The sequence below is a fragment of the Vicia villosa genome, unplaced genomic scaffold (genome assembly GCF_029867415.1).
Source record: "Vicia villosa cultivar HV-30 ecotype Madison, WI unplaced genomic scaffold, Vvil1.0 ctg.001812F_1_1, whole genome shotgun sequence".
Classification (NCBI taxonomy): Eukaryota; Viridiplantae; Streptophyta; class Magnoliopsida; order Fabales; family Fabaceae; genus Vicia; species Vicia villosa.
In genome coordinates, this window is record NW_026705738.1 from 72,090 (window position 1) to 139,968 (window position 67,879).

Consider the following 67,879-nt stretch of genomic DNA (forward strand, 5'->3'; position numbering starts at 1 on the left):
CCACTGTTTAGGAATTGAAATAATGCCTGTACATCGTCAGCATAGTCCGCTCAAAAGCATACTGTATGAAGTTCCGGTATCATTTTCGTCATCCTCCCTCAAAAGGCTTACAGCTTTTAGCAGGAATTGAGTATCATAAAACATATGCAAAGTAAATACATAATTTAAAATGAGTGATAGCGAAATAAATTACTCAAGACAAACATATGCAATGCACTGATGATGATTATTAAAACAGATAATGTCTATCGTAAGTCGAATGTTTAAACAAACAAAAAAAGAAATTGCAACTGAAAGTAAAACTAATGATCTTAAAGTCCATCCTTCTAGCCATCCACAGTATTAGCACTCTTGTTGTGATTAGGCGTGAGAGCAGTGATCACGTTAGGAGTAGCAGGAGGATCGAACTTGATTTCCCCGGCATCGATCATGTCTTGGATCTTATTCTTCAATGTCCAGCAGTTGTCAGTGTCATGTCCAGGACTATTGGAGTGATATGCACACCTCGCGTTGGGATTATAGCGAGGGGAGGAAGTGTTGGGATTTGGATGAGGAGCTATCTGTATAAGTAACTCTGCTTTCAACAAGTGTTGCAGCGCTTGAGTCAAAGACATGTTGATCTTTGTGAATTGTCTTTTGGATGCGCTTTGTTTACGTTGGTTGTTTTGTTGTTGTATCGATGCTTGATTAGAGACCAAAATTGCCCCAACAGTGTCAGATTCATTCCTCCCATTGTATGACTTTTTTATAGTACCAGAAGAAGTAGCCACCTGAATTTTTCCGCTTCGGATACCACTTTCAACACGTTCTCCAGTCAGTATAAGCTCAGTGAATCCAGATGATGAACTTCCCAGCAAATGACTATAGAAAGGGCCCGTCAGTGTATTCATGAACATATCTACCATCTCTCTGTCAGCCAAGGAAGGTTTGACTCTTCCAGCTAGATCTCTCCATTTTTGAGCATATTCCTTGAAACTTTCCTTGGGTCCCATAGACATGCTTTGTAGTTGCATGCGAGTTGGTGCAAGATCAGAATTATATTGGTATTGCTTATAGAAGGCAACAACTAAATCTTCCCAAGTATGGATGTTGGTACTTTCCAGTTGATAGTACCATTCGAGTTGAGTTCCAGATAAGCTTTCCTGAAAGAAATGGATCCAGAGCCTCTTATCAGCAGTGTGAGGCTGAATCTTCCTTACATAAGACCTCAAGTGTAGTTTAGGACAAGAGACTCCATCATACTTAGCAAAGGCGGGAGTTTTGAATTTTGGAGGAATAACGACCCCAGGCACAAGTCCAAGCTCTTCAAAATCCAGCCCAGGTACCTTCTGAGTTTCCACACTTCTCAGACGCTCTTCTAACATCTTGTATTTGTCATCGGGATGTTCGTCCTCATGGTAATAGTCCTCTTCTTCTTCAGAGATTTTGGCAGAATCGTGGATACTTTTTGCATCGGTTTTGATACTAGCATCATCATCTTGCTCATCCTCATCACTGTCTTCAGAGGTTTCAGCATCCCTGAGTTGCAAGATTGGTCTAAGCTTTTTCCCTCGAGTCTTCTTACCCTCTTTGGGAGCTTCAGCTTCTTCAACCTTTTTGAGAGGGCCTTTGAACCTTCTTCCCATATTGAGGACACCTTTAGGTTTCTTGGTCTTCTTTTTCTTCTTAGTCAGAAGGGATTTCAGCTCATCTTGCCCCTTGGACAAATTCAGAATCAAGGCTTGGAACTCGGTGTTTTGAGCTTGGAGATCCTTAACTGATTGTTCGAGATTCATGATGCTGAAATAAACAGCGAGGAAGGATGAGAGACCTATTGTAAGAAACCTGTTATGCGATGTTATTAATGTAAATGCAATGCTTTCAAGGATCTATAGGAAATTTAGTTTGCAATGTTTAGACATTGAATCAAACACAGTTGTGTCTAGAGAATTCTGGCTTTCGTCTTTGGACGTCCTGCTTTGAGAATCAAGCTCACCATATCGAGTGGGTCATCGCCTCTGATTCGTGATACTTCTGAATTCAAAGGTACATGGCTAGAGGAAAATAAATCCTCTTTCCCCTTGATAGGTACAGAGTCTCTGAATTGGGAGGTACGTGGCCAGAGGAAAATAAATCCTCTTGCCCCTAGATAGGAATTCAGTCCTTGATAAGAGCACCTGAAATTGTGCGCCCTAAATACCTAAGATCCTTGAAAGGGTTAGTTAAATCATGTTATGCCTATGATGTCATGATGTCATGAATGTTATGCGAATGCAGTTCATTAGGCACAGTGTGAGATAGTAAGGACAAACAAGTCCTTTCAACAAAACCTGCAAGGAAACGGAGGTTAGTAGTAAACACAAATAAGTCACACAAGTCACGCAAGTCACACAATTTTTGGCTTAAGGCTTGCATGGAGTTTGATCAGGTGTCCTTCCCAAGGGTATTTCTATGGATAAGGATGATATCAGCAACGGGTTCTACCGAGTTACCCAGAATTGTCAGCCCTCCTAAAGCACCCTCGAACATGATACATACATACCATGCAATGATACTTTGAGAAAGAACCTATCTGAGTTGTAGTATCGGGTAGCGACTATGCTCTCAACATACATCAAGAGTAGTCCCCCCACTACGTTCCTAAAAGTCAAGATGGGTTAAAGGTAACTAAAGGTCCTTAAGCTCCGACTCACCCACGGACATCCGCACGAACCTCCCTCATACAAGAGAAGCATGCAAACACCCATAGAGGCCTAACTTAAGCGTGAACTCTCATATTGACCAATCCTCCACATACATGAAGGAGGTCGCCATGACTATGCCACTTCCTATCTTAGATGTACTTGAATCCGGGTGTAGGATTCGTCCTTCAGTTAATTCCCAAAACAGCCCTGAAAAATAAAGCAAGCAAAGCAAACAATAGAAAACATTTAAGCGAATCCTAAACTTTTAAGGTAACCCCTCTTTTATCGAAAAATCCCCAGCAGAGTCGCCAGTTCTGTAATACGGTGAACTGACTTTTTATCGATCGAAATGTCGCGGTTAAGCAAGAGTCGCCACCGACTTTTATTTTATCCAAATTAAATCGGAAAGGCTAAAAGAACAGGAAAAACCTTTTAAATAAAATAGGGTTCGGGGGGTAATTATGCAAAGGGAAGGTGTAAGGCACCCTTTGCATCCATGGTTTTCCATGGGCTCTTAATTGCTTTGCTCGTTTTGAAACCAAAAGTTTAGAAATGTATAGAAGATGAAGAAACAAGGACTTTAGCTCGTAAATGAGCGTAGCCTTGATAGTGTTTGGAAAATAGTAGAAAGATGTTTTTTAAACCAGAGCATGCAATTAAGGGCAAATTACCTGGTTAGATGAAAAATGTTCTTTTAGCCTTTCAGAGTAAAAGGATCTATCCTTGCCATAAGAGGGCAGGAAGCCTTTCATTTGGAGGTTGAAGGGTCATCGAAGCATCCTTTGCCATAAGACTGTCCCATGCCATAGAAGGGCAGGTAGTCTAAGGCAAGGATCAGAATAAGCCTTATTCGTAGGCAGCCAGAAGATACCTCAGCCTTTTTCCGTAGGCAACTTCCGAGGGTCAAGGTCATATTTGTGTATCGAAGACAGCATCATTTAGGGTCGTGACCTTTTTATCGAGGCAACATAGCTGAGGTATCCTCGTATTCGAGGGACTTGGCTTATTCTGCAAAAAACACAACAGGCCACAGGCAACAGGCAACAGGCAACAAGGCAACAAGGCAACAGAGAGGTTACCCCAAAAGCGTGCGTGTGTGCAAGAATCACGTGATTATATTCAGAAAATTATCTTATAATTAATTATCTACATTGATTTAAGGCTTGCACTCCCTAAGATTACTAACCACACAATAATATAACAATAATAATGGGGAAGGAAAATTGTAACCAGCGGAGGAGAGGGGAATTGAAACCAGCGGGATATAATTAAAAATTAAAACAGAGAATATTAGAGTTAGGGTTACCAATACACGTAGCTTTGGCATCTGACAAATCCTGAAAAGGAAAAGATGGTAAACAAAAGAGGGTGAGTGTATGGCTAATTCAAGAGCGAATAAGATTAACCCTAAAATAAAGAATAGATAAATTTAAAAATAATAACATAGGCAAAGGTACTTAGCTCTGATTTGATCTGATATGGTTGATAGGGTGAACCATGTCGATAACCCTGAAAAGAATGCGCAAAACAATTTTTCAATGTATGAGTGATCTAAGGACAAACCTTGCAAACCCTGATTCGGGCACAAGTTAATCATGGTTAATAAAATAAATAAAACCCAAATTAATCAATTATTGGTTTTTAACCTAATTAATTAATTTGACAAAAATATGTTTTCGATTAAATTATCTAATCCTAATGTGTATTTTAATATGTTACTAAAAATATTAATAATTAGATAATTGAACAGTTAAATTAGTTTAAACATACAATTATTTAATTAAAATAAATAATCTTTTAATATTTTTTATGAAAAAGGAAAATTTAGAACAAAATTTATTAAGAAAAATACTTAAAATAATTTTCAAAGGAAAACAAGTTGTTAAACAATATATAAATGAATAAAAGAATAAGCTATAATTAAATAAATAAATAAAATAAAAGAAGATAGAAAAAGAGGGACTTAGCGAGAGTGATTCTGTGTGATGAGGCTTGAGGGTTCATGGTGAGGAGCATATCCTTGAGTTTTGGATCTCACGCTGGGAGATCTGGTGGTTGAAATTCGCGGGTGTACCGTTAGCTTGGTGGAGACGCGGACACCAGATCAATCTGCAAGCCATAACAAACTGCAAAAATAATAGCGTGGAGGGTAGGTTTCGAACCCAGGGCCTCACTCATAGCATGGAAACGCCTTAGCCAACCAAGCCAATTGCACTTGCTGATAATGAGTTCGCGCGCGGTCAATATAAACCATAAATCGACGCTAATTAATTTAAAAAATCAGCGCGCCCAATCTCTTTCTTCTTCCTCGTGATGGTCTCTTCATGACCAGAGTTTTACCTACGGTTTTGATCGCGACTTTACGTGTCTATAAATCTGATAACTGCAAGTGCACAGTCGTGTCGTGTAGTTTTAAAAGATATCGAATCCACAGGGACTATGAATCGATCTACCGTTATCTAAGGTTACTATGTAAAGCTAGGAGTACTAAAATTTCGGTTGTTCCTAAGGGAAAGTGATTGTGAGAGAATAAAGAATAATAATAAAAGACAGGTATCAGTATGTATTTCGTTTAACTAAAGGTAATCCGAAGGTCCATTGGCTTTTGCATAATTAAATTAAAAATCTTTACTAATTGCAATTGGTTAAAAATCCTCGTCTCAAACTTTCGCTCTGTTGAGTCAGACTACTATCCTAATCCTAATGTACGCTTTCGCCATCCCATTAGATTTTAGAAGAGCTTTTTGGAAACAATGTAATTAATAAAATGCCTATTTTACGAGGTCGTTATCTATTTAAATCTCCTAATCTCAAACTTTCGCTCTGTTGACTCGGAACATGCTAATATCCCTAACGTACGCTTTCGCCATCCCGCTCGAGTGTAAAAACAATTTTTGAAAATAAATAAGTTCCAATTAGTTTTAATACGCTTTCGCCATCCTTAAAACTAATGTCCTATGTCTACTATCCAGTTAAAGATCTCAAACTTTCGCTCTATTGATTTTAACCTTTGACCGTCCTAATCCCTCAAACTTTCGCTCTATTGGTTTTAAGACTTACTAATCAAACTAGACATATAAACCAAAAATAAGTGATAATTAATAAAACATAATTTAAGCCAATTTATTTCGGATCCCTACGGTTAACTTACTCTACATACCGACACCTTTAATATTTTAGCCAGACATATCAATACGATTAAACATGCATAAATCGGTTCGGTTCATAATAATAAGCATATTAAATGGCATATAATATATCATGCAAATAAATAATATAAATAAGGCGGTAAATAAAAAACCTGAATTAAAATAAATCTGGATTGAATTGAATCTTGAAGTACTCGAACTTCCACCACAGGTTGGCTGGATCGTTCTTCGGAATTTAAATGGCAGAAAATAAAAACAAGGAAAATAAAGCGATAAACCTAACGTAAGGCTAGATCTATGAAAAGTTCACAACAATTTCCAGTGTAGAAATCGTTGTGAGAAAATAGACGGTTAAATGAAAGCAGAATAAGGAAAAGCAGTTCGCGGTACAATTTCGGCAGCACTTCGTTGGCAGGAAATCGGACTGATTGAAGTGAAGTGACAGGTCCTATTTATAGGAGGAGGTATGCAGTTGCTTTGCGTGAAAAGAGGAGCTTTTTGCAGACCAGGACGTGGAGACGTGCGTCTCCGATTCTTCAGGGAGGCAGCTGATTGACTTGAGACGTGCGTCTCAAGTGGAGATCTTTTAGGGAGGTGGAGACGTGCGTCTCCCCTTTGCTGAGGTGGCAGAGACGTGCGTCTCTGCTTACTAGTGTGACCTGGGCTGCTTTCCTTCGTGGGCTTGATTGCTCTTTTGGGCCTTTTGGGTCCTAATTGCACCCCTCTTTCGTTTCAGCACCCCTTTTCGTCTTTTAAGCATAGATATTGGTCATTTAAGCTCGATTTTCTTTCCTTTTCGCAAATAGTCGTAATTGAAGTGTAAAACCTGAAACAAAGCAAATACACGCGTAATATCATAATAAATTAACATAATAAACGGAAAATGCTATAAATATCTATGGATTTTAGGCTAAATATACGATATAAAATCGTGTTATCAAATTCCCCCAGACTTGAACCTTTGCTTGTCCTCAAGCAAAATAAGAAGATAAAGATAAATGAAACACACTTCCACCACGTCGTTCAGTCATACTTAGCTACATAGTGTTCTTATTCGGAAATAACGAATCTTAGCGATAAACCTATAGTAACAACACTAAACAACTCCCAGTATGCATACCAATCCGAATCATGCCATTATAGCTCGACCTATTTGACTTGTCATCATGTTTCACCCTTTTCATTCGCGCGCAATCACATTAAGCCCATTATCTTGACACGCACATAGCAGAGTAGTCGGTTAGTGACTATGATCCTTCTCATGGAGTTCTGGCACAATATGTGGTATACTCCTTAGCATTCACTTGTAGATTGTGGGGAATCGGACAATAGTCCTTCCTACCAAGTTCATTACCAGATGACTTCTGAACCAATCGACAGTGAGTTTTTAGATTCTTTGTATATGAGATTTGCGACCGTTAGGTTAAATGATCTTGTGAGGATCACCTTACTTAGTAGGCACATTTCTTCTTATAGCTGAACACATAATTATTATGAGGATCATACACTTATATTCATCGACTCTCTGCGTAGTTTGTATCTAAGACGGTGCCGACTGCTAGAATAAACTACTAAGGGTTATTTCAAAACTTAAAGTCGATGGTTTTGGTATGACGGGTATTCAAATCGGTTATGTATCCTCGGGGGTTTTAGAGTGTTGCGATAATAAGGATATTGACTAATTCAGTTTCGGTTCGTTGAGTGATTGAGTAGCTTCGTATTTCTTGAACGTGTGGGGTTTGCGTTTATCGTTTAGGAGCAAAATTTTTTGTTATGGCTCAAGAAAATGGAAGAAATTGAAATAACTACGGAATTATACATATAAGACTTAAATTCCATAAATATTCTTTTATTGAATTAGAAAAACATTACAAGGAAGGGAAATAAACTGAAGGGAAATAAAACTAAAGGAAATATAAAGAATACGACTCCCCCAGACTTAGATGATGCAATGTCCTCAGTGCATAAGAACTACTCCTCATTGTTGCGGTTTCGAGAACTGCTCGCGCCTCTTGTACGAACACGGCGATGTCTAACAGGAGAGGCATTAACACGAATGTCAAGATCATGCAAATATGTGGCAATTTCAGCGTATTGACTTTCGTTCCTAATAGCATAGTCACGGTGCTCCTGTTGCATCTCTCGGATGAGCCTAATTGTTTCAGTTTGGTTTGTCTGCATAGCTTGAACGAGTTGATCTTGGCGTTGAATAGCAGCATACATGGCTTCAAGAGTGATAGGCGGAGGGTTGTTTGGAGGAGGTTGGTTGACATCAGCTTGTCCTTGGTTGAGCTCTTCTTCATTTGCATCCATAGGTTCATTAGGATGATCAGGTTGGTTATCTTGAGGATTGTCTTCAATAAGCCTCCAACGCTGAACATAACGGATGTTGATTCTTTCAGGACATGGAAGGATGACATAAGGAATCAGAACTTTGTTGACGACCAAGGTGTATCGGCCATCTTGGCGTGGCGAAACCAAGTGGGAGTCACGGCAATAGGTGAGGTCAAGTGATTGAGCAGGCATCATGAGATGAGAGAGTGAAAGGAGCTCGTCACCAAGACCTAAAGCACAGGCCAAGGAAGTAATAATTCCGCCAAACAAAAAGGGATTTGTAGCGGGGGCGTTGACACAGCCTTGGATGTGTTGGAGCATAAACGGTGCGGCATTAAAACGGATGTTGTTTAGCGCACAGTAAAGGAAGAATAGTTCATGTTGATTTACCTTGTGGTTGTTGGATCGCGCAAAAATAGTATGCCCCAAAACACGTTGAAAATAACGTATAGCGGGGTTTTGAATGTGAGAAGCATGTAGGGCCCTCCAACCAGTTTGAACTTCGCCAGTGAGGTGAAACCATAGGTCGAAGGCATGTTGTTCCCATGAACGACCATTGAGTTCTTGAAAGATATTGCGGAGAGCATTCGGTGATGTATTGAAATTCAAGTACGTAGCCACAACTTCTTGATCCAGTGTATATTCACGGTTGAACATCCTAAATTGGATGCTACCGGTTGAGAGTGGTTGATCAGAAGGAGTGTCGTAACTGAAAGAACTCAAGAATTCTAAGACGAGCGGCTCATAAGTGGGTACGAGTTCGGTACAGAGATGGTGTAGGCTAGATTTAGTGAGTAAACGGGTAACACCATCAATGAGGCCTAGAGTTTCTAGACATTCGGTGTTCACAAATTTTGTGGGAACAACCGAACGTTCGTAGAAAGCGAGGTATTTGGTTCTTTGAGCATCATTGTCGTCTTCGCGGAATATAATATTGTTAAGGTTAGGGGGTGGTCTCTCAGGACGCACACTACGGATGATTGAACGTGGAGGCATGATGAGTTTGAAGATGAAAAATAAAGATGGTATTAGAATGGTAGAAAAGAAATGGTATGAAGGTTGTGAAGAATAAGAGTGGTGGTGGTGTGGTTTTATAGTGAGGTTTGAAAATGGTGTGGTAAATGGAGAATTAAATATGGATTAATGGTGGTGTTTGAATTTTGAATAGAATAGAGAAATGGGAAATGAATGGAGTTTAAGAGGTGAATGATGGAGGATGAATGAGGTTAATGGAGTTTAAATGGAATAAATAGGGGAAGAATGAGGAAGATTGAAAGATGAATTTTGAAATTCAAATTCAAAATTCAAGAGGGAAAGAGAGTGGTCTGCGTGGTCAAACAGACTGCTGGCCTTGGGAGACGTGCGTCTCAGGCAGCCAGTCTGCTGGGGCAGAGCATGGAGACGTGCGTCTCCTGTTCCTTTGGTTCGTGTCAGCTGGCCCCACACAGATGGAGACGTGCGTCTCCTGTTGTAGGCAGGTGGGTCACGCATGCAAGTGACCAGACAGTGCTGACAGATACCATTAATAGCAAAAAGGTGTCCATCAGTTCAGAACAGTGTCGAATTTCAATACCATTAACAGCAAAAAGTGATAGCCAGGAAAATATATATAGCAGTTAATAGCAGTGTAATATAACACAACAGCAGTAGTGAATAAAATATTGCATTTTAAAATTAAATCAGTACTGAGTGTTAACAATAGCAGAATGGAAAAGTGCAGAAAAAATGAAAATCTAAACTAGAAATAGAAATTACTAAAACTAGAAATAAAAATCTAATAATCTAATACGGTAACATCTAGCCACGTCTATTGTTGTTCTGATTAGACTGAATGTGTTTGAAAACTTCGTCGAACTGAGCATTGACGGTGTCGATGAAATCGAAGAAATGCATTTGCAAAGTGTGAAGCTCGTTGCGCACATGTTGTACATCTTGTTGTAGCGCATTGATTGCTTGTTCGTGCGTATTCAGATTAGGCATTCTTTGATTCACCGATGCGGTGGATGTAGCGGGTTGTTGTTGCTCGACCTCGACATCAGTCATATCAACAGTGTAGTCATCAACAGAATCTTCAGAACGAGTTTCAGGCTCATACTCAGATACAGGCTCGTCAATAGGAAGAGGTTCATAGTCAGGAATGGGTTCATCAACAGGAAAAGGTTCATAATAACCAGGAGGTGTTTCAGGTTCAGATTCAGATGCAGGCATTTCCTCATCAAAATGTTCATAAGCTTGAGGAGTCTCAGGTGATGGCTCTCTCTCAGGAATCTGACCATAGTAAAGCCAGTTGGTAGGGTTGTGCACACTTGTCCTAGGATTCGGTAAGGTGAACTGATACCAAACTTTGTTATCAATGAGCAATTCAAAACGATCAGGTCCAAGATTACCGATGATACCTCGATTAAAGCAGAAATTGATGTCCATAGAGGTATGGGTACCAAAAGGTGTCAATCTAAGCAAAGGCACTCTCATTCCTATGGCATTAGCGATCATAGTGACAAATCCGCCAATCCTAATGGGTGAAACTTCGTCTTGCGTGATGCGCTCGAAGTTTGTTAGCATGAATGCGATGGCATTGACCGGACGATTCTGAGATGTACAAAACATGATGAACAACTCTTCTCTAGTTACTTCAGTGACATTATCTGGTTTGCCAAAAATATAGTGAGCAAGGATTTTGTGAAAGTAGCGGAAAGCAGGATTGTGGATATTCTCAGATTGAAATTCATTCTCTTCAGGGTTGTCGTTTCCAGTGATCTTGCCCCAGTATTTTTCCAACTCCCAGTATGGAAGATTTTCTTCAGCTACTTGGGCGTATGCATCAGGTCCATGAGGTAGTTCTAACATTTCAGCAAAATCTCGGATGCAGAAATTAAACTCCATACCAAAGAGTCTAAAGAGAATAACTCCTTTTTTCAGCCCTTGTCCACAGTTTGGAAGATAGGTCAGGGAGCTCAGGAATTCCAGAGTGAGCTTCCGATAAGTGCTAAACTTGCGGAACAAGTGAGAACCAGTCCAACCGATTTGGTTAAGCAGGTGTAGGATGCTTTCTTCGATACCAAGCTTCACCATAGTTGGTTGGTGAGGATAGCAAGTCAATTCCATGTGTCTTTCAGCCAGCTTGTTAAATCTTGCTTCTTGTCCTCTACCACGGAACACAACTTCCATATTGTCAACTTCTTGCATCGTAGTTAGTAATTAAATGAAAAAAACCTAGAAGTTGAAAATATTAGGATAAGTTAGAATTAGGCTAGTGTTAATTTAAAATAAAAAAAAATTAAAATTAAGCTTAGGTAACAAGTTATAATAATAGATATAATTATAACGGAAATATTTTCTCAAATCAAGATAGTAGTTATAATTATAATAATTATTATAAGATGTATGAAAAATCAAAATTGATTAAAATTAAAATTAAAAATAGAATAAAGTTTTAAAAATGAAAAATAAAAATAAAATAAAAAAATATAGAAAAATTAAAGTTCTAATAAAATAAAATAGAAGAATAAATAAATGTGGGTTGTCTCCCACCAAGCGCTTTGTTTAATGTCGTAAGCTCGACGATTTAAAAATAGAAAACTATTTTTTCGAAAAAACGGGCAGTTCGTCAAGTTTAAAAACTTCGATGTTTTCATCGTATTCGAGATGATGGTAATACTTAAGACGTTGCCCATTTACGACAAAAGGTTTGACGGTTTCGCCTTTGATTTCTATCGCTCCACTCGGAAATATGTTAGTTACTTCGAAAGGGCCAGACCATCTAGATCGTAACTTACCAGGAAATAATTTTAGCCTAGAATTAAATAAGAGCACTTTATCGCCTATGCTAAAATTTTTCCTAGATATACGCTTGTCGTGCCATTTTTTCGTTCGCTCTTTATAGATTTTGGCGTTTTCGTAAGCGTCTTGTCTAAGTTCTTCTAATTCGTTTATGTCTAGAAGTCGTTTCTCACCAGCGGCAGTGTAGTTTAGGTTTAAGTTCTTAATGGCCCAATAGGCTTTATGTTCTAGCTCTACTGGTAGGTGGCATGATTTTCCATAAACGAGTTTGAATGGGGTAGTTCCTATTGGAGTTTTGAAAGCTGTTCTATAAGCCCATAAAGCTTCATTTAGCTTGGTTGACCAATCTTTCCTCGATATAGCAACAGTTTTCTCTAATATTTGTTTTATTTCACGGTTAGATACTTCTACTTGACCGCTTGTTTGTGGATGATATGGTGTGGCTATTCGATGATTTACTCCATATTTTCGAAGGAGTTTCTCAAGTATTCTTGAAATGAAATGGGAACCACCATCGCTAATTACCAATCTTGGCACACCGAACCTAGGAAAGATGACGTTTTTGAAAAGTTTAATAACTACTCGTGTATCGTTTGTAGGAGAGGCGATAGCTTCTATCCATTTTGAAACATAGTCGACGGCTACGAGTATATATTGATTTCCAAACGATGACGGAAACGGTCCCATGAAGTCTATTCCCCAGACGTCAAATATTTCTACTTCTAGAATGCCTTTTTGAGGCATTTCATCGCGTCTTGAAATGTTTCCAGTTCGTTGGCATCTATCACAGCTTAGTACAGCAAAATAGACGTCTTTCCACAGGTTGGGCCAGAAAAGTCCAGATTGAAGGATTTTGGCGCAGGTTCTAGATGTGCTATGGTGTCCTCCACACGGTGCAGAATGACAGTGTGTTATTATGCTTCTTATCGCTTCCTCGGGTACACAACGTCTAAAGATTCCATCGGGGCCTCTTTTGAAAAGGAGTGGGTCGTCCCAATAGTAATGTTTTAGGTCATGGAAGAATTTCTTTTTCTGTTGGTAACTTAGATCAGGAGGAAGCACACCAGCAGCTAGGTAATTTACGAAATCTGCATACCAAGGTGCGTCAGATCGGGCTAAAGCTATTTCAGCTAATTTCTCGGTTTCAGAGTTTGGATGGTATGGTTCGAATTCATTTGCTTCTAATTGGGCGATGAGTCTTTCATAAGGGAAATCATCGTCAATTGGTACTTGTTCGGGTTTCAGATTTTCCAATCGAGAGAGGTGATCTGCTACGACATTTTCAGTGCCTTTCTTATCTTTAATTTCCAGGTCGAATTCTTGTAGTAACAAGATCCATCTCAAGAGTCTTGGTTTAGCGTCCTTTTTGGTTAGGAGGTACCTAATGGCGGCGTGGTCAGTGTATATGATTATTTTGGCTCCTACCAGGTAAGAACGGAATTTGTCTAATGCGAATACGACAGCTAATAGTTCTTTTTCTGTCGTGGCATAATTCATCTGAGCTTCGTCTAGGGTTCTACTCGCATAATATATGACATGTAGTTTCTTATCCTTTCTTTGTCCTAGAACGGCTCCTACAGCATAATCACTTGCGTCACACATTATTTCGAAAGGCTCATTCCAGTCGGGAGGTTGCATAATTGGCGCAGAGATCAATGCTTGTTTAAGCGTTTGAAATGCTTCAGTGCATTTATCGGTGAAAACAAATTCGGCGTCTTTCATGAGTAGTTCAGTTAAGGGTTTGGTTATTTTAGAGAAATCCTTAATGAAGCGTCGGTAAAAACCAGCATGTCCCAGAAAACTTCTTATTTCTCTAACGGTTTTGGGAGGTTGAAGGTTTTCGATAATTTCAATTTTTGCTTTATCAACTTCGATTCCTCTATCGGATACGATGTGTCCAAGTACAATTCCTTGTCGAACCATGAAATGGCATTTTTCCCAATTAAGGACTAGGTTTACGCTTACGCATCGTTTAAGCACCATTTCAAGGTTTTCTAAACATGTTTCAAAACTTCCTCCACAGACAGAGAAGTCGTCCATAAAGACCTCCATTATTCCATCTAGGAAGTCGGCAAATATTGCCATCATGCATCTTTGGAAGGTCGCGGGTGCATTGCAGAGTCCAAAAGGCATTCGTCTATAGGCGAATGTACCATAAGGACAGGTGAATGTGGTCTTCTCTTGGTCGTCAGGGTGGATAGGAATTTGGAAAAATCCGGAGTATCCATCCAGATAACAAAAATGTGAGTGTTTAGCTAGGCGTTCGAGCATTTGATCTATGAAAGGTAAAGGGAAATGGTCTTTTCGGGTAGCTTTATTTAGCTTTCTATAGTCAATGCACATCCTCCATCCAGTTTGGGTACGTTGTGCTACAGATTCTCCTTTTGCGTTAGTGATTACAGTGACTCCTCCTTTCTTTGGTACGACGTGAACAGGGCTAACCCATTTACTATCAGATATAGGATATATTATTCCAGCTTCTAGCAGTTTTTGGATTTCCTTTTTAACCACATCGCTCATAATAGGATTTATTCGCCTTTGATGTTCCCTAGAGGTTTTACTATCGTCTTCGAGCATAATGCGGTGCATACACAGAGAAGGGCTTATACCTTTCAGATCTGATATGTTGTATCCTAAAGCGGTAGGGTATTTTCTTAGGACATTAAGTAATTTTTCAGTCTCGGTTCGTCCCGAGTTGGCGTTCACTATAACTGGTCGGTTTAGTTCTTCGTCTAGAAATTCGTATCTAAGATCGGTAGGAAGTGTCTTCAGCTCTATAGCAGGTTTCTTTGGTCCAGGTATAGGATCAGGGGTTAAAGCTAAGCATTCACTCAGGTGGTTATCTTGATATTCCTCGCGCCAGTTGTCATCTTCAAAAATTGGCGGCATAGGAATTCTTAGGGTTTCGGTTTCCTTATTTGGTTCGGATTTTATTTCCTTGACACACTCGTCGATTATGTCAGCAGAACAGCATGTGTCAATTATAGAAGGTGCTTTTAGGAATTGGGAAAGGATAAATTCTATTTTCTCTTCTCCTACTTCGAAAGTAAGCTTTCCTCGCTTTACATCTATAATTGCACCAGCGGTCGCTAAAAATGGTCTTCCTAAAATGATCGGGATGTTAGAATCTTCTTGGATATCCATAATGATGAAGTCAGTCGGGATGTAGAATTGACCTACACGAACAGGGATATTCTCTAACATTCCTACGGGATATTTGACTGAACGGTCTGCTAGTTGAAGAGACATTCTTGTTGCTTTAAGCTCACCTAGATTGAGTTTCTTACAGGTCGAAAGAGGCATCAAACTAACACTAGCTCCTAAATCGCACAAGGCTTTCTCTATGATGGTTTTTCCAATTACGCAGGGTATAGAGAAACTACCAGGGTCTTTCAGTTTTGGAGGCATGTTGTTTTGGATGATAGCGCTACATTCAGCGGTAAGCGTTATAGTTTCGTTATCCTCGAGTTTCTTTTTGTTTGATAAGATTTCTTTTAAGAACTTAGCGTACGAAGGCATTTTAGTTATGGCTTCTGTGAATGGTATGGTTATGTTTAATTGCTTCAGAAGTTCTACAAATCTTTTAAATTGCGCTTCGGTTTTTGATTTGGCTAATCTTTGAGGGTAAGGAATTGGTGGCTTGTAAGGTGGTGGTGGAACATAAGGTTTCTCTTTTTCGGGTTCCACTTCGTTATTGTTCTCATCAGTCTTAGCAGTTTGTTCGTCGGTTGTTTTCTTTTGGGTTTCCTTTGGCTCTTGTTGTGACATGGGTACGTTTTGGGTTCTAGGATCTATTGGTCCATCGTAATTAGTTCCACTTCGTAGTGTTATCGCGTTCGCATGTCCTTTAGGATTAGGTTGTGGTTGAGCAGGAAACGTGCCAGCAGGGGCAGCAGTAGGTGCTTGTTGTTGAGCTACTTGTGAGATTTGAGTTTCTAACATTTTGTTATGCGTAGCTAAAGCATCTACTTTGTTCGATAGTTGTTTTAGTTGCTCGCTATTGTGGATGTTTTGATTCAGGAAGTCTTTATTGGTTTGTTGTTGGGAAGCTATGAAGTTCTCCATCATGATTTCTAGGTTTGACTTCCTAGGGGTGTTTTGAGCAGCTACAGGCGCTTTTTGGTAGCCAGGTGGTACAGCAGGTGCTTGTCCAGGCGCGTACAACGCATTGTTGTTCTTATAAGAAAAGTTCGGGTGGTTTTTCCATCCAGGGTTGTACGTGTTAGAATAAGGGTTTCCTTGAGCGTAATTTACTTGATCAGATGGGACTCCAGTCAAGAGTTGGCATTCAGCAACTACATGCCCAGTCAATCCACAAATCTCGCAGTTAGGTGCTACAGCGGCAGCGGTGGCTGAAGGAGTGATGGTCAAATTCTCGATCTTTTGAGTTAAAGCGTCTACTTTAGCGTTAACGCGGTCTATACCACTAATTTCGTACATTCCTCCTTTGGTTTGGGCTTTCTCTAGAGCGGCGCGTTCTCCTCCCCATTGGTAATGGTTTTGTGCCATGTTCTCTATGAGTTTGTATGCTTCATCATGGGGTTTGTCCATTAATGCTCCGCCAGCAGCGGCATCTATAGTCATTTTAGTGTTATATAAGAGACCACCATAAAAGGTATGGATGATCAGCCATGGTTCGAGTCCATGATGAGGGCATATTCTAAGCATGTCCTTGTAACGTTCCCAAGCTTCGAAAAGCGATTCGTTATCTTTTTGGGTAAATCCGTTGATTTGACCTCTAAGCATAGCAGTTTTGCTAGGCGGAAAGTATCTTGCTAAGAATACTCTCTTCAATTCGTCCCACGTAGTTATGGAATTGGAAGGCAGGGATTGAAGCCACGCTCTCGCTCTATCTCTCAAGGAGAAAGGAAAAAGGCGTAATCGAATAGCTTCGGAACTAACGTTGTTGGCTTTGATAGTGTCGGCGTATTGCACGAACACAGATAAATGGAGATTGGGGTCGTCTACAGGGCTTCCAGAGAATTGATTCTGTTGAACAGCTTGGACCAGTGAAGGTTTCAGCTCGAAATTGTTCGCTTCAATCGCAGGTGGTGCGATACTTGAATGCGGTTCAGCGCGCGAAGGAGCGACATAGTCTCTAAGAGGACGAATAGCAGCCATCTCTAACTTCGGGGTGATTTGATTGATTTGATCAGTAAAAATCAATTCCTGATTAATCGGAATTTCTGCTACTTCGGGAAGGTTGCGAGCTCGACGTTTAACGTTAATGAAACGTTCGATCTCGTTAATTCGTTGTATTAAGTCTCCTCCTTGTGAACGAGTATTTGGCATACAATCGTTCAAAAAGAAAGGGAAGAATTTTCCTAGTCTCTACGGTGTAACAGTGAGTTACGATATCGACTTAAATAGTCCCCGGCAACGGCGCCAAAAACTTGATCGCGACTTTACGTGTCTATAAATCTGATAACTGCAAGTGCACAGTCGTGTCGTGTAGTTTTAAAAGATATCGAATCCACAGGGACTATGAATCGATCTACCGTTATCTAAGGTTACTATGTAAAGCTAGGAGTACTAAAATTTCGGTTGTTCCTAAGGGAAAGTGATTGTGAGAGAATAAAGAATAATAATAAAAGACAGGTATCAGTATGTATTTCGTTTAACTAAAGGTAATCCGAAGGTCCATTGGCTTTTGCATAATTAAATTAAAAATCTTTACTAATTGCAATTGGTTAAAAATCCTCGTCTCAAACTTTCGCTCTGTTGAGTCAGACTACTATCCTAATCCTAATGTACGCTTTCGCCATCCCATTAGATTTTAGAAGAGCTTTTTGGAAACAATGTAATTAATAAAATGCCTATTTTACGAGGTCGTTATCTATTTAAATCTCCTAATCTCAAACTTTCGCTCTGTTGACTCGGAACATGCTAATATCCCTAACGTACGCTTTCGCCATCCCGCTCGAGTGTAAAAACAATTTTTGAAAATAAATAAGTTCCAATTAGTTTTAATACGCTTTCGCCATCCTTAAAACTAATGTCCTATGTCTACTATCCAGTTAAAGATCTCAAACTTTCGCTCTATTGATTTTAACCTTTGACCGTCCTAATCCCTCAAACTTTCGCTCTATTGGTTTTAAGACTTACTAATCAAACTAGACATATAAACCAAAAATAAGTGATAATTAATAAAACATAATTTAAGCCAATTTATTTCGGATCCCTACGGTTAACTTACTCTACATACCGACACCTTTAATATTTTAGCCAGACATATCAATACGATTAAACATGCATAAACCGGTTCGGTTCATAATAATAAGCATATTAAATGGCATATAATATATCATGCAAATAAATAATATAAATAAGGCGGTAAATAAAAAACCTGAATTAAAATAAATCTGGATTGAATTGAATCTTGAAGTACTCGAACTTCCACCACAGGTTGGCTGGATCGTTCTTCGGAATTTAAATGGCAGAAAATAAAAACAAGGAAAATAAAGCGATAAACCTAACGTAAGGCTAGATCTATGAAAAGTTCACAACAATTTCCAGTGTAGAAATCGTTGTGAGAAAATAGACGGTTAAATGAAAGCAGAATAAGGAAAAGCAGTTCGCGGTACAATTTCGGCAGCACTTCGTTGGCAGGAAATCGGACTGATTGAAGTGAAGTGACAGGTCCTATTTATAGGAGGAGGTATGCAGTTGCTTTGCGTGAAAAGAGGAGCTTTTTGCAGACCAGGACGTGGAGACGTGCGTCTCCGATTCTTCAGGGAGGCAGCTGATTGACTTGAGACGTGCGTCTCAAGTGGAGATCTTTTAGGGAGGTGGAGACGTGCGTCTCCCCTTTGCTGAGGTGGCAGAGACGTGCGTCTCTGCTTACTAGTGTGACCTGGGCTGCTTTCCTTCGTGGGCTTGATTGCTCTTTTGGGCCTTTTGGGTCCTAATTGCACCCCTCTTTCGTTTCAGCACCCCTTTTCGTCTTTTAAGCATAGATATTGGTCATTTAAGCTCGATTTTCTTTCCTTTTCGCAAATAGTCGTAATTGAAGTGTAAAACCTGAAACAAAGCAAATACACGCGTAATATCATAATAAATTAACATAATAAACGGAAAATGCTATAAATATCTATGGATTTTAGGCTAAATATACGATATAAAATCGTGTTATCAGGTTTATTTCCGTAGCAACAGGCTTTACCTACGACTTAACCGTGGCTATAGGACCTGCAACAATTAAACTCACAAAACATAGCAAATAAATTCCAGCCAAGGCCAAGGTTCGATCAAAAAACCCCTGCTGAGTCTATTGGTACGGTTAATTCAGTCTAATTTTGCTTCTAACTATAATTCCCCAATTTAGAGCTTGGGAACCCTAACAATGGCAACACCCTTAACCCGCGGTAAAACTTGAATTAAACAGACCAGAAATCATCGTGGCGTAATTATAAACATGAATATACCATTAAAACACATTCATGATGCATAAATAATCGCAATCAGAATCTGAACAAAACCAACAAACCGTGAATGATATGGATCGTGGTTCTTGACGCTTTGAAGGTTTGAGCCGATCTAGTTCGCTTCAGAGCAGGCCTGGGAAGCTATTTGAGTCTTTAGAACGGTTTGAATCGTTCTTCAAATCCGAGAACGAATTGCTTTTTTTCTTTGAATTTTTGGATCTCGTAAGAACTCCTTTTGGCCGCAATCCCCCCCTAGGGTTTGATATTTGTTATGTTTATATAGCTGAATCCATTAGGTCAACAAACTTGAGGAAAATCCACTTAAATCTTTGATTGAATGTGGAGAAAATTTGATTTGAGATATGCCATGAAATCTTTCTAATTTTGCTTTAATTGAATCAATCTCTTCCCAATTTTAATATGCACGAAATTATATTGGTTTTGGGATATTATTGACAATTGAATTGATCCAAATTGATTCTAGAAACCAAATCTTTGATTTTCTATTGAATTATTTATTTTTAACCATTTTTTAAATGAATAAAAATTAATAATAAATCAAATAGATCACACAATTTCGTGGCTATTGGTTTATGGACTCCCAATGTCATGAGGAACAAGCTTGGATCTTAAAAATATAGGCCCATTAGCAAGAAATTCAAAATTCCTTCACACTTTTCCCTCCAAAATAGTCCAACTTTGACAAGGCCTATCTCTCTCAATTTTTTGAGGTATGGAAGCGTTCTAGGACTTTTTTAGAAACCTCAGAGAGTCCTCTAACCAATGTCTTTGGTCTCGTATCAAAATTCTTTTCCATGCTCCTTGTGCGTCCTTTTGAAAAAAATGACTTTTTGTTGACTTTTGAAAGGGACCTATAATGTTTTAGTCCATATCTCTCAGATGAAGCATTTATAGACTTGGCATGTGAGAGACAAATTTGTAGAGAATCAAATTTCCTTCAAAATGAGCTTTGGATGGGAAATTTCTGATGTTCCATTTGAGAGTTATGGCTGGTCAAAGTTCAGTTGACTTTTCCTGTGCAAAACCCTAATTTAGAAACTTTTTGAATTGTTGATTTTTGATCTTTCCTTGATGAACCATGATCAACTCTTGATCAAATGGTGAATGATACTTCAATATGAGTATCTTGACAAAAATCAGGAGTTTTGACTTTACTTTGACCACAGTTGACTTTTAGGTCAAGATAGTCGACTGTTGATTTTCTGAACAATTGAGTGTCCAATTCTTTGAGATGAGCCTTGATACTTGTCATAGAGATAGTGTGAAATGTATTGAGCCATATGAGATGCTTTGGACCCATTGATTCACTGATTTTTCCTTTGAATAAGTCAAACCATAGTTTAGAGCCTTTGTATAGGAGAATGTATCTATGAGCTTTGTGTATCGATTTGAATTTGTATAAGGAAGAATAGTATGGGCAAATTTTGGGGTATGACACATAGCATGTATTTGTATGCTTGGCCGATGTCTCTCATACGAGATCTTGAAAGGGCGATCAAAAGTTTCATTTGGAGCGGGAAAACAATTGACAGTGAAGTCATTACAGTGACTTGGAATCAGCTCTGCTTGCCTTTTGAAGAAGGAGGTTTGTGTCTTAAATCTATAAGAAAACTTAATGAAGCTTTTAATTTAAAGCTTGCTTGGGATATTATCAATTCTTCCAATTGTTGGGGTGTTCTTCTCAGGGCCAGAGTCACTAGGAACAACAAGTTTATCAATCATCATGTTTTCTCTTCCATTTGGTCTAGCGCTAAGCACAAGATAAAACCGTCATTGAGAACTCCTCTTGGTGTATTGGTAATGGTAATTCCATTAGCTTATGGTATGATAATTGGTGTGGTCCTCCTTTTTGCTACGATAATGAGGCTCCGGTGCTGATTGTAAATAATCCGGTAAGTAGTATCATTGAAAATGGTCTGTGGAACTTTTCTAAGTCTTCGAAGACAATTCCCCTTTCAATGCAAGTGCGTATTAATAATTGTCACATTCCCTTTGACATCCGTCTAGACAAGAGATGTTGGAAGCATTCGACCAACGGTGAGTTATCTTAGTTGGCGTATGACTTTAAGCGTAGCAAGGGTATTTGTAAGGATTGGTAGAAGATGATTTGGAGTAGCTCGATTCCCCCGCAAAATCTTTTGTGGTGTGGAAACTCCTTCACCATAAGTTACCCACCGACGATCAATGGAAGAGAAGGAGTTTCTCTTTCCCTTTTATCTGTGCACTTTGCCATTCGGAAGAGGAAACATAGACTCACTTGTTTTTTGAGTGTCGGTATGCGATGAAGTTATGGAGATGGTTGGAAAATATGCTGGACCTGTCACTTACTATTGTGGGTTGGTTAGACATTTGGAGATTAATGGATATAGATGGTGCAGTTCAGTGCAGGATAGTTAACAAAGTGGCTGTTATTAGTCTTATCAACTCGATTTGGAAAGCTCAGAATATGGTTAGATTTCATAATACTTTTATTTCCTTTTCATCTTCGATTGCTCCCATTTTGGCTACTGTTTCTTCTGCTGGGAATGCGGTGAGTATTGGCTCGCATATTGGTATGGAGGAATTTGTGATTCTCAAAAAATTTAAGATTTGTATCAGGCCTCCGAGAGCTCCAAAGATTCGAGAGGTGTTATGGCAGCCCCCTCCGATGGGATGATTTAAGATAAATTGTGACGGTGCTGCTACTCCTATATCGTCAGCTTGTGGGGGTTTAGCAAGAGATTGTGATGGTTGTTTTGTTGGCGCTTTTGCGTCTTTTTTAGGTACTTCTAATTCTCTCACCGCCGAACTCTCGAGTGCTATGCAAGCAATTGAGTTCGCTCATGAGAATAATTGGCGTAAGATTTGGTTGGAAACAAATTCAATGGTCGTGGTTAAAGCTTTTAACCCTCCGTTTAGTGTTCCTTGGATCATTAGAAATAGATGGATTAACTGTATTCATTTAGTTTCTCATTGAAATTTTGTAGTGTCTCATATATTTAGAGAAGGGAATAACTGTGCAGATGCTCTTGCTAATTTTGGTTTATCAGTGACCGATTCTACTCATTTTACTTTTATTCCTTTATTTTTAAGAACATATTTTGTAAATAATAGACTCGGTATGCCTTTTTTTTCCCGATTTACATCGGGTTGAGAGGGTTTTGGTATAGTCCCCCCTCTTTTTTGTGTACCGTTTTCTTTTTATCTATATATTTTAACCTTATTTAAAAAAAAAGCTATATTTAAATATTACATTTTATTTTTAAATACAATCAACTCATTTTATTGATTATGGTTTAAATGAGAATTACATGAATTTAAATTGTTAGTTAAAAGTTTTTAAAAGTAATAGATGAATTTTAAATAAATTTAACTCATGGATTTGAATAAATTGTATATTAAAAGAAATTAATCTAGGAAAATAATTAGTTTATTTAAAAAACCATATATTTTGATTAATAGTTTTAAAAAAATTGTTGATTTTTTATAATGAATTAAGAGTAAAAAGTATGACTCTTTTAAGCATTTTAATAGTATTTGAAACTATTATAGCATTGAAGAGTTAAAACATTCTATACACAAATTAAATTATAGAATGACATGTTTGCAAAGAAAAATAGAATGTTTAGATACACTGAAATATTGAGATCAACTGCTTCAATTTTTTTTATTATTGTTTAAATTTAAAATAAAATATTTTACTTACAACCTTTATTTAAGAGGAAAAATATCGAAATTGCATATTATTTATAAAAATTAGTTTATAATGATGTAAGTAAATGTGAAAATAATTAAATTTTATTATTCTGCTTTGTTAGTATAATAATAGGAATATTGATTAGTATTCAAATTTTAGATATAAAATTTTAATAAATTAAATTGTTTTTAAATTTTTATATTGAAATGCGTGAAATCATTTTAACTTTTAAGATAAATTATATTTTGTAAAATAGAAAAAAATGAAGATACACCTTAATAAAAAAATTGTACCTTATTTTGAAATTTCAAAACAAAATTGTGAAAAATATTTATCATAGTTTATTTGACCAAACACAAAACATAGTCGGATCTATTAATTAGTAGTAATATCATATAATATATTTATATTCACTTGTGAGTAAATAATCATAAGAGTCAACGTTTTATGTATATACCGTTGATGAATATAAATTAAATCTTTTTAATATACAAGTAATAGGTAAAAGTTCTAGATAGAAATTTTTGGAAGAAAAATAAGGTGTAGATAGATGCGTTGTTGGGCCCATGAAATATAACCCGATCCAATTGGCATTGCATTGTTTATACCCGACCCAAATTTATTAAACCCTAATTAGTAGCTATAATTGTCTATTGTTTCGTTCTTTTATATTCGCTTTGTGTCTGCGTCCAGTTTTGGGATGAAGAATTCAGCAAGTTGTTCAGGCAATTTCTTTTTCAACACAGTAAAATCTATTTTGCTATCTGAATTTTAATTTATGAAAACCATTTACATGCATACTTGATCTTGGTTTGTTTCGGTTTATAAATTGTTGAAATTGATTTTATAGGGGTTTGTTGGATTATAGTATAGAGGGAAAAGAAAAGCGAAGTGATGATAGAAATTCATTTGTCTGTCAATCCGCTGATATTCTTTGATGTAATTCATGGATCCTAACAGGTTCTGATCGCTTTCATATTTCCCTCTCTTGCTTGATTTCTTGATTTCTTGAGTTTCTCGATTTGTTGAATCAATTATTTATGGTTTTTAAATTGTTATTCGAATTGGGCAAATGATGAATCCGAAATTGTGTAAATGGGTAATTTGCATCTGAATATCAGTTGATGTTAATATCACCTTGGAGAACTGATGCCCTAAATTCTCTGTTTTATAGTTGAATTTAAAAAGGAGGTAATAGAAATGTTGGTTGTGATTGCAAGAGATCTAAGAATCCTGACCCAAATAACATACATTTCAAGTTTAGTAGTGGTTTTGGGAAAGCGTATTTTCACATGTTCCTTGCTGAATTTCATTTTAATGGCAAAATAGTGTGTTGAGCTAATAATGCTTTTTAAGCATTGATTCCAAAGATTGAGAATTCGGTGACGCATAACTATTCTAATGGCAAAATCGTTTGTAGAGCTAATAATGCTTTTTTAGAATTGATTCCAAAGATTGAGAATTCGGTGACGCTAAACTATTCTAATGGCAAAATCTTTTGTAGAGCTAATAATGCTTTTTTAGCATTGATTCCAAAGATTGAGAATTCGGTGACGCTAAACTATTCTAATGGCAAAATCGTTTGTAGAGCTAATAATTCTTTTTTACCATTGATTCCAAAGATTGAGAATTCGGTGAGGCTAAACTATTCTAATGGCAAAATCGTTTGTAGAGCTAATAATGCTTTTTTAGCATTGATTCCAAAGATTGAGAATTCGGTGACGCTAAACTATTCTAATGGCAAAATAGTATGTAGAGCTAATAATATTTTTTTAGCATTGATTCCAAAGATTGAGAATTCGGTGACGCTAAACTATTCTAATGGAAAAAACAGTGTGTAGAGAATGGGGTCAGCTTGGTGGCAGGACTTAAAAATGGTAGAAAATGGGTCGTGGGACTTTAAATTACATCGGTTCTTTGAAAGGTGGTGCATGAAAGTAGGAAATGGAGTTGAATCACATTTTTGGACTTCTTATATAAAAGGAATAATCTTAAAAAATAGGTTAGTGGTACTGTTTGATTTATAATTGAGAACAAAACGACTTCATTTAAGGCATTGGTAATTCATTTGCCTGAGAATGTAGAATTATTCATTTCATTTGACTGGTTTTCTTGTAAACTCATGTAGCAATTGTATAAGGTGAAATGAGATTATAAATATCTTTAATTGGCAGCATGTGGCTAAAAAAGTTATCTTTGATTTACAATTTGCGGTCTTAAGGGGCCGACATATGGTAGATGGAATACTCTGCAAATGAGTTAGTAAATGATGTTCAAAGTGGATTTATAAAAAGTATATGTTTTTATGGATTGGAAATATTTGGACTTTGACAGGATTTAACGTTAAATGAAAGTCTCACAAAAAAAATCCGATGATGGGAAACGTCTATCGCCTTTTTATATTTTTGAGTGTTTAGTTCCATAGAGGTGATGTTCACTTCTGGCATATGCAGTATGCAAATGATACCTTAATTGTGGGAAAAAGTTGGCAACACATGAGGGCCATGATGGCAAATTTATAGTTATTTGAGTTAATATCCGGTCTTTAACTAAACTTTCATCAAATTCTTTTAGTTTGAGTCGGATGAATCAGCAAATCAAACATTAAGGTTGGAAATACTTGGATGTTTCTGATGGTTGTAATCATAGAAGAAAGAAGTTATTGAAATTGGTGATTAATATAGTGTCACGAAGATTGTCCAAGTGGAATAATTCGTGCTTATCTACATGTGGCTGAATCATCCTTCTAAACTTTGTTATACGCGTTACCGGTCTATTTCATTTCTTTCTTTAAAGCTTTGTTAGATATTATTTCTAATTTGATTCTCTCTTTAAAAATTTCTTGTGGGTTGGAAGTTTGGAAAGCATAAAAATAAGTTGGGTTCAATTGGGTTCAATGGAAATAGGTATGCTAGGAAAGAGAGGAAGGGGGATCTAGGTATACAAATTTCAAGGGTGTTCAACCTAATCTCTTGGTGGCAGGACTTAAAAATGGTAGAAAGTGGGTCGTGGGACTTTAAATTACATTGGTTCTTTGAAAGGTTGTGCATGAAATTAGGAAGGGGAGTTTAATCATATTTTTGGACTCCTTGGTTAAAAGGAATAATCTTGAAAAACTGGTTAGTGGGTCTGTTTGATTTAATTGAGAACAAAAAGGCTTCATTTAAGGAATTGCTGATTCATTTGACTGAGAATAAAGAATTATTCATTTCATTTGACTGGTTTTCTTGTAAATTTATGTGGCAATTGTATTTTAAAGTGACATAAGATTATAGTTGTCTAATGTTGCAGAGTTGACAAGTGATAATACATAGAGCGAAAAGAAAAGCGATATGATGATAGGAATTCATTTGTTTGTCAATCCATTGATATTCTTTGATGTAATTCATGAATCTCGACAGGTTCTGATAGCTTTCATATTTCTCTCTTGTGCTTGATTTGTTTATTTCTTGAGTTTCTCAATTTTGCGATGTAACTTTACCAATTATTTTTAGTTTTTGAATTGTTATCAAAATTCTGCAGAACTGATAGATTTCATGTTAATTTGCAAAAGATTCACATGGTCCGAATTAGATGTGGTTCAACAATGAGTTGTATTGGCAGATTAATATTTTCAAAGGGATATTGGTTAGTCAAATGCCTAGAATGTTTTCAATGGTGTTTGGATAAAATTAGTCAATGTCCAATTCTAATTCTCTAGAAAAGGAGGAATTGTGCACCAAAACCTTTTTGTGTACTCAATTGTTGGAGTGAGTTGAAGTTCAGGGATGGCAGTATTCATATTGAAAGAAAAACTCAAGTGACTTGGAAAAAAGGTGAAAGTACATCATTTTCTGAAGAGGAGATGAAAGCCAAAAGAGTAGCATCAACACAACTACTTGAAATGCTGAATCTGAATTGTGGCATATTGTGACAAAAATCACGCTCAAAATAGCATAGAAAAGGGGATGCAAATTCAAAGTTCTTTCTCGGGTGCCTGGTAAATAGAAGAAAAGTTAATAAGATTAATTCGATTAAATAGATTGGGGTTCAAGAGATAAAGGGTGAAGTTTTCAATTATTTCCCAAGTTTATTTAGAAAGCAAAAGAGGGAAAGACTGGTTATGCATAATTTTGAATTTAAACACATTAGAGATGATAAGCTTAGAGAGGATGAAATAAGAAATGTTGTTTGGAATTGGGAGAGTTCGAACAGCCCCGACTCAGATAGCATAAATTTTGGGTTTATTAAGGAGTTTTAAGATGTAACTAAAGCGGACTTTCATAGTCTCATTGTTGAATCTCATTCGATTGGTAAAATAGTGCATGGAGCTAAATAATGGTTTTTAGCATTAATTACCAAGATTAAGAATTTGGTTAAGCTAGACGGTTTTACGTCGATATCTTTAATTGGCAGAATGTAGAAAGTCTTAGCAAAGCTATTGACAAATAAATTGAAGGTGGCGGCTAAATTTGTTTATCTCTAATTTGCAATTCGTGTTCTTAGAAGGCTGGCAAATCGTAGATGGAATATTCATAGCAAATCAGTTAGTAGATGATTCAAATAGGAGGAAGAAGCGTTGATGTTTAAAGTCGATTTGGACTGCAAATATTTGGACCGTGTGATGGAAAAAAAAGGGATTCAACGTTAAGTGGAGAGGTTCGATTTCAGAGTGTCTTGGAACTTCAACTATTTTAGCGTTGGTAGATGGAAGCCTCATAAATGGCAAGGCAATCAAATGAATCTCTTGGAGGGTCAGCAGTTCAGTAGAAGAGATGTTCACGTCTCGCATATGCAGTACGCAAATAATACTTTGATTTTGTGGGGAAAAGTTGGCAAAACATGAGGGCCAAGGCAGATCTACAATTATTTAAGTTAATATCTGATCTGAAAATAAACTTTCATAAAAGTATTTTGTTGGAGTCAATTCCACAATATTGGTAAGACGGAGCAGCAAAAGTATTAAATAAAACTACTTTCAAATACTTGGGCATTTCTACATCAGTTATTTTCAGATAGAAGCAATACCGAGAAGGTTGTCCAATTGGAATAACCGATGCTTATTTATTGATGGTCGATTCATCCTTCTGAAATCTGTCTTGTATGCATTAATTGTTTATTTCCTTTCTTTCTTTGAAGCCCTGTGAGGTATTATTTCTAATCTTGAGTCTCTCTTTAAAATTTTCTTATGAGGTGAAGGATTGGAAAGCAAAAAAATACTGTTAAAGTTATAACAATGAATATGAATACTGTTAAAGTTATAATAATGAATATTTTGATCGTTTGTTGATTGCTTGAAACTTGAAAGTGTTTGATTTGTTGGTTGGTTAGAGGTGTGTTTTGGTGTATGAATATTTAATGTGCCTATTAAATTTTACTTTTTAGGTAAGCCATTAACTATTTCTTGGTGTTTATGTAAGATGAAGTATAGCATAATAAGGGAAGGAAGCATGTGGGTACACTTCTAAGAGTCTATGGAGTCTTTCTCAATTCCAACTTTTCTTTTCTTTTTTTAACTTATAGCTTTTAAGGACTTATGAGATTTTTGCTTTTTGAAAATATTTAATCTCCATTTTCAAAGGATGTTTCTATCCAAATATTAACATTGGCGAATAGGATTTCAAGTCTAGTTCGTAGACTTGTCTATGCAAGCATAATATATTGATGTCGATTAGTAGTGTTTGTCTGTCAAAACAACCTGGATATTATTGAATGGTAGAGGGAAATTAATAAGGGATTAAGAATGGTGTTTGTGAGTTTTACATTATGCGTGGATGGTTTTCTGTGTTGTAAGCCTCACTTTGATTCAGGTGTGGATGGTTATATATTGTTGAGCATTTTATCACATGGTCAGTTATCTTGAAATATTTTGTGCAGTAATATGCCAAAAGGGTTTGAATTGGGTATCCAAATTTGCATTTGATAGAACAATGAGATATATACATGTTTATTATTAATAGAGATTGTATGTGATAAATATTCTTATCTTACAAATTTGGCATAGTATATGATTCTTTAAGCCACTGATTGTAAGTAACCTTGCTTCCATAAGAAAAAAGTATGATTTCTTATCTATAGTCTTGTAATGGGGATATTGAACTTATATATAGCAGCCTGTTCCACATATTTTTTAATGTTTGCATTTTTCTCAAAGGGGGGAGGAGAATGACGGTGCATAAGTGCAAGGTGGACAGCTAGCTATGAAAGAAGCGTGTCTGGTGGCAACAATGGGTTGGAGAATCATGATTTGGAATCAGAATAAGAAGTGCATAAAAGAGGGAAGGAGGAATTTGTGATGCAGGAAATTCGTGAGGTTCGTGAGGTTGTTCTCACATCAGTAGCATTGTTTCTGGTTACATTTCCTCCAAGGAGAATTACCTCCACCCATTGATCTGTTCCTCTTTCAATATACTGTTATGGTTAATTAGCACAACAGAATTCAATACAATCGCCCCTTTTCTAGCAAGAGCAGTCACATGTGAACAGAACCTCTCCTTTGGTTACAAGTCTGCTACTGGCCTTAACTGATTGAAGACCTTAAACTTCAGGAATGCAATCAATGAGATGCACTAATTCCTCCAAATTCCTGATGTAGATGTCCAAATACTGGTGGAAGCTGTGAGTATATTTTCATTTTCTGGGATTGCAATGCCGAGAAGGTTGTCCAATTGGAATAACCGATGTAGAAATGAGTTTTGGAAAATTGTGATTGAAGCAATGTCAAGAAGTTTGTCCAAGTGGAATAACCGATGCTTAGTAATTGATGGTCGATTCATCCTTCTGAAATCTGTCTTGTACGCATTAGTTGTTTATTCCTCTTTCTTTCTTTGAAGCCCTGTGAGGTATTATTTCTAATCTTGAGTCTCTCTTTAAAATTTTCTTATGAGGTGAAGGATTGGAAGGCAAAAAAATAAGATAGTTCATTGGGAAAAGGTGTGCTAGGAAAGAGAGGATGGCGGTCTAGGTATAAAAATTTAAGGGCGTTCAACCTAGCACTGTTAAGAAAATAGGAATGGAAATTACCTAAGGTGACATGGTTCATTGGTTTTATGTAAAATTAAAAGTTGCAAAGTTGTATTTTTATGTGGCAATTGTGTTTTAAGGTGACATGAGATTATAGTTGTCTAATATTATAAAGTTGACAAGTGATAGGTACATATGTGATAATAATTAAAAGTTGGGATATAAGATGATGTATTGGTGAATTGCGAATAGACGTGTGTTTGTGTGACAGTGATCTCTTGTGAGTTGCTGTGTAATGTCACTGCCAAGAAGAAGACTATAATCCTTAGAGTGTAATTTCAATGTATTAAGAGATAATCAATAGTGCTAATATGAAGAAAATTATAAGATAGTAGAGTTACTATCTAAGTATTTAGCATAATAACTGTTCCTTGATGTTTATTTTGGCAATTGCCTATATTGTAAGAAATTTGTTTACTTAAATGTACTTATACAAGCCTCCTATTTCATTTGGTTTAGTTAATGATAAATCTCGTGTTTTGACCGTTAGTTTGAGATCCATTAAGGGTCGGCTCCCCATATGCTTGAAGAAAAGCAGGGGCTATATTGAATCTATCATTCTATTGTCATTGTATTTTGCAGTCCTCTTCCAGATCCAGATAGAGATTCGAGAACATTGCCACCAGTTTGATGAAACTCGCAAGTGCAGTATAGCTCAAGAAATGAGATATATGTCGCGACTGGTTCAAACAAGATGATGCAACTCAGAAGCTCGACATAGGGTGTGATTATAAATTGTAAGGACTCACAATCTCCAATACTCGGAAGCATTGACCGTTACAGACAATCTCCAATACCCAACAACATTGACCGATCCCACAAACAAGCTTTTTTACATATACTATGTGGTGATGCAGTATGGTTTTTGCCGGTTAAACATTTGCGAGCTAATAATTACAGAACATATAATAAATATTCATGTACTGTCTGACCTAAGATATTGGTAGGATGAATGCTAAATGTGATTATTTTTGTTGTTTGTAATGGATTTTGATTTTGCCATGGTTACCTGCACATGTGAATAAAGGTAGAGAAGATGGATAATAAATTAATTTGGTTCGCATATTGAGTATGTTCAAACAGCTTTTGGGAGAAATCTCCGTCACAGTTTCACTTATCTGGCGTAGAATTTGCATCGTATAATTTAGTCGGTTTGCGAATTGGATCGAGTAATGTGCAGTTGCATAGAGCTGCTGTGAACGTCTTGCGTCACTCGAAGCTCCCAAATCGGGATGAAATCGGCTCACAATGAAAATCATAGTGCCAATGTGATGCTGATGTTGACAATCGAGTTTGTTACGGAAGATCTGCGTGTGGAGGTGAGACATGAATCACCATGTTAATACTGCTGATACCACCATTTGGAAGATAAGTATTTCTCACACATTCTATTCACCTAGTATGATTAACTATTGTTTGTTTACAATGCTTTGTTTGGTGATCTAATGTCATATAACTCAACTTACAATGTGTATGTGTTATCCGTAATGACAACGACTACATATCGAGTCTCATGGGAGGAGAAATCAAGAATGCAATGATCGGAGATGACAAGACAAGCTCTAATGTCATTGTAAAAGAGTCGGATTGAAAATAACAACAACAGGTTAGCGTTTCTTTTGCTTCTGCTTCTCGAATATGAATGGAAATGTGTCATCCTATGTTCCAAACCGGATGTGGAAGTTAAGGTGGTTAAGGTGAATCATGTAGAATTGACTGATAATGTAGAATTATTCTTTTAGTTTGACTGGTTTTCTTGTAAAATTATGCGGCAATTGTATTTTAAAGTGACATGAGATTATAGTTGTCTTATGTTGCAGAGTTGATAAGTGATAGGCACATAGAGGGAAAAGAAAAGCGATATGATGATTGAAATTCATTTGTCTGTCAATCCACCGGTATTCTTGGATGTAATTCATGAATCCCGACAGGTTCTGATCAATTTCATATTTCTCTTTCTTGCTTGATTTGTTTTCTTAATTTCTTGTGTTTCTTAATTTGGTGATGTAACTTTATCAATTATTTATGGTTTTTGAATTGTTTGCTTGATTTGTTTTCTTAATTTCTTGTGTTTCTTAATTTGGTAATGTAACTTTATCAATTATTTATGGTTTTTGAATTGTTTTCAGAATTCTGCAGATGATGATGAAATTGTGTAAATGGGTAATTTGCATCTGAATTTCATTGATGTTAATATCACCTTAGAGAACTGATTCCCCTAAGTCTAAGGGTATATATTTTTGTTAGTTTGTTTATTGTTTTGTTTTCTGTTTTTTTGGATCCATCTAATCTAATTATGCATTATGAAGTCTTCAATTATTTCTTAGGTCGATCTAGAGACAAAAAGAGGGAAAGACCGATTGCATTATGCATTATGAAGTTTTCAATTATTTCTTAAGTCTATCTAGAGACAAAAAGTGGGAAAGACCAGAATTTTGAATTTAAATGCATTAGAGATGAAGAAAATGATGTTCTCATAGCTGAACTTAGAGAGAAGGAAATAAGAAATGTTTGGGATTCTGAGAGTTTGAAGTTCTTTTAATCATAGCATAAATTTCAGTTTTATTAATGAGCTTTAGGATGTAATTAAAGCAGACTTTCATATTCATTGTTGAATTTAATTCGAATGGCGTAAGAGTGCGTGGAGCTATTAATGCTTTTTAGTATTGAATCCAAAGATAAAGAATCTAGTGAAGCTAAGCCAATTTCTTTAATTGGCAGCATCTAGAAAGTGAAGCTAGGCCAATATCTTTAATTGGCAGCATCTAGAAAGTCTTAGCATTGTTATATGCAAATAGATTGAAGGTGGCTGATACAAAAGCTAATTTGCAATTCGCCAAATGCCAAATTGTAGGAAAAAACAAGTATGACCCCTGATCCGCATTTCGCCGAAGGCCAAATAGGAGGAAAAAAAGATGTTTAAAGTGGATTTTGAAAAAGCATATGATTTGTCGACTTGAAATAGTCCTAAAACTCAATGATATTTGTTTGTTTTACTTTTATTAATCCATCTAATCTAAATTGACCGTATCATTAAACTTATCATCGTACTAGAATGAATTTGTCATTGCTACATGGATCACTTGATTGGCGATAAAACTATATTATATTAATATTATTATTATTATTATTGTCCCTTCATTGGTATTAAATCCGTTGGTTGTGCAAGATATTGTGTTCTAATTTTAAAAATCTTTTTGGTTATTCCAAGGGGCTCCGTTAATTTGTTAAAATAGTAAGTGCCTGGCCAAAGTAAAATGAGATTTATAAGACTAGTCAGGGTGATCATGATTTTGATTAATTGGTTTGGATTAATTGCTGTTGGAAAAAGGCTGCTATGGAGTAAATTGACGGAGTTGATCAAATCAATAACATGTCAGGTGCTAGATGTTGCGTGATGGGAAAAATAGGTTAGTGGTACTGTTTGATTTATAATTAAGAACAAAAGGCTTCATTTAAGGCATTGGTGATTCATTTGACTGAGAATATAGAATTATTCATTTCATTTGACTGGTTTTCTTGTAAAATCATAGAGGGAAAAGAAAAGCGAAGTGATGATAGAAATTCATTTGTCTGTCAATCCGTTGATATTCTTTGATGTAATTCATGAATCCTGACAGGTTCTGATCGCTTTCATATTTCTCTCTCTTGCTTGATTTCTTGAGTTTCCCGATTTATTGAATTAATTTTTATGGTTTTTGAATTGTTATCAGAATTGGGCAAATGATGAATATGAAATTGTGTAAATGGGTAATTTGCATCTGAATATGGTTGATGTTAATATCACCTTGGAGAACTGATTCCCTAAATTTTATGGATTTTTATGCTCGTTAGTTTGTTCCTGTGTTTTGTTCTCTGTTTTTTGGGATCAATCAAATCTAAAATGACTTTAGCATTAAAATTATCATAGTACTAGAATGAATTGGTCATTGCTACATGGATGGATCACTTGATTTGTGATTGAATTATATTATTATTGTCCCTTCATTTGCACTAATGACACTGTCATAATTGAATTTTAAGAGGAGCTAATAGAAATGTTGGTTGTGATTGCGAGAGATCGAAGAAATGTTGGTTATGATTGAGAGAGATCGAAGAATCCTGAACCGAATAACACAAATTTCAAGTTTATTAAGTTGTTTTGGGATAGCCTACTTTCAAATATTCATTGCTGAATTTCATTCTAATGGCAAAATAGCGTGTTAAGCTAATAATGTTCTTTAAGCATTGATTCCAAAGATTGAGAATTCGGTGACGCATAACTATTCTAATGGGATAATTGTGTGTAGAGCTAAGAATGCGTTTTTAGCATTGATTCCAAAGATTGAGAATTCTATGACACTAAACTATTCTACTGGCAAAATAGTGTGTAGAGTTAATAATGCTTTTTTAGCATTTATTCCAAAGATTGAGAATTCGGTGAAGCTAAACTGTTCTAATGGCAGAAGTGTGTGTAGAGCTAATATTGCTTTTTTAGCAATGATTCCAAAGATTGAGAATTCGGTGGCGCTAAACTATTCTAATGGGAAAATAGTGTGTAGAGCTAATAATGCATTTTTAGCATTGATTCCAAAGATTGAGAATTTGGTGACGCTAAACTATTCTAATGGAAAAATAGTGTGTAGTGCTAATAATTCTTTTTTAGCAATGATTCCAAAGATTGAGAATTCTGTGACGCTAAACTATTCTAATGCCAAAATAGCGTGTAGAGCTAATAATGCGTTTTTAATATTGATTCCAAAGATTGAGAGTTCGGTGAAGCTAAATTATTCTATTGGGAAAATAGTGTGTAGAGCTAATAATGCATTTTTAGCATTGATTCCAAAGATTGAGAATTTGGTGACGCTAAACTATTCTAATGGAAAAATAGTGTGTAGTGCTAATAATTCTTTTTTAGCAATGATTCCAAAGATTGAGAATTCTGTGACGCTAAACTATTCTAATGGCAAAATAGCATGTAGAGCTAATAATGCGTTTTTAATATTGATTCCAAAGATTGAGAGTTCGGTGAAGCTAAACTATTCTAATGGCAAAATAGTGTGTAGAGCTAATAATGCATTTTTAACATTGATTCCAAAGATTGAGAATTTGGTGACGCTAAACTATTCTAAAGGAAAAATAATGTGTAGTGCTAATAATTCTTTTTTAGCAATGATTCCAAAGATTGAGAATTCTGTGACCTTAAACTATTCTAATGGAAAATATTGATTCCAAAGATTGAGAGTTCGGTGAAGCGAAACTATTAAAATGGTAAAATACTGTGTAGAGCTAATGGCAAAAATTTCTAATTTGTTTATTTATAGGTGGCATTTGTATTTTAAGATGACATGAGATTTTAGTTGTCTAATGTTGCAGAGTTGACAAGTGATAATACATAGAGGGAAAAGAAAAGCTATATGATGATAAAAATTTATTTGTCTGTCAATCCATTGATATTCTTTGATGTAATTCATGAATCCCGACAAGTTCTAATCGCTTTCACATTTCCCTCTTGCTTGATTTCTTGAGTTTCAAGATTTGTTGATTAAATTATTTATGGTTTTTGAATAATTATCAGAATTAGGCAAATGATGAATCTGAAATGGTGTAAATGGGTAATTCGCATCTAAATATCGTTGATGTTAAAATCACCTTGGATAACTGATGCCCTAAATTCTATTGATTTTTATGTTTGTTAGCTTGTTTCTCTGTTTTGTTCTCTGTTTTTTTGGATCCATCTAAACTATAATGATCTTAGCATTAAAATCATCATCGTACTAGAATGAATTGTTCATTGCTACATGGTTGGATCACTTGATTGGTGATAGAATTATATTATTATTGCCCCTTCATTGGCACTAATGGTGTTGTCATAGTTGAATTTAGGAAGGAGGTAATAGAAATGTTGGTTGTGATTGCTAGAGATCTAAGAATCCTGACCCGAATAACATAAATTTCAAGTTTAGTAAGTAGTTTTGGGAAACCGTATTTTCACATATTTCTTGCTGAATTTCAATTTAATGTCAAAATAGTGTGTAGAGCTAATAATGCTTTTTTAGCATTGATACCAAAGATTGAGAATTCGGTGACGCTAAACTGTTCTAATGGCAAAATCGTGTGTAGAGCTAATAATGCTTTTTTAGCATTGATTCCAAAGATTGAGAATTCGGTGATGCCAAACTATTCTAATGGCAAAATAGTGTGTAAAAGCTAATAATGCTTTTTTAGCATTGATTCCAAAGATTGAGAATTCGGTGACGCTAAACTATTCTAATGGGAAAATAGTATGTAGAGCTAATAACTCGTTTTTAGCATTGATTCCAAATATTGAGAATTTGATGACGCTAAATTATTCTAAAGGCAAAACAGTGTGTAGAGTTAATAATGCTTTTTTAGCATGGATTCCAAAGATTGAGAATTCGGTGATGCTAAACTATTCTAATGGGAAAATAGTGTGTAGAGCTAATAATGCGTTTTTAGCATTGATTCCAAAGATTGAGAATTCGGTGACGCTAAACTATTCTAATGGCAAAATCGTGTGTAGAGCTAACAATGTTTTTTTAGCATTGATTCCAAAGATTGAGAATTCGGTGACGCTAAACTATTCTAATGGTAAAATAGTGTGTAGAGCTAATAATGCTTTTCTAGCATTGATTCCCAAGAATTGATAATTCGGTGACACTAAAATATTCTAATGGCAAAATAGTGTGTAGAAGCTAATAATGCTTTTTTAGCATTGATTCCAAAGATTGAGAATTCGGTGACGCTAAACTATTCTAATGGCAAAATAGTGTGTAGAGCTAATAATGCTTTTTTAGAATTGATTCCAAAGATTGGGAATCCGATGACGCTAAATAATTCTAAAGGCAAAACAATGTGTAGAGCTAATAATGCTATTTTAGCATTGATTCCAAAGATTGCTAAACTATTCTAATGGGAAAATAGTGTGTAGAGCTAATAATGCGTTTTTAGCATTGATTCCAAAGATTGAGAATTTAATGAAGCTATACTAATTTACGTCGATATCTTTAATTGGCAGCATGTGGCTAAAAAGTTATCTTTGTTTACAATTTGATGTCTTAAAGGGCCGACGTATGGTAGATGGAAGACTCATAGCAAATGAGTTAGTAAATGATGTTCAAATTTTAAGGTTGGAAATACTTGGACGTTTCTGATGGTTGTAATCATAAAAGAAAGAAGTTATTGAAATTGGTGATTAATATAGTGTTAGGAGGATTGTCCAAGTGGAATAATTAGTGCCAATGTCAAAATAGTGTGTTGAGCTAATAATGCGTTTTTAGTATTGATTCCAAAGATTGAGAATTCGGTGACGCTAAACTATTCTAATGGCAAAATCGTGTGTAGAGCTAATAATGCTTTTTTAGCATCGATTCCAAAGATTGAGAATTCGGTGACACTAAACAATTCTAATGGCAAAATAGTGTGTAGAGCTAATAATGCTTTTTTAGCATTGATTCCAAAGATTTAGAATTCGATGACGCTAAACTATTCTAATGGCAAAATCGTGTGTAGAGCTAATAATGCTTTTTTAGCATTGATTTCAAAGATTGAGAATTAGGTGATGCTAAACTATTCTAATGGCAAAATCGTGTGTAGAGCTAATTATGCTTTTTTTAGCATTGATTCCAAAGATTGAGAATTCGGTGACGCTAAACTATTCTAATGGCAAAATAGTATGTAGAGCTAATAATATTTTTTTTAGCATTGATTCCAATGATTGAGAATTCTGTGGCGCTAAACTCTTCTTATGGAAAAAACAACGTGTATAGCTAATAATGCGTTTTTAGCATTGATTCCAAAGTTTGAGAATTTGGTGAAGCTAAACTATTCTAATGGCAAAATACTGTGTAGAGCTAATAATGCTTTTTTAGCATTGATTCCAAAGATTGAGAATTTTGTGGCGCTAAGCTATTCTAATGGGAAAATATGTGTAGAGCTAATAATGCGTTTTTAGCATTGATTCCAAAGATTGAGAATTTGGTGACGCTAAACTATTCTAATGGAAAAACAGTGTGTAGAGCTAATAATGCATTTTTAGCATTGATTCCAAAGATTAAGAATTCGGTGACGCTAAACTATTCTAATGGGAAAGTAGTGTGTAGAGCTAATAATGCGTTTTTAGGATTGATTCCAAAGATTGAGAATTTGATGAAGCTAAAAAAATATTATAAGCATTTGCGAATCTGTTATTGTGCGCATAATAATTTTAAAATGTTTTTGTTAACATCGTCTTGAATTATCTAAACAAACAAGCAAAGATAGGGCTTCCACAAGCTAGAAGGCTTCTGTGTGTTTATGTGTTCGAACAATGACATGATATCAGGACAGATGTTAAAATTTGTGTTAGAATATCATTTCTCATAATAATAATAATAATAATAATAATAATAACCACATTTGACAACAAAATAATAGTGTAGGTACTACAATGACTATCAAGTCCTTATTGAAACACATAATATACTAACATTACTAAAACAGTGAAGTAGAAAATTAAACAGCATCACATGAAACTAATGTATTCTTCTGCGATTTGCACCAGCTTGGTGGCAGGACATAAAAATAGGTTAGTGGTACTGTTTGATTTATAATTGAGAACAGAAAGACTTCATTTAAGGCATTGGTAATTAATTTAACTGAGAATGTAGAATTATTCATTTCATTTGAATGGTTTTCTTGTAAAATCATGTAGCAATTGTATTTCAAGGTGACATGAGATTATAGTTGTCTAATGTTGCAGAGTTGACAAGTGATAATACATAGAGGGAAAAGAAAAGCGAAGTGATGATAGAAATTCATTTGTCTGTCAATCCACTGATATTCTTTGATGTAATTCATGAATCCCGACAGGTTCTAATCGCTTTCATATTTCACTCTCTTGCTTGATTTCTTGATTTCTTGAGTTTCTCGATTTGTTGAATAAATTATATATGGTTTTTGAATTTTTATCAGAATTATGCAAATGATGAATTTGAAATGGTGTAAATGGGTAATTTGCATCTGAAATGGTGTCAAAGAGCAAACATTGAAGGCTCTGCCCTTATAGCAAGAGGTCCACCAAAGAAAGGTAGAGGATGGTGTGATCACTGCAAGCGTCCCGGACATACAAAAGAAACATGTTGGGTGCTTCATGGGAAACCCATGGATCTGAAACCACGATTCAAGGATACACGCGCATATGTTGTTGCTGTTGATGAAGGCAAATCAAAAAATACTGCAGAGGCAGGCCCTTTTAACAAATAACAAATAGAGATGTTGCAGAAAATGATGCAACAAGCAATACAAAACACTAGTACTTCCTCTTCCACTACTACTCTTGCTCAAAAAGGTAATTTTCCTACTGCCCTTCATGTTAATCACCAGAAAACAAACCAATGGATTGTTGATTCTGGCGCATCGGATCACATGACTGGGGACATCAATGTGTTTACCAAATACACTCCCTATCAAGATGGATCTTTTGTTCGAATAGCAGATGGTACTACCTCTAAAGTGGTTGGTAAAGGTTCAGTGATTATCTCTAAAGATATTACTCTGGATTCAGTTTTACATGTTCCAAAATTAAATTACAGCTTGTTGTCTATATGTAAATTAACCAAAAATTTGGGATGTATAGCTAAGTTTTTACCAAATTTGTGCGAATTTCAGGATATGAATTCGGGGAAGATGATTGGCAATGCTGAGGAGAGTGCAGGCCTTTACTACCTAAGAGTTGAAGAACAAAATAAAAGATCATACAAGGCTGCCCATACGTGTTCATCAAAGAATGAGAATGATGTAATGTTATGGCATTACCGCCTAGGACACCCAAATTTTATATATTTGAAAAAGTTGTTTCCATCATTATTTAATAAAGATTCTGGTTTTTTCAAATGTGAAGTGTGCGAACTAGCCAACACACCAAGTCTCATTATTCCATACAACCTTATAAGCCATCTAAACCTTTCACCCTTATTCATAGTGACGTGTGGGGACCTTCACGAGTGAGCAATATTACTGGGTCAAGGTGGTTGGTCACCTTTATTGATGACCATACAAGAGTCACTTGGGTGTTTCTTGTTAGAACAAGAATTGTTCTGATCAAAATTCTTAGTTTTGATGATAACATTATATATGAATTTTGTATAAGACAATGTGGTACTCTAATCCTATGCATTTTCCATTTCAGGAAATATATAAAGAGTATGCACAATTCAGAGCAAGAAGCACTGAATCAGAAGGTTCAAGTATGCAACATTAGAACATGCTCTCGCAAGACATCAGAAGATGGTCAAGCAGAATCAGAACATGGTCTATGAAGCATCAGAAGAACTTGAGTTCAGAAGCAGAAGCACTGAAGTTCTTATGGTATCACGCTAGAAGCACTTCAAATTCAGAAGACAAGAAGATGCTCTGCACCAAGCTGAATGACTCTGATATTCAAACGTTGTATCTACAAACATCAGATCAGAAGCAAGTACAAGATGACAGGCTACGCTGACTGACAAAAGGAACGTTAGAAGCTATTAAAGGCAAAGTCAGTTAAAGCAGGAAAAGCAAGGCTCGAGGTAGTTGACAAAAGAGTGAAACATTAAATGCAAAGCTGTACGGATCACGCAATGCATTAAATGCTCTTAACGGTCATCTTCTCATAACGCCTATAAATAGTGAAGTTCTAATCAGAAGCAAGGTTACAACACCAATTTACGAACAACTCTTTCATTCTTGCTGAAACGCTGCTGAATTAAAAGCTATCAAACTTCATCTTCAACCTCACTTAATTTGTAATATCTTAGTGAGATTTAAGCTTAGAACTTAAGATAAATATCACAGTTATGATTATAGCTTATTAAGAAGCATTGTAATACTCTTGTAAGAATTTGTTTACATTAATTTGTAAAAGGTTCCTAGAGTGATCAAGGTGTGATCAGAATACTCTAGAAGAATTAGAAGGTATCTAAGTGGAAAACCATTGTAATCAAGGTTGATTAGTGGATTAAATCCTCAGGTGAGGTAAATCACTCTAAGGGGGTGGGCTGGAGTAGTTTCGTTAACAACGAACCAGGATAAAAATCATTGTGCAATTGTTTTTATCTTAAGAGTTTTTAAAGTCACACTTATTCACCCCCCCCCCCCTTTCTAAATGTTTTTCTATCCTTCAATTGGCATCAGAGCGCCGGTTCTAAGGTGCAAGCACTTAACCGTGTTAGAAAAGATTCAGGAAGAGAAAAACACTAACCCAAGATGGGTGATACTCCAACACCTACATCTCCATCCGGCTCTGCTGAGCAATACAATGGAAATGGTAACAATGGCTACACTAGACCACCAGTATTCGATGGTGAAAACTTTGAATATTGGAATGATAAACTCGAAAGTTACTTTCTTGGATTAGATGGTGACTTATGGGATCTTCTGGTGGATGGTTACAAACATCCTGTGAAAGCAAGTGGAGTAAAGCTGACAAGACAAGAAATGAGTGATGATCAAAAGAAGCAATTCAAAAATCATCACAAGTCAAGGACTTTTTTGCTGAATGCTATCTCTCACGCTGAATATGAGAAGATATCTAACAGGGAAACTGCCCATGACATATATGAATCATTGAAAATGACTCATGAAGGAAATGCCCAAGTCAAGGAGACTAAAGCTCTTGCTTTAATCCAGAAATATGAAGGCTTCAAGATGGAGGATGATGAAAACATTGAAACAATGTTCTCAAGATTTCAAACTCTAACTGCTGGATTAAGAGTTCTTGACAAGGGTTACACAAAGGCTGATCACGTCAAGAAGATCATCAGAAGCTTGCCAAGAAGATGGGTTCCGATGGTGACTGCATTCAAAATTGCCAAGAACCTGAATGAAGTCTCTCTCGAAGAGTTGATCAGTGCTCCGAGGAGTCATGAAATTGAGCTAGATGCTAATGAACCTCAGAAGAAGGTCACGTGCTTTGAGTGAAATGAGCCAGGTCACTAGAAGAGTGAGTGTCCAAAGCTTCAGAAGGAGAAGCCCAAGAAGAAGTTTCATAAGAAGAAAGGTCTTATGGCAACTTGGGATGATTCAGATTCATCAGAATCAGAATCAGACTCTGAAGGCGAGCAGGCAAACATTGCGCTGATGGCCACAGTTGATGATGGATCAGAATCTACATCAGAATCAGATTCTGAAGAGGTATTTTCTGAACTATCTAGAGAAGAGTTAGTTTCCAGTTTAACAAAACTTCTGGAACTCAAGGCTCATCTTAGTATCAAATACAAAAAGCTGAAAAAGCTATTTGAATCTGAAACTAAGAAGCTAGAAATAGAAAATTCTGAACTGAAGGAAAAAGTTTTAAAATTATCCAAAGATGTTGGATCTCCTTCTGACTCAGAAAAGTCTATTCCTAGTCTGAACAATATTCTTAAAGAATATGACTTGAGCTTTAGGAAGTTCTTATCTAGAGGTATTGGAAGAAGTCAACTTGCCTCTATGATATATGCTGTTAGTGGAAACAAGAGAGTTGGCATAGGCTATGAGGGTGAAACCCCATACAAACTTGAACCTGTAGATGATATGAAAATCACATACAAGCCCTTGTATGATCAGTTCAAGTATGGCCACTCCCATGATATTAGGCTCACATCACATGCTAAAAGCTTTCACATTACACACACTAAGAAGCATGTGACACAACCTAGGAAATATCATGTAACTCAGAATAAGAATTATCATGCTGTACCTCCTGTTGTTTATCATGCTAAACCCAAGTTCAATCAAAACTTGAGGAAAACTAACAAGAAAGGACCCAAGAAAATGTGGGTACCTAAGGAAAAGATTATTCCCGTTGCAGATATCCTTGGCTGCAAAGAAGACAAAGGAAAGCATGTCATGGTACCTGGACTCTGGGTGCTCTAGACACATGACGGGAAGAAGGTCTATGTTCCAAGACCTGGTGCTTAAATCTGCTGGAGAAGTTAAGTTTGGAGGAGATCAGAAGGGCAAGATAATTGGCTCAGGAACCATAAGTACTGGTAACTCTCCTTCTATAACTAATGTTCTTCTGGTAGATGGATTAGCTCATAACTTGTTGTCCATAAGTCAATTAAGTGACAATGGTCATGACATAATCTTTGATCAAAAGTCTTGTAAAGCTGTAAATCAGAAGGATGGCTCAATCTTATTTACAGGCAAGAGAAAGAACAACATTTACAAGATTGATCTTCAGGATCTCAAGAATCAGAAGGTAACTTGTCTTATGTCTGTTAGCGAAGAGCAATGGGTCTGGTACAGAAGATTAGGCCATGCTAGTTTGAGAAAGATTTCTCAGATTAACAAACTAAATCTGGTCAGAGGACTCCCTAATCTGAAATACAAACCAGATGCTCTTTGCGAAGCATGTCAGAAAGGGAAGTTTTCCAAACCTGCATTCAAGTCTAAGAATGTTGTTTCTTCCTCTAGGCCGCTAGAACTTCTGCACATTGATCTGTTTGGCCCAGTCAAAACAACATCTATCAGAGGGAAGAAATATGGATTAGTCATCGTAGATGATTATAGTCGATGTACATGGGTAAAGTTCTTGAAACACAAGGATGAGTCTCATTCAGTGTTCTTTGAATTCTGCACTCAGATCCAATCTGAGAAAGAGTGTAAAATCATAAAGGTCAGAAGTGATCATGGTGGCGAATTTGAGAACAAATTCTTGAGGTTTACTTCAAAAAAATGGTATTTCCCATGATTTCTCTTGTCCTAGAACTCCACAGCAAAATGGAGTTGTAGAGCGAAAGAATATGACTCTACAAGAAATGGCCAGAACCATGATCAACGAAACCAATATGGCTAAGCATTTCTGGGCAGAAGCAATAAACACTGCATGCTATATTCAGAATAGAATCTCTATCAGACCTATTCTTAATAAGACTCCTTATGAATTGTGTAAGAACAGAAAGCCCAACATTTCATATTTTCATCCTTTTGGATGTGTTTGTTTTATTCTGAATACTAAAGATCATCTGAGTAAGTTTGATTCTAAGGCACAAAAGTGTTTCCTTCTTGGATATTCTGAACGCTCTAAAGGCTACAGAGTATACAATACTAAAACATTGATTGTTGAAGAATCAATCAATATCAGATTTAGTGATAAGCTTGGTCTTGAAAAGCCAAAGCAGTGTGAGAATTTTGCAGATATAGATATCTCAATTTCAGAAGCTGAAGAACCAAGAAGCAAAGTATCAGAAGCTGAAGAACCCAGAAGGAAAGTATCAGAAGATCAAGTTGCTGCTTCTTTAGAGAATCTCAGAATTTCTGAAGAGCCAACTGTCATAAGATCTTCTAGACTCAACTCTGCTCACTCAGAAGATGTCATTCTTGGAAAGAAGGATGATTCTATTAGAACAAGAGCATTCCTTAAGAACAATGCAGAATGTCAATTAGGTCTTGTTTCTCTGATCGAGCCAACTTCAGTTGATCAAGCTCTAGAAGATGCAGACTGGATAGTTGCCATGCAAGAAGAACTAAATCAGTTTACAAGGAATGATGTTTGGGATCTTTTCCCAAGACCAAAAGGATTTAACATCATTGGTACGAAGTGGGTCTTCAGAAACAAGCTAAGCGAAAAATGAGAAGTTGTAAGAAACAAAGCCAGACTGGTTGCTCTGGAATATAGTCAGCAAGAAGGTATAGACTATACAGAAACATTTGCACCAGTTGCCAGGTTAGAATCTATTCGCTTATTGATTTATTTTGCCACTCAACATAACATCACTCTATATCAGATGGATGTTAAGAGTGCCTTCTTAGATGGTTATATAGATGAGGAAGTCTATGTCCACCAACCTCCTGGTTTTGAAGACTCTAAGTCTCCAGATCATGTTTTTAAACTAAAGAAATCATTATACGGATTGAAGCAAGCTCCTAGAGCTTGGTATGAAAGATTAAGTTCTTTCCTTCTGGATAATGGTTTCACTAGAGAAAAAGTGGATACTACTCTCTTTTGTAAAACATTTAAAAAGGATATTTTAATTTGCCAAATTTATGTTGATGATATTATCTTTGGAACATGTAATGCTACACTTGGAAAGGAGTATGCTAAGTCTATGCAGGCTGAGTTTGAAATGAGCATGATGGGAGAACTCAAGTATTTCCTTGGGATCCAGATCAATCAAACATCAGAAGGAATGTATGTTCATCAAACCAAGTATGTGAAAGAACTTCTGAAGAAGTTTAATTTTTCTGAAAGCAAAGAAGCAAAGACTCCAATGCATCCAACGTGTATCTTAAGTAAGGATGAGGTAAGTAAGAAGGTAGATCAGAAGTTGTACTGAGGTATGATTGGATCTCTTCTATATCTTACTGCTTCTAGACCTGATATTTTATTCAGTGTGTGTCTGTGTGCAAGATTCCAATCAGATCCTAGAGAATCTCACTTAACAGCTGTTAAGAGAATTCTGAGGTATCTGAAAGGTACTACTAATGTTGGTTTAGTCTACAAAAGATCTAAAGAATACAACTTAGTAGGATTTTGTGATGCTGATTACGCTGGAGATAGAATTGAAAGAAAGAGTACTTCTGGAAGTTGTCAATTTCTTGGAAGTCATCTGATCTCTTGGTACAGCAAGAAGCAAGCTACAATTGCTCTCTCTACAACAGAAGCAGAATATGTTATTGTTGCTGGATGTAGTACACAGATACTCTGGATGAAGAGTCAGTTAGAAGATTATCACATATATAAGAATAAAATTCCTATCTTCTGTGATAATACTTCTGCTATTTGCTTGTCTAAGAATCCAATCTTACATTCCAAAGCTAAACATATTGAGATCAAACATCATTTCATTAGGGACTATGTTCAGAAGGGTGTTCTATCTTTGAACTTTGTTGATACAGACCATCAATAGGCTGATATCTTTACAAAACCCCTTGCTGAAGATAGGTTTAAGTTCATTCTGAAGAATATCAGTATGGAATTATTCCCAGAATGAGAAGATGAGAAGTTCTGACGTATGGATTAGTTCTGAAATGATTTTATTTTATCTTCTTATAAGAAGTTCTGATGTTGATCAATTAGAAGTTCTGATTCTGTTATTACTAACGTTTCATTATCTAAGTTGATTCAGAATCTCTTTTAAAGCAAAACAGCTGTCACCAGCTTTCCAGATGTTGAACACGTGTTCACTCTATTTGGACAAGTACGCGTGCAGTTGAGGAGACGTCGCCCTAGGTAACTGTGCAAATCATTTCAAATATTACGTTATCTCTCCTAACGTCATTTCTCATTAAATGCATTTGATTCTATGTTTTTCTGTAATCCTGTTCATTCAAACGCATATTGCATTTCATTTCAAATTCGTCTCTATATAAACTCATCCCCATACCAATTTATCTCTTTACATTCTCTCTCTTCATTCATTGTGTCTTTCGTTCATCTCTCTCTTTCTTGTTTTTTCATAAACCCTAGTTTCTAAACCGAATCTCAGAGTGAATTCATGCTTCCATCCTCAAGTATTCAACACAAAATGTCTTCAGCACATCTTGTTCAACACAAATATGGATATCATCCCTTGAAGACTTGTTCTATTCCATATGATGAACTAGAGGTTCTCTGCGAAACAATGGTGGATTTTGAAAATCTTTTGGAACATGATTTCAAAACCAAGGCTGCAATGCTGTTACAAGGTTGGTCAAACTACTTTGAAAGATTGGTTGGACCAGTTTATCCTTTCTTGGTTATGGAATTCTGGACTCATGCAACAGTTACTCCAATTGCTATCATCTCCTTCGTATTAGGGCATGAAGTTGTTGTGACTGAGAAGATGATAAGGAAGCTGTATGGTCTTGATGACACAGAAGGAATCACAGGTGCTCTTCCTGGTAGAGTTGATTGGGAGAAAGTTGATAGAGAATTGTCTTCCTCTGGATCTGCATCTCATCAAACTACTTCTTTGAAGCCTTCCTATAGAGTTTGGACTGAGATTATTCTGGGATCTCTCTATCATAGAAATCTATCTCTTGCTGCTACGTATGTAAATCAGGATCAGAAGTATGTACTTTTTTGCATTGGAAAAGGTATGAAAGTTAATCTCTCAAACATTCTCTTTCAACATTTGAAGACAAATATTGAAGAATCAAGAGATGAAGAACGTAAGAAGAATCCAAATTTCAAGAAGAATACTATCCCTCTTGCCAGAATGATTTCAGATATTCTGATAGAAAGTGACTTGATGGATCTTCTGAGAGCTGTTGGTTCACCCAAGTTCTTAACTGTCATACAAGGACGTATTCTGAATGCTTTTGATTTACAAAGGATGCAGCTGATTGAAAAGGTAACTTCTATTCCAAGAATATTTCCAGATATTCTGACTAGAACAACCCCTGTTGAGAGTTTCTCTCGCATGTTCAAAGAAGAGCTAGACAAGTATGTTAAGCGCTATTTGAAGTCATGTGTCAAAGCTCAAACCTCTGTTGATCCTGCGTGGATTCGAGGGAGAACTCTTCCATCTCTGGATGAGTTGAGAAAGAAAGAACAGAAGAAGAAAGAAAATAAATTGAAGAGAAAGGCCTCAGAAGCAGGACCTAATGCTAAGCCAGCTAAGAAGCAGAAGCAACCCTTCGATCCTCTCAAAGTACAATCTGATGAATACCTTGAGAAGCGCATTAAGAAAGCTTTTCTTGCAGATTCTTCTGCCTGTTCCTCTCAGAAAAAGCCTCCTCCTTCTGAACCCCAAAATTCTTTCACCATTCCAAACAGTTACCATCCACCTCCTTCTACACAAATTCTGAACCCTCACCCACTAAATGCCATTCCCCTAACACCTTCTGAAAATTCATCTTCATCCACCTTCACCACAGATTCTCCACCTTCTTTCACATCTGCTCTGTTCTCAAGAAAATCCAACCCCTACTGTCTTCTGTACCCTGATTATCGTTTCACCTTTAATCCTCCAGAGCCCTCTCCTGATATCTGCTTTGACCTATTCAAGCTTAAGTTCAGAACAAGGATGGAAACTTTGAGAGCTGCTCATGACTCCAAGTTGGATCATGTTGCTATTCGATGCTTATGGAAATCTTTAAGAAGGACTTCCAGTTTGATGCTATGAACATCCAGAAGAGATGCTTGGCTGAGGCATCTGGTTCTCCTGGCTGCTTCTTAGAAGTTGATGATGGTAGGTACTATCATCCAATCAAAAATTGGAGATCTATTAAGGAGAAGAAATTTGTAGATGAGCTTGAAGATGAACCATGCCTTGCAATGGTTGTGTGGAAGCCTCAATTCATTGTTCTGACTAGAGACTTTGAGTCATTATTCAAGTGGCTAAGGGAGAATCCCTCAGAGAAAGCACCAGATATGGTATATCCAGCTGTTGAATACCCATCAGAAATTGCTGCTCCTACACCTCCAAGGAATCTGGCTGAGATCCTTCAGGCTCTTGCAAATTCTGATTCTGATATGCCTGTTCCAGAATATGCGGAAGATGCTTCTATGTCAGAAGCTGATGCTGAGACTCAAGATGCTGAGAATCATCCTGCTGAGAAACTTCCTGTTCAGGAAAATTAAGATGATGTTCTCATGATTGATGCTGTTGTTGAGCATGTTACTCCTTTGAATGATAGCTGTGAAGCTTCTTCTGATGAACCTTCTGTTCTGGTGAACGCCATGAAGGCTCTTCAAAAGAATCAAGCTGATCTTGCTTCTCGTTTGGATAAGTATGAAGATACTCACAATGAGTTTCGCTCATTCATGAAGACACAGACTGAAAGCACTTCTGAGATTCAAAACCTTCTGTCCAAAATAGTTTCTAAGCTAGGCTAGTCGTATTGTGTTTTGGTCTTAGTTGTTTTCTTGTTTCTTGCATTTGCTTCTACCTCTCCGTATCTTCTGATATTTTATTGAATTAATGAAATATTATCTTCTTCTCTCATATTGTTTTTCATCTGAATCTTTTATATGCTTTTTGATGTTATGACAAAAAGGGGGAGAAACATGATAATTGATTTGGTTTATTATATCAGTTGCTGGGATTAAGTCTCAACATTCCTAACATTATTTGCAAGTTCTATGTCTTTGAGATTTTTTGCAGGATTGAAGATATTCTGAAAAAGCTCAACTTGAGAAGCAAATACACGAGGAAAAGCAATTATATAAAGAAGCATGTTCTTGGATTTGAAGCAAGCTTAGTGCTGTAAAGCTTCAAGATCAGAAGCAAGAAGGAAGAATGTTCTGATATTCTCGTGGCAGAATATGCTCTAATACATTCTTATCCCTCATATGTTCTGATACATATTTCTTTTAAGAACTTATCAAAGTTTGCTCTGATATTGTTTAGCATTACTCTGATACATGTTCTTTCTTAAAATAATGTTCTGATTCATTCATGCTCTGACTTTTGTTGTCTAGTTTGTTCTGAAACATTTCAGGATGCAAAGATGCTCTGATGATGCTCTGGTAAATTCAAGAATGTTCTGATACAATCAAGCATGCAATGATTCAAGAAGAAATTCAAAGCTCTGAAGCTGTCCTATGGAAGCAAGAAGCAGAAGCTCTGAATGTTCTGAAGTTCTAGGCAATTGTGAACGTCTCGAATGAAATGGAAAATACTAAGGGAAGTCTTTTATTTATAAATTCTTCTAGTATTTATTTCAGGGGGAGATTGTTAATCTCAGGGGGAGATTGTTAATCTCAGGGGGAGACATATTCACACACTATGTTTATATGCTTATGCTATAACTGTGTAATTGTCTTTAGTCATTTGATATTCTGATTGCAAATTCATATCAATTATATATGTTTTTCTCATCATAAAAAAGGGGGAGATTGTTAGAACAAGAATTATTCTGATCAATATTCTTAGTTTTGATGATAACATTATATATGAATTTTGTATAAGACAATATGGTACTCTAATCCTATGCATTTTCCATTTTAGGAAATATATAATGAGTATGCACAATTCAGCGCAAGAAGCACTGACTCAGAAGGTTTAAGTATGCAACATCAGAACATGCTATCGCAAGACATCAGAAGATGGTTAAGAAGAATCAGAACATGGTCTATGAAGCATCAGAAGAACTTGAGTTCAGAAGCAGAAGCACTGAAGTTCTTATGGTATCACGCTAGAAGCACTTCAAAGTCAGAAGACAAGAAGATGCTCTGCACCAAGCTGAATGACTCTGATATTCAAACATTGTATCTTCAAACATCAGATCAGAAGCAAGTACAAGATGACAGGCTAAGCTGACTGACAAAAGGAACGTTAGAAGCTATTAAAGGCAAAGTCAGTTAAAGCAGGAAAAGCAAGGCTCGAGGTAGTTGACAAAAGAGTGAAACATTAAATGCAAAGCTGTACGGATCACGCAATGTATTAAATGTTCCCAACGGTCATCTTCTCATAACGCCTATAAATAGTGAAGTTCTGATCAGAAGCAAGGTTACAACACCAATTTACGAACAACTCTTTCAATCTTGCTGAAACGTTGCTGAATCAAAAGCTATCAAACTTCATCTTCAACCTCACTTAATTTGTAATATCTTAATGAGATTTAAGCTTAGAACTTAAGAGAAATATCACAGTTGTGATTATAGCTTATTAAGAAGCATTGTAATACTCTTGTAAGAATTTGTTTACATTAATTTGTAAAAGGTTCCTAGAGTGATCAAGGTGTGATCAGAATACTCTAGAAGACTTATAGGGTATCTAAGTGGAAAACCATTATAATCAAGGTTGATTAGTGGACTAAATCCTCAGGTGAGGTAAATCACTCTAAGGGGGTGGACTGGAGTAGTTTCGTTAACAACGAACCAGGATAAAAATCATTGTGCAATTGTTTTTATCTTAAGAGTTTTTAAAGTCACACTTATTCGAACCCCCCCCCCCCCTTTCTAAGTGTTTTTCTATCCTTCATTTCTCATGAAAGAAAAGTCAGAGGTGGGGAGTATATTTGAGAAATTCCATAAAATGGTTCAAACCCAATTTCAAAGCAACATTAAAATCCTAAGAACTGATAATGGGGGGGGGGAGAGTACTTCCACCACGCCCTTGGTACATACCTTGCCAAAAATGGAATTGTACACCAATCTTCATGTCCATATTCTCCCCAGCAAAATGGAACAGCAGAGAGGAAAAATAGACACCTATTGGAAGTCACTCTAGCCTTCATGTTGTCCATGAACGTACCTAGCCATTTTTGGGGAGATGCGGTTCTTTCTTCATCGTACCTAATAAATAGAATGCCCTCCAAAACACTCAACTTAAACACACCTCACCAAACCCTCTTGTCCTTTTATCCTTCGACCAAACTCATCACAAATCTCCCACCAAAGATTTTTGGATGTACTGCATTTGTACATGATCAAAAGCCAAATCCTAACAAGCTGGACCCAAAAGCCATCAAATCTATATTCTTGGGATACTCTCCTACCAAGAAAGGATATAAATGTTATTGTCCTCAGAAAAGACGAATCTATCACACTATAGATGTCACGTTTTATGAAGAGAATGCCTTTTATTCCAAGGTTGCCATTCAGGGGGAGAAAGTGACAATTGATGAACACCAACCTTGGGAAATTACTATACCAAAATATGTCCTAGAATCTGTCCCAAAAACTGTACCAGAATCTGTCCCATATGTCCCAGAATCTGTCCCAGAAACTGTACCAGAATCTGTCCCAGAAACCGTTCCAGAAAATATACCAGAATCTGTCCTGCAATAAACTGTCCTAAAATCTAACCCACCGAAACCTAGCTCAACCACTAAAAATTCTGAATCTGCCCAAATAATACTTGAACCTGAACTGGACCGGCAAGCAACCACTTTTGAGGTTACCAAGACAACAAATGGAGGAAAAGAAGTACAAGTATACACAAGGAAGAAAAACAAGCTTCAAACTCTTAAGGAAGTAAAAACATGCACTCTTCCGAAGCATAACCAAGGCTCTGCCCAAAATTCAGATTCTGAACCTACTCACAAAGGTAAATTACCATGCATTGAATCATCTTCTAATTTATTGGATACTGACACATATGACCAAAGCTTAAACTTACCTATTTCCATAAGAAAGGGAGTGAGGTCTTGTACCAAACACCCAATTGGGAACCATGTTTCTAGTGAAAAATTGTCGCAGGAGTACAAGAATTTCATCAACGCAATGGAAAACACCCACATTCCTCAAAATTTTCATGAAGCTATCGTAGTTCCAGAGTGGAAGGCTGCGGTTGTGGAAGAAATCAAGGCACTAGAGAAGAATGGTACATGGCAGCTCTGTCACCTTCCAGATGGAAAGAAGCCAGTTGGATGCAAATGGATATTCTCGGTGAAATATAATGTGGACGGGAGTGTGAACAGGTATAAAGCTTGATTAGTGGCAAAAGAATTCACACAGTCTTATGGTGTGGACTATGAAGAGACCTTTGCACCTGTAGCAAAATTAAACTCAATCCGTGTTCTCCTTTCTTTAGCAGTAAATTTGGATTGGCCACTTCATCAGCTAGATATAAAAAATGCTTTCCTAGATGGTGAACTTGAAGAAGATGTTTACATGAGAATACCACCAGGACTTGAGACGTCAAAAAATTCAGGCAAGGTATGTAAACTCAAAAGATCATTATACGGGCTCAAGCAATCCCCACGGGCTTGGTTTGATAGGCTTACACGAATAGTTAGAATGAATGGTTTCTCTCAATGCCAAACAGACCACACAATGTTCTTAAAGCATTCAGAGGAAGGCAAGGTAACCATCTTCATTGTTTACATTGACGACATTATTATTACAGGTGATGACTATATTGGAATTAAAGGGTTAAAATTGTTACTAGCTAAGGAATTTGAAGTTAAAGACCTTGGTCAGTTACGATATTTTCTTGGAATGGAAGTGGCACGATCAAAATTTGGAATCTATTTGTCTCAAAGGAAATATACTTTTGACTTACTTCAAGAAACGGGGATGTTAGGATGTCGGCCAACAGACACTCCTATGGAATCTAATTTGAAAATAGGAGAGGAAAAAGTGAGTCCACCAACTGATAAAGAGATGTATCAAAGACTGGTGGGGAGACTTATCTACCTAACCCATACACGACCAGATATTGGTTTTTCTGTCAGCATGGTTAGTCGCTACATGAATGATCCCAAAGAGACTCACATGAAAGCAGTTAACCGTATTCTGCAGTATTTCAGAAAGGCACCAGGGAAGGGGCTGCATTTCAATAAGGACACAAGCAGGAAAATAGAAATATTCACAAATTCAGATTGGGCAGGCTCAGTAACTGATAGAAGATCAACCAGTGGGTATTGCTCATATGTATGGGGCAACTTAGTGACATGGAGAAGCAAGAAACAATCTGTGGTAGCAAGAAGCAGTGCTGAAGCAGAATTTAGGTCAATGGCTCATGGGGTTTGTGAAGGGATGTGGCTCCAAAGGATGCTTGCGGAACTACAAGTTCATACTTACCATGAAGTAACTCTATTGTGTGACAACAAAGCTGCCATAAGTATTGCTAAAAATCCTGTGCAACACGAAAGGACAAAGCATGTAGAAATTGATATACATTTCATCAAGGAGAAGATTGACAATGGATTAATTTCTCTTCAGCATACACCCTCAAGTCATCAAATAGCTGATATCTTGACTAAGGCGCTTCCTAGAGATAACTACGAAAATTTAAGATTCAAGTTAGGCATGATAGACATCTATGACCCAACTTGAGGGGGAGTGTTGGTTGCTGATCTGTTAGTTATTCTACAGCCATTAAGGCATAGTTATGCAGCCATTAATAAGGGACAACAATACATATTTTATAGCTGTATTATATGAATACAGTTATACTCATTTACACAGCCATATAGAATATTTCCCTTCTTGTAAATAGGAATTAATTAGAGTTAATTAGGATTTAATTAGTTTCTTTAGTTACTTGTACTCCCTAGACTATTTATATCCTATTCTATTATGTACAAACTCAATATAAGAAATACAAAATTCTACATGTTGGTTGCTGATCTGTTAGTTGTTCTACAAAAATTAAGGCATAGTTATGCAACCATTAATAAGGGACAGCAATACAGATTTTATAGCTGTATTATATGAATACAGTTATACTCATTTACACTGCCATATAGAATATTTCCCTTCTTGTAAATAGGAATTAATTAGAGTTAATTAGGATTTAATTAGTTTCTTTAGTTACTTGTACTCCCTAGACTATTTATATCCTATTCTATTATGTACAAACTCAATATAAGAAATACAAAATTCTACATGGTATCAGAGCTACAGTTTTGATGCGAAATAAAAATTAGGGTTTTTCCATAGAGGAAAAAACAAACAGCTCGAGCATCTCAGATGCTGATCCAAAGGCTGCGACTGGAAACACCACCAATCATAATGAGACAATTATCATTACTTGTTACAAGCTAAACGGACAGAATTATACACAATGGTCCAGATCTGTCCGACTCTTCCTCCAAGGAAAGCGAAAGGAAGACTACATCATCGGCGACGCTAAGCAGCCAGCAAAGACTGATTCAAACCATGCAAAGTGGAAACTTAAAAACAGTCTTGTGATGTCGTGGTTACTCAACTCCATGACAAATGAGTGTGGTGAAAATTTCATGTATTATGGCAATGGTGCAAAAATCTGGACTGCTGCCAAGGAGACCTACTCAAATGTTGATAACACTTCATCCATATTTGAGATCAAAAGCCTCTTACATAACCTTCAACAAGGAGACTCTCTAGTAACAGAGTACTATCACACTCTCACAAAGTATTGGCAGCAACTTGACATATATGCCGATACATAGTGGAAGTGTCCGAAGGATGAAAAAATATACAAAACATTGATCGAGAAGGATCGAATCTATCAATTTTTATTGGGACTAAATAAAAATTTAGATGAAGTAAGGGGAAGGATTCTTGGAACTAAACCTCTCCCAAGTATTCGTGAAGCATTTGCAGAAGTAAGAAGGGAAGAAAGCAGAAGAAAAGTTATGTTGAGAAGTGTGGTTGGGCCTAACACAACCCTACAAAACCGGTTTGTAGGGTGACGATTGCCCCCACTTATAAGGACATGTTGAACCCATATATTGTCCGATGTGGGACTCTTAACAGATGTTAATATCACCTTGGATAACTGATGCCCTAAATTTTATGGATTTTTATGTTTGTTAGTTTGTTTCTGTGTTTTGTTCTCTATTTTTTGGGATCCATCTAATCTAAAATGACTTCAGCATTAAAATTATCATCGTACTAGAATGAATCGGTCATTGCTACATGGATGGATCACTTGATTTGTGATTGAATTATATTATTATTGTCCCTTCATTGGCACTAATGACACTTTCATAAGTGAATTTTGAGAGGAGCTAATAGAAATACTGGTTGTGATTGCGTGAGATCGAAGAAATGTTGGTTGTGATTGTGAGAGATCGAAGAATCCTGACCCGAATAACATAAATTTCAAGTTTATTAAGTTGTTTTGGGATAACCTACTTTCACATATTCATTGCTGAATTTCATTCTAATGGCAAAATAGTGTGTAGAGCTAATAATGCTTTTTTAGCATTGATTCCAAAGATTTAGAATTCGGTGATGCTAAACTATTCTAATGGGAAAATAGTGTGTAGAGCTAAGAATGTGTTTTTAACATTGATTCCAAAGATTGAGAATTCTGTGATGTTAAACTATTCTAATGGCAAAATAGTGTGTAGAGCTAATAATGCTTTTTTAGCAATGATTCCAAAGATTGAGAATTCGGTGACGTTAAACTATTCTAATGGCAAAATAGCGTGTAGAGCTAATAATGCGTTTTTAATATTGATTCCAAAGATTGAGAGTTTGGTAAAGCTAAAATATTTTAGGTCGATATCTTTAATTAGCAGCATGTGGCTAAAAAAGATATACTTGATTTACAATTTGGGGTCTTAAAGGGCCAATAGATGGTAGATGGAATACTCATAGCAAATGAGTTAGTAAATGATGCAAAAAGGAGGAAAAATAATTGATGATGTTCAAAGTGGGTTTAAAAAAAGTATACGATTTTGTGTGCTGGAAATATTTGGACTCTGATGGGATTCAAGGTTAAATGGAGATGCTGGATTTCAGAGTGTCTTTGATCATCAACTATTTTAGTGTGGGTCAATGGAAGTCTCGCAAACAAATCCGAAGCTTGTAAAGGTCTATCGCCTTTTTATATTTTTGAGTGTTTAGTTCCATAGAGGTGATGTTCATTTCTCGCATATGCAGTATGCAAATGATACTTTAATTCTGGGAAAAAGTTGGCAACACATGAGGGCCACGATGGCAAATTTACAGTTATTGTCTTAAAATAAACTTTCATAAAAGTCTTTTCGTTTGAGTCCGAAAATTAAATTTTAAGGTTAGAAATACTTGGATGTTTCTGTTGGTTGTAATCATAGAAGAAAGAAGTCTTGAAATTGGTGATTAATGTAGTTCCTTTCTTTCTTTAAAGTTCCATCAAATATTATTTCTAATTTGTTCTATCTTTAAAAATTTCTTGTGGGTTGGAGGATTGGAAAGCAAAATAATAAGTTGGGTTCATTGGAAAAATAGGAAAGATAGGAAGGGGGATCTAGGTATAAAAAATTCAAGAGTGTTCAACCAAACTTTATTAGGAAAGTGTGTGGGTTAAGGTTTTAAAAAGTAAATACGGTGAAATCATTGGTAGAGTGAGTAAAATTGAGAGAATGGGACATAAAAATGGTAGAAAGTGGACCGTGGGACTTTAAATTACATTGGTTCTTTAAAAGGTTATGCATGAAATTAGGAAGTGGAGTTGAATCGCATTTTTGGACTCCTTGGATAAAAGGAATGATCTTGAAAAACAGGTTAGTGGGACTGTAGAATTATTCATTTCATTTGACTGGTTTTCTTGTAAAATTATGTGGCAATTGTATTTTAAGGTGACATGAGATTATAGTTGTCTAATGTTGCAGAGTTGACAAGTGATAATACATAGAGGGAAAAGAAAAGCTATATGATGATAGAAATTCATTTGTCTGTCAATCCATTGATATTCTTTAATGTAATTCATGAATCCCGACAAATTCTAATCGCTTTCACATTTCCCTCTCTTGCTTGATTTCTTGAGTTTCTCGATTTGTTGAAAAAATTATTTATGGTTTTTGATTAGTTATCAGAATTAGGCAAATGATGAATCTGAAATGGTGTAAATGGGTAATTTGCATCTAAATATCGTTGATGTTAAAATCACCTTGGATATCCGATGCCCTAAATTCTATGGATTTTTATGTTTGCTAGTTTGTTTCTGTGTTTTGTTCTCTATTTTTTTGGATCCATCTAATCTAGAATGACTTTAGCATTAAAATTATCATTGTATTAGAATGAATTGGTCATTGCTTCATGGATGTATCACTGGATTTGTGATTGAATTATATTGTTATTGTCCCTTCATTGGCACTAATGACAGTTTCATAGTTGAATTTTGAGAGGAGGTAATAGAAGTATTGGTTGTGATTGCGAGAGATCGAAGAATCCTGACCCGAATAACATAAATTTCAAGTTTATTAAGTAGTTTTGGGAAAGCGTATTTTCACATATTCATTGCTGAATTTCATTTTAATGGCAAAATAGTGTGTTGAGTTAATAGTGCTTTTTTAACATTGATTCCATAGATTGAGAATTCAGTGGCGTTAAAATATTCCAATGTCAAAATAGTGTGGTGAGCTAATAATGCATTTTTAGAATTGATTCCAAAGATTGAGAATTTGGTGACGCTAAACTATTCTAATGGCAAAATAATGTGTAGAAGCTAATAATGATTTTTTAGCATTGACTCCAAAGATTGAGAATTCGGTGACGCTAAACTATTCTAATGGCAAAATAGTGTGTAGAGCTAATAATGCTTTTTTAGCATTGATTCCAAAGATTAAGAATTCGGTGATGCTAAACTATTCTAATGGGAAAATAGTGTGTAGAGCTAAGAATGCGTTTTTAGCATCGATTTCAAAGATTGAGAATTCTGTGATGCTAAACTATTCTAATGGCAAAATAGTGTGTAGAGCTAATAATGTTTTTTTAGCATTGATTCCAAACATTGAGAATTCGGTGACGCTAAACTATTATAATGGCGAAATAGTGTGTAGAGCTAATAATTCTTTTTTAGCATTGATTCCAAAGATTGAGAATTCGGTGACGCTAAACTATTCTAATGGTAAAATAGTGTGTAGAAGCTAATAATGCTTTTCTTAGCATTGATTCCAAAGATTGAGAATTCGGTGACGCTATACTATTCTAATGGCAAAATAGTGTGTAGAGCTAATAATGCTTTTTTAGCATTGATTCCAAAGATTGAGAATTCGGTGACGCTAAACTACTCTAATGGCAAAATCGCGTGTAGAGCTAATAATGCTTTTTTAGCATTGATTCCAAAGATTGAGAATTCGGTGACGCTAAACTATTCTAATGGAAAAATAGTGTGTAGAGCTAATAATGCGTTTTTAGCATTGATTCCAAAGATTAAGAATTTGATGAAGCTAAACTATTTTAGGTCGATATCTTTAATTGGAAGCATGTGGCTAAAAAGTTATCTTTGTTTATAATTTGCGGTCTTAAAGGGCCGACATATGGTAGATGGAATACTCATAGCAAATGAGTTAGTAAATGATGTTCAAAGTGGATTTAAAAAGAATATATGATTTTGTGGACTGGAAATATTTAGACTTTGACGGGATTTAACGTTAAATGGAGATGTTGGATTTTAGAGTATCTTTGATCATCAACTATTTTAGCGTTGGTCAATGGAAGTCTCACAAAAAAAACCGAATATGGTAAAGGTCTATCGCCTTTTTATATTTTTGAGTGTTTAGTTCCATTGAGGTGATGTTCACTCTAGTAAAGGTCTGCCCTTCAATCATACTAGAGTTCGATCCAATATCTCAAAAATCTCCAACTCAGAACAAGCTCTATAATATCAATGGAACAAACTACCTTTCTTCATGCAGCTTTGTCAACTGCATACAACGGAAAATGTCTTGGTGATCATATCAGCATCATTGTGATCTGTCGAAACCTTCAGCACTTGGACTTCTCCACGCTCGATACCCCTATGACGAAATGTAGCTCCTAGAGCCTTCATGTCGAACTCCTTATTGAGTTCAGCCTTCACCTTCAGCACATCCTCGACATAGTTGCTAGCTATGAGAATAACATCCACATAGAGAAACAAAATAAAAATGAATTTTTAGGTCGAAATCTGGAGTAAACACGGTTGTCGAACTGAATTCTAATGAAACCTATGTGGGATATGAACTTATCGAATCTCCTATTCTATTGTCGAGGAGATTGTTTCAATCCATATAAAGATCTATTCAGAGTGATTCAATCAATGACGTTCATGTATCCCGTTAAGTAATACTAAAAATTTTAAATTACTTGTATAACATGTCAAAATGATATATTGCAATTGGATTTTAATGTAAAAACATTTTATCATGTCAATGCATCTTCATTAAACTCATGAGATTAAAATATACTAAAATTGTTGGAATCGGTTTTTGGACAACTTGCATAGCATCATTCCGTGTGAGCTTGAGAACGACAACTTCTTGTGGCACATAAATTCGGAACTGGAGTTCTCGGTAGCTAGTATTTCTCATGTTGTCAACAATTCAAAATATTTTGCTTGGGCTCCTCAATTGATTAATTTGTTGAAGGTGACGTGGGATCTTAGAATTCCGCTTAAGATCAAGGTTTTTTCTTGGAGATTTTTCATCGAACGATTCCTTCTAAAGATCAATTGTTGAAAAGGGAAGTTATTAACTTCACAAATCCGGATTGTGTTTTTTGTGGCAACCATTTAGAAAATTCTTATCTCTTTTTTCATTGTCAAATGGAGGAAGAGATTTGGAACCACATTTTTGTTTGGTTGGGTATTTCGGAGGACATTAACAAAGAGGAGTTTTTAGATTTTGGTGCATTTCAAGATAAGGTGAAGAATACCAATCGAAGAGTCAAGATTAATTTCGTTTGGATAGCTACCATTTGGTGTTTATAGATTATGAGGAGTGCCATAATATTCAAAGGGGAGGTTTTTTGTTTTGATGTAGTATGTTCTAACATTATCTTTCTTTCTTGGAGATGGTTGTCTTTTGGATATCCTAAGTTTAGATCCATTTACTATGAATGGTTTAAACTTCCTTTATCTGGTTCAAACAATCTTTAGTGTTTTGCTTTGTAAGAATTGCACCCCTAGTGCGAGCTTTATTAATCAATTGCTTATTAAAAAAAACTAAGTTTTAATTAAAAATTAAATAATTATTTTTTTGGTTAAATTTTAAAATAATATTATTATTTAAAAAACATTTTATTTTAAAAGAAAAAATTTTAATTAAAAAAAAACTGTAGAAAATTTTCCAGCGATATTACTTGCGGATTTTGTAATGGAGTTTAGTTTTTTATTCATATAACTTCCGGAAAAATCACTAGTATTCCTGTCAAACATTTTTCCGCAGAAAACTAATCATTTGTAAAATTAGCAGGAAAATCCGAAATAACACCTTCGGAGTTTGCTGCAAAAAAATGTTCTACAGAAAAATTTATTTTATTTAAGGGTTAATAGCCATTTGCCCCCCTGCAATAGTAGCGATATTCGGTTTATCCCTCTTTTAAAAAAAAATTTTGTATTACCCCCCTGTAATATTTGGGTACCCCCCCTAAACGTGTAAAAACCAGGGAGTAAAATCAAAAAAATATATTTTACAGGGGGGTAATTTTCTCTCTTAGGGGGCAAAAGACTTACAATTTTAATATTATAGGGGGGTAATACAAAATTTTATTTTAAAAGGGGGGTAAACCGAATATCGCTACTATTGCAGGGGGGCAAATGACTATTAACCCTTTATTTAATAAAGTTGTAGAAAAACGAAATTCCACATGTAAACTGGTCTAAAAAGAATTAAATAGCCACATATGATGTTGATCTACAAGTTTAAGAAATTCATAAAAATAAAAGGGTTACTACCTATTTTCACCCTTGCCATATGAGGTTGGCTTGAAAAAATCCCTGCCAAAAAAAGTTGCAAGAATTCCTCTAACATTTGAAGATTCTCTAGTTTTAAACCTTGTAACGTTTTTGTTTTTAAAATCAACATTGCCATTTGAAGATTCGGTCATTTTAAACCCTATAATCTTGTAGATTATATCATTTTAAACCCTCTGAAATATGACGGGCAAGGTTGGTTTTACTAAAAATAATAATTTACAGGGAGTTTGTCAAATAGGATCCCCAAATAGGATTGTCAAAGGTCCTATTTATAGTGTTAGAAAATTAGGTTAAAACCCACAAAAGAAAAAAGCCCAAATTTTATCATTTTAGAAATTAGTAATAATAAAATAATAATAATAATTAGTGTAATAATAATAATATTAGTTAAATAATAATAGTAATTAGATAATAATATTGAATTAGTAAAATAATATTGAATAATAATAATAATAATAATAAGAATAATATTTATGTTAATAAATGATAAATTAGACTAAGTTAGTTTAATTAAAAGAAAGAATTAATTAAATAATCAATTAAATTGATATATTAAACTAATAATTTATCAAGAAGAGTTTTAATTTAACAATTTATAATGAACCCAAATAAACCCCTATATTTTGAAAGAATATGTATATAAAATGCTAAAATACGAATTAATTTGTTAGTTGTATTTTACACAAAATAATAAAAATCTATTAAAAATTAAAAATAATGTGTGCACAAATGATAGAAATAATTTAGTGGGTCAATATTAAATTGGGTCCACACAAATGTTCTACACCCCTCAATTTGAGAATAGATCCCGTGTAAAAATAAATTTGATAAGATGAAGACCGGGTAAATTTTGGGGTATGACAGTTGCCCCTATTTAATTACTCTTCGATTGAAGGGTGCGAGAGTACGTAGTTCTCGTACGTTTGAATCGAAGAATTATTAAATACCGGAAGACTCCGAAATTTGCCCCAAGTTTTAAAAGTTATGATAGTAAGTGGCGAGATAATGATGACGTGTGTATAGGAAATTCACGAGGCGAGGGTCGGAAGGGCAATGAACAGTTGTAAACTCACGACTCGCGGGTCGGAAAGTAAACGATATTGAAAACTCACGACTCGAGGGTCGGAAAGAGAATGGTATGTTAAATACTCACGACTCGAGGGTCGGAAAGGAAATGGTGTGTTAAATACTCACGACTCGAGGGTCAGAAAGGAAATGATATGTTTAGAAGCTCACGACTCGAGGGTCGGAAAAGGGAACTATATGTTTAAAGCTCACAAATCGAGGATCGGAAAGGAAATGATATGTTTAAAGGTCACGACTCGAGGGTCGGAAAGGAAGTGATATGTTTAAAACTCACGACTCGAGGGTCAGAAAACAAACAATCATAACACAAGGATTGGAAAATCACGACTAGAGGGTCGGAAAGGAAACGGTGTGGAATATTCATAACTCGAGGATTGAAAACTCACGACTCGAGGGTCGGAAAACAAACAAATCACAACACGAGGGTTGGAAACTCACGACTCGAGGGTCGGAAAGGAAATGAATATGATTTTAGAAACTCACGACTCGAGGGTCGGAAAGTAGATGATATATTGAGATGCTCACGACTCGAGGGTCGGAAAGGAAATGAATACATTTAGAAACTCACGACTCGAGGGTCGGAAAGAAAATGATATGTATCGTTTAACACCAGAGCACAGTAACTTTATGAATGCATGATAATGATTTATGATGACTTAGATGTTTGGATGATGCCCTAATGTTGGGTCGTGGATAACGAAGGCATAGCGAGATTGTTTAGGTACCAAGGTTGTTTTCCATATGATGGCAGGGTGTTGTGCTAGCATGATTTCATGATACTTGTTTTGAACTCAAAGATCGCAGATGTAAGAGGGAGATTTACTGGGGATTATAAAAAATATGAGGATAGCTTTCCCCTTCGTGGTATGTCTTGCCCCAATTTATTGGGTATTTGCAGATATTTGTCTTGATATGAGCTCGGACGTGGTTATATCGTAGCATGCACTTGAGATGTCTAGCCCATTATTTTGATTTTTGAAATACTCCACGCCTTTGACTTAGAATTACTTATCTTACAAATTTGATATGTACTGCCCCAACATTTGATAGCTGAAGGGTCTGCCCTTGATCTCCAGGATATGGAGGGCTAACCGTGGTGTGATATCAATTTTATATGAATTTCCCCAATATTTGGATTTTTAAAATATATGCCTCTGAGTGTTATTGCTTCGAGACGCGACCCAAGTCGATTGGATCTTAGGGTGAATGCCGCTAGTTAATAGGATCTTTGTATACCCCTGTGATCATTGGGATTTTACCCCTGGTTAGGAGAACCCCCTGGATGTGGTTACCCCATTCAAGAGTCTTTATTAGAAATGATCGCCTTTGATTAAGCCAATTTTGAGATCTCCTTGATGCTAAGTGTGTATTTATAGATAAAGTTGTACCCTTTGAGAAGTAATTCCAACGTGAAGTACATGCAAGTTTTGAAATCGAAGTTTGATATGAATTGGAAATGGATGATTATAAATGGATGTTTGAGGAAGTGAAGAGGTTAGCCATTAACAAACAATAGGAATCAGTTTAACCAAATTAATGCCAAGTATGCTTTCGTAGTTGACCGAGCTTCAATTAGGACTTTTGAAGGTTGTAACGTGGTTGTGGTTCGCAGTTTAAGAAACACAAGATATAAGGCTCAAAATTTATTTAACCCACCCCTTTATCCTTGATGTTCTCCAATCCTAAAGTTTGTTTAATCCAATGAATGTGTTTCGTTTGCAAGAGAATTTTTTCAGTTCTGATGATGAGCGGAAGCATTAGTGAAGATCCAAGCACCGATGAAAAATGTTGTAGAGATCCAAGCATTGATGGGAAGCTTCGATGATTTAACAGTCACAAGATTATCCTTTGTTTTTTGCTTTTGTTTTGTTTTTATCCCTTATTTTTGCATGGGCCAATTCTTTAGAATTTCGTCCATCGAGATGCCCTGATTTTTGCCTAAGTCAATTTTTGTTTTCTGTATGGAGTTTTCCATCTGACTTAGCGGGCCCTTTTTATTTTGAAAATCTTTTTTTTTTTTTGAAAATTTACTTTTTGGATTGTGTCTGCCATGTTGACTTTAGTTTGTAAACTTTGATACTTCCTCGATCTCGAATGATGTATTGAGGAAGAAGATGTTGTGAATGTTATCTCCATTGCTTCCTCAATCTTTGATGAACGCGAGGAAGAAGATATGCTTGAACCTTTGCTTTGCTTGACTGATTCTCTTGACCACAAAATACACCATTGAATTAATCGAAATCTACCCTGCCCCTGGTTGAAATTAAGGTTTATTTGAAAAATAGAAACAAACTCCAACTCCTGGCTCGAGGGGGTTGACTACGGATTATCTCCTTATTTCTCCACTGTTTAGGGATTGAAACAATGCCTTACCTCATCAGCTCGGTCTTACATTGAAAGCATATGTTAGAAAAATTTAGTTATTTGTATTTCGTTATTCTCCTTTAAGTGTGTTAATGATTGAAAGTAGCAAGTTGAAATAGAATCGAAGATTTAAAATGGAAAGTCGTAGTAATGCAAGAGCGAAGGGAATGAATCAATTCCAAAACATGCACGATTATTTTATTAGAATTGTAAGTTGGAAGGTACAATGCTTATACATGGTAACACTTTGCGATCGTAGGGGTTGCAATTTTGACATGATAAACACCTATTAATCCTAGGGACAATCTCCTTTGTTAATCCAATGACTTTGTTTTACTTCTTAGTTCTGTGACTTGTAGAAGTAAAGGGTGACCTCTAAATCTCCTTGGGCATACCAATTTTGTTCGTTGGGCAATTGATCTTAGCGTAGGGGAATCTTCGATGAGAACAGAATATGAGGCGAAGACATAGGCAGTCGTCTTTTGTATGTATATGCGTAAATGATATCTGAGGCGTGTAAGCCTTCCTCGTGGCATTAGATAGTCCTCTTAGCGGAGTGTGAGTATGACCTATCCTTCGAAGGACCAAATCCTGACATAAACCTTAGCGGCGGGTTTTCGTCACCCGGAACTTCATGAGTTTCCTTCGACTGAACCTCTTTTGCCTTTTCTTGTTTGTTCATAAGATCCTTCGTAAATCCCAACATTTGAGTCGTAGGCGTAGGCAGGCATGTAGCTTGTATAGTGAAGGGCGTCATTTTCTTCTTGTAGAACCAAACTCATTTGAACCTCCAATAGTTAATTCTCCTCCCTCCATAGTTCATGACCTTTTTCGAGTTTCTTCGCGAGTCTCGGGAAATCGGCTAGCACGGTAAGTATGGATACGGGCGAAGGTAGAAATGCAAATGTAAATGTATGAATGTATGAAAATGCAAATGCATGCGTATGCAAAAGACTCCTCTTTTTGTGTATATTATGACTCCTTATATGTAATGCAATGCAGATGTATGATAGATGTAACCCTGAGGATAGCCTATACGGGTTTAGAGACGAAATTAGACCCAATGAAATCCTTACAAGATAAATGTTATGACATACTAATAGAAATCCCTATAGACTAGGGAGCACGTGGGATATAGCACATGGTGACCGTTCAAGACAGTTACCAAATCTCATGGCCATCTAGAGGCCATTTGACGTGCATTAGCGAAGATGTCCTTCGTGGGAAGGTTCCTTACGAAGAACACAACCTTTTGAAGATAATGACGAACGAAGTGGAATCCCTACAGGCTAGGGATGGAAGATATATAGATGGAAATCCAAGTCCTACAAGTCAGGTGACGCGCTGGAGCAAGCACATGGTGATCGTTCAAGAGAGTCCTAGATCTCGTGGCTATCGAGAGGCCAATCGATGTGCATTAACGAAGATGTCCTTCGTGGGAAGGTTCCTTATGAAGAACACAACCTATCTAAGGACAATGTCGGACGAAGTGGAATCCCTACAGGCTAGGGATGAAAGATGTATAAACCGAAATCCAAAATCCTACAAGCTAGAGGATGCGCGGGAGCAGGCACATGATGACCGTTCAAGATAGTCACCAGATCTCATGGCCATCTAGAGGCCAATCAACGTGCATTAATGAAGATGTCATTCGTGGGAAGGACACGTCGTTATAAAAATACAAAGACATAAAAAGAAAATCCATACAGGCTAGGGAGTGCGCGGGAGCGGGCACATGGTGACCGTTCAAGACAATCACTAGATCTCATGGCCATCGAGAGCCCAATCGACGTGCGTTAATGAAAGTGTCCTTCGTGGGAAGAACACGCTCTTATGAAAAGAAAACCCTATAGGCTAGGGACAGGGTTATTAAAGCATGGTAATAAAAAAACATAAATCATATAGTCCTGGGTTCGTAGGTTCAATATGACGGTGTAAGATAGTCTACGCTTCCCATAGGTGGTTCTAAAAAGGTCTCATGGGGTCCCTCGTAGCCTCTGAGACTTTTTGTCTCTTTGGATTTTAGAAGGATCGTTTACTCATGAGGTTCGAGTTTTAGGGGTAGGTTCCCAGAGAGATCAGCTAAATACCAAGTCCTGCCCTCGACAAATTCAAGCCTCGTCTCGGACATTTCCGGGTATTTAACCCACTCTGAGTGGAATTATCACTAAGACTCGTAGGCGATGCAAGTCTCCTCTGGTCTTAATGATAATTCCCACACTTAAGGTTTATAATATATGCATATATAATCACATCAATAAGTATGATAAAATGATAATTATATATATATATATATATATATATATATATATATATATATATATATATATATATATATATATATATATATATATATATATATATATATATATATATATATATATATATATATATATATATATATATATATATATATATATATATATATATATATATATATATATAATAGAAATAACGAAATAAATGTATAAATACCCAATGCTACCATAATTTAGTTGGAAGTTGAACAAAGCCTTATTGTTGGTAGCTAGTACTCACTACAACTTGACCTTTAATTCTCATCATGGGTACCTTAGGAAAAACAACAGTTCCTTTTGCAATAACATACACCTCAATATCAGAACAGTCGGTTACTCTAACATAGTTAAAGAAACTATCTTATGATTTAAATTCACTCAATAATTATCATGTTCAAATCACACTTTGAAAGGGATAATCAATAATAAAAAAGCCACTAGTATCAAACTTTGAGCTAACAAGCCTATCTAGTAGTTGTTGTCAATAGTTGTAGAAAACAAAATTTAATTTATTTAAAAAATGATTTTATATGCAAATCACTTTATTTTATATCCCATATTTTTAGAGAATATACACAAGTAACAGGAGCACCTAAGGGAAGAGGAAAACACTGTCTATACATAATCTCTCATCTTTTTAGAAAGCTGCAAGTTTATGTTGTTTCGTTACTATCCACAACTATTACATGTTTTCCCACTTATTTACTTAGAGGTAAATAAATGACTATTTTTGTATCTAGGACTAACATGGCAGAATAAAGAAAAATTATGGTATGAAAAAAGGATAAATAAAAATAAGCATGTTTGATTATATATCAAAAAAATTTAACTTTGCAAAAACTAACCTCCAAATGAAATGTTGCTCAGCCTTGCAAAAACAGCCTATTGCATCACTATAATCTTTGATGGACGTATGCGAAAGTTTCCGAGGGATGGAAGATTAACAGAGAAATCTGGCCACTATTGAAACAAATATTCAATAGAACAGTAAATATGCACAGTTATTTAAAAGCAATAAAACAAATATACAATAACCTAAATGAATAAACAAATAAAAAAAACTCAAAACTTAAAGGTCAAACTAGGGTAAACCTAAATTTAAATTATGTCCCAGC

At 36.0% G+C, this 67,879-nt stretch overlaps 12 non-coding genes and 1 pseudogene across 12 annotated transcripts; all 13 read left to right on the forward strand.

The window, feature by feature from the left end:
* The first annotated feature begins 16,565 nt into the window (after nt 1-16,565).
* LOC131636723 (small nucleolar RNA R71) lies at nt 16,566-16,672 on the forward strand. The gene has a single exon (XR_009294148.1). It is a non-coding gene; the product is annotated as a small nucleolar RNA R71 (small nucleolar RNA).
* A 7,261-nt stretch (nt 16,673-23,933) lies between these two features.
* Nucleotides 23,934-24,018, forward strand: LOC131636727 (small nucleolar RNA snoR14). The gene has a single exon (XR_009294151.1). It is a non-coding gene; the product is annotated as a small nucleolar RNA snoR14 (small nucleolar RNA).
* A 92-nt stretch (nt 24,019-24,110) lies between these two features.
* Nucleotides 24,111-24,205, forward strand: LOC131636733 (small nucleolar RNA Z101). The gene has a single exon (XR_009294156.1). It is a non-coding gene; the product is annotated as a small nucleolar RNA Z101 (small nucleolar RNA).
* Nucleotides 24,206-26,374: 2,169 nt separating this feature from the next.
* Nucleotides 26,375-26,459, forward strand: LOC131636729 (small nucleolar RNA snoR14). Its single transcript, XR_009294152.1, has one exon. It is a non-coding gene; the product is annotated as a small nucleolar RNA snoR14 (small nucleolar RNA).
* Nucleotides 26,460-31,906: 5,447 nt separating this feature from the next.
* On the forward strand, nt 31,907-31,991 carry LOC131636732 (small nucleolar RNA snoR14). The gene has a single exon (XR_009294155.1). It is a non-coding gene; the product is annotated as a small nucleolar RNA snoR14 (small nucleolar RNA).
* Nucleotides 31,992-32,182: 191 nt separating this feature from the next.
* On the forward strand, nt 32,183-32,270 carry LOC131636724 (small nucleolar RNA Z101; annotated as a pseudogene).
* A 1,325-nt stretch (nt 32,271-33,595) lies between these two features.
* Nucleotides 33,596-33,680, forward strand: LOC131636726 (small nucleolar RNA snoR14). The gene has a single exon (XR_009294150.1). It is a non-coding gene; the product is annotated as a small nucleolar RNA snoR14 (small nucleolar RNA).
* Nucleotides 33,681-33,763: 83 nt separating this feature from the next.
* LOC131636734 (small nucleolar RNA Z101) lies at nt 33,764-33,857 on the forward strand. The gene has a single exon (XR_009294157.1). It is a non-coding gene; the product is annotated as a small nucleolar RNA Z101 (small nucleolar RNA).
* A 1,583-nt stretch (nt 33,858-35,440) lies between these two features.
* On the forward strand, nt 35,441-35,525 carry LOC131636730 (small nucleolar RNA snoR14). Its single transcript, XR_009294153.1, has one exon. It is a non-coding gene; the product is annotated as a small nucleolar RNA snoR14 (small nucleolar RNA).
* Nucleotides 35,526-35,607: 82 nt separating this feature from the next.
* LOC131636735 (small nucleolar RNA Z101) lies at nt 35,608-35,701 on the forward strand. Its single transcript, XR_009294158.1, has one exon. It is a non-coding gene; the product is annotated as a small nucleolar RNA Z101 (small nucleolar RNA).
* Nucleotides 35,702-38,825: 3,124 nt separating this feature from the next.
* Nucleotides 38,826-38,910, forward strand: LOC131636725 (small nucleolar RNA snoR14). Its single transcript, XR_009294149.1, has one exon. It is a non-coding gene; the product is annotated as a small nucleolar RNA snoR14 (small nucleolar RNA).
* An 18,076-nt stretch (nt 38,911-56,986) lies between these two features.
* On the forward strand, nt 56,987-57,071 carry LOC131636731 (small nucleolar RNA snoR14). The gene has a single exon (XR_009294154.1). It is a non-coding gene; the product is annotated as a small nucleolar RNA snoR14 (small nucleolar RNA).
* Nucleotides 57,072-57,155: 84 nt separating this feature from the next.
* On the forward strand, nt 57,156-57,249 carry LOC131636736 (small nucleolar RNA Z101). Its single transcript, XR_009294159.1, has one exon. It is a non-coding gene; the product is annotated as a small nucleolar RNA Z101 (small nucleolar RNA).
* The last annotated feature ends 10,630 nt before the right edge of the window (nt 57,250-67,879 follow it).